Source organism: Triticum aestivum, chromosome 7D (genome assembly GCF_018294505.1).
Source record: "Triticum aestivum cultivar Chinese Spring chromosome 7D, IWGSC CS RefSeq v2.1, whole genome shotgun sequence".
Taxonomy (NCBI): Eukaryota; Viridiplantae; Streptophyta; class Magnoliopsida; order Poales; family Poaceae; genus Triticum; species Triticum aestivum.
Genome location: NC_057814.1, coordinates 306,925,341 through 306,990,949, shown reverse-complemented (window position 1 = coordinate 306,990,949; position 65,609 = coordinate 306,925,341). Strand labels below are relative to the sequence as shown.

Sequence of the window (65,609 nt, the reverse complement as noted above, 5' to 3'; positions counted from 1 at the left end):
CCATCGCCGTCGCCGGCCCAAGGCCGCCGCCTCCTTCCTCCTCTTCCTCGAGCCCCGGCGTCCTTCTCCTCTTCCACGGCGAGCTCGGGCTCCTCCACCGGCCGGAGTCCTCCTCGATCGGATCTCAGATCCGCCAGAGTACGAGCGTTGACTTTCTCGCGACCACAAATATTTCCCAAGTCCCTCATATTCTACAGCATGTGCACTTGTTCGTGATGCCATAACCTCTTGCATGTAACTCCGATTCGCGCGTGTAATATGTCAAATTGTTCGTCTCGTGATGCTCTTCATTTTGTTCAATTGCACCATGTTCATTAGAGGTCATCTTGATGCCCAAATCTCTGTTGGAAGAGGGCTAGTTGCTGTTATTCTCTGGTTCTTATCAGAACTTGGAGATTTGTCATTTTTGTATCATTTAATCTGTGCATCTTATGAGCATGAGCTCTACATGTGTTTTGAAGTATGCCATGCCATCTTTCCAGTGGTGTATGCCATGTATTTTTGTGATCTCTTTGGTGACTACCACAAGCATGCAAAGTAGGCCCCGTAATATTTCTGATTTCAGGGACTTAGTGATTTCTCTAAGTCCTTGTCTGCTGTAATTTTGTTGCCATGTAAACTTGGTGCTACAGAGAGATCCATGCATATTTTGGAGATGTTCAGTAAGGATGTTTTGTAGCTATAGTTGTATTTGATCCATTCCGGCAATTGTCTGCAATTATAGAGTGCCATAGCATGACTCAATCTTGCTCTACTTTTGCTATAAAATATTTCTGGCAGATTCTTAACATGATATGCAATTTTGCCAAGCTTATTTTAGTTGATACATACATGCTATGCTATTGTTCTTGCCATGGTTAGCTTTATAAACATGTCACCTTGCTGTAGGTGTGCTTGGTTTGTCATGCAATACTTTGTAGTGAGTGCATCAAGCTCACAAAGAGGCCTACATATTATTATTTCTGTCATGCTCTGTTTTCTGCTAAGTCTGAAACCTGATAACGAAACTTGCTATGTTTACATGCTTGCCATCATTTCTTCTGGTCCTTTTTGGCTTATGGTCAGTAAGGGACTTTTGTCATGTGCATTTATTAGAACACTGCCATGCCTTGCCTTGCTATGTTAAGTTCCTGTAGCATGTTGATTTCGTGCTCCGAACATTGCTACCTGATGCTGTTTTCTGCCATGTCCAGTTCTTCACTAAGTCTGTGAACCTGTAATCTTTTGCACTTTTGCCATGCTTGTTTGAGCTTGATATGTTGAGATCTAGCCGTAGCTCAGTGTTTATATTTTGTCGAGCATCTCCTGTAGATTACTGCCATGTGCTTTGTTGCTATGTTGGAGTGCTGTAGCATTGTTGCTTGTTGCATTTTAAGTGCTATCTTGCTGTTTATCGCAGATTCGTGTCATTCTTGTTTTGCTTGCCATTTGCAAACCGTGCATCCGATTCCGGTGATCTTTATATCGATTTCGACCGAAATCATCTCATCTTTCCAGTGGCATACTTGGTTTGCCAAGGGAAAGAATGGTGTCCAACACAATACCGACTTTAAGAAGAAGGGTAAGAAGACCTTCAAGAAGAACAAGATGGATGAGGGCTGCTTTACTTGTGGTTCGGTTGAACATTGGGCCAACAAGTGCCCAAACAAGTACAAGAAGCCAGGATAGGACTCCAAGTCTGTCAACATGATTGTGAGCAACAATTAGAATGGTGCATCTGGGTACGGTAATTTATTTACTGTTTTTTTAGTGTTTCAGCCCACCGATTGGTGGGTGGACACAGGTGCAGGTGTTCATGTGTGTGCTTACATTTCATTGTTTTCTTCTTACCAGGTCACAGGCCACGGGTCTGTATTGATGAGGAATGGCGCGAGTGCTTCTGTTCATGGTGTTGGCACGGTCGATCTGAAGTTTACTTTGGGAAGGATCGTGCAGCTGAAGAACGTGCAGCATGTCCCCGCCATCAAGAAGAACCTCGTTAGTGGCTCCCTTCTATGTAGAGAAGGGTTTAAGTTGGTTTTCGAGTCTAATAAATTAGTTGTTACGAAATATGGACTCTTTGTTGGAAAAGGTTATGAGAGCGGAGGGATGTTCCGCCTTTCCCTTGCAAATTTTTGTAATAAAGTCGTGAACCATATTTCATTCGAATGTTAATGAATCTGAAGTTTGGCATTCACGTCTTTGTCACATTAGTTTCGGTGTTATGATGCGGCTAGCCAAGTTGGATTTAATCCCGAGTTTCACTTTAGCCAAAGGTTCTAATTGCCTTTCATGTGTGCAAGCTAAGCAACCTCGCAAGCCTCACAAGGCCATGGAGGAGAGACACTTGGCACCATTAGAACTCATACATTCTGATCTTTGTGAGATGAATGGTGTGTTGACTAAAGGTGGAAAGAAATACTTCATGACATTGATAGATGATTCCACTAGATATTGCTATGTGTATCTGTTAAATACTAAAGATGAGGCTCTACACTACTTTAAAATCTATAAAGCAGAAGTTGAGAAGCAACTTGAAAAGAAAATTAAACGAGTCCGATCAGATCGTGGTGGAGAGTACTTCTCGAGTGAGTTTGATTCTTTTTGTGCGGAACACGGCATTATTCATGAGAGGACGCCTCCCTATTCACCCCAGTCAAACGGGGTTGCCGAGCGGAAAAACCGTACTCTAACTGATTTGGTTAACGTCATGTTAGATACATCGGGTTTATCCAAGGCATGGTGGGGGGAGGCTATATTGACGGCATGTCATGTCCTGAATAAAGTTCCGACAAAGGATAATGAGATCACTCCCTATGAGAAATGGGCGAAGAGAAGGACAACACTCTCGTACTTGCGTACTTGGGGCTGTTTGGCGAAAGTCAATGTGCCGATCCCCAAAAAACGTAAGCTTGGACCCAAGACGGTGGACTGCGTTAATTTGGGCTACGCTAAGAACAGCGTTGGCTATAGATTTCTAGTAGTGAAATCTGAGGTACCTGACCAGAAGGTCGGTACAATTATGGAGTCTAAGGATGCTACATTCTTCGAGGATATTTTTCCTATGAGAGATATGCAAAGCACTTCTAGACAGGAATCTGAAGAGACTCCTGAGCCTGCCATTCCTATGGATTATTATGAACAAACACATGATGAAAATCCTGAGAAGGATGACGAGGAAACCCTTGGTAGGGGCAAGAGACAAAGGACTGAAAAGACCTTTGGTGATGATTTCTTCGTGTACCTCGTGGATGATACTCCCACTTATATTTCAGAAGCGTATGCCTCTCCAGAAGCTGACTACTGGAAGGATGCAGTCCGTAGCGAGATGGATTCCATCATGGCTAACGGGACATGGGAGATCACTGAGCTTCCCTATGGTTGCAAACCATTGGGATGTAAGTGGGTGTTCAAAAAGAAGCTTAGGCCCGATGGTACGATTGAAAAGTACAAGGCTAGGCTTGTGGCCAAGGGCTATGACCAGAAAGAAGAGGAAGATTTCTTCGATACTTATTCATATGTGGCTAGACTGACCACCATTCGAGTATTACTCTCGTTGGTGGCCTCACATGGTCTTCTCGTCCACCAGATGGATGTTAAGACGGCTTTTCTGAATGGAGAGCTAAACGAGGAAATCTACATGCAACAGCCAGATGGCTTTGTGATAGATGGTCAGGAAAGAAAGGTGTGTAGGTTGCTGAAATCTTTATATGGTCTTAAGCAAGCACCTAAGCAATGGCATGATAAGTTTAATACAACTCTGACATCTGTTGGTTTCATTGTTAATGAAGCTGATAAATGTGTATACTGTCGCCATGGTGGGGGCGAAGGACTTATACTGTGCTTGTATGTTGATGACATACTGATATTCGGAACCAACCTCAAAGTCATTGAGGAGGTCAAGTTGTTTCTATCTCAGAACTTTGAGATGAAAGACCTTGGTGTGGCTGATGTTATCTTGAACATCAAGCTACTGAGAGATAATGAGGGTGGGATTACACTTCTGCAATCCCATTATGTTGAGAAGGTGTTGAGCCGTTTTGGATACTCGGACTGCAAACCATCTCAAACACCATATGATCCTAGTGTGTTGGTTCGAAAGTTCGAAGGCACATCTAAGGATCAACTGAGATACTCTCAAATCATTGGTTCACTCATGTACCTAGCAAGCGCAACGAGGCCTGACATCGTGTTTGCTGTGAGCAAACTGAGCCGGTTTGTTTCCAACCTGGGTGATGTACATTGGCATGCTATTGAGAGAGTTATGCGCTATCTGAAGGGTACTATGAACTACGGACTTCACTATACGGGATACCCGTCGGTACTTGAAGGGTATAGTGATGCGAATTGGATCTCTGATGCTGATTAGATGAAGGCTACGACTGGGTATATGTTTACTCTTGGAGGTGGCGCTGTTTCCTAAAAGTCTTGCAAGCAAACGATCTTAACTAGATCGACAATGAAAGCAGAATTAACAGCATTAGACACATCTGGTGTCGAAGCAGGATGGCTTCGAGATCTTTTGATGGACTTGCCATTGGTTGATAAACCGGTTCCGGCTATCCTTATGAACTGCGACAATCAGACTGTCATCACCAAGGTGAAGAGTTCAAAGGACAACATGAAGTCCAACAAACACATAAGAATGAGATTAAAAGCTGTCAGAAAATTAAGAAACTCCAGAGTGATAGCGTTGGAGTATGTCCATACGGCTAAGAATCTGGCAGATCCCTTTATAAAAGGGCTATCACGTGTTGTGATAGATAATGCATCGAGGGAGATGGGTATGAGACCCACATGAGTTGCCATGGTGGTAACCCAACCTATGTTAGGACCTAGGAAAACAAGCCAGTGGTGAATTAAGGAGAGTAACTATACTAACCCGCTCCGTTGGAGTTGCAATACTCTCAATACTGTATGGTAGGATGACTACTGTCTTACTGTGTTTCAAAGCTTATGAAAGCAAGATGCTATCCTACAGAGCGATCTTTGGAGGAACACACCTATATGAGCCCGACTGCTGGTCAGAGTCTATGAGATTGAGGTGATCTCTAGTAAGCTCATGAACAGGCCAGGAGTGTGACTTATATGCTCTACCCGAGGGGTCAGTCTTCGGCAGCCTAGTACTGGTAAGACATATAATGAAGCTTCTTTACGCCAAACTGACAATTCAAGGCTTAGTCCATTGTTCAGTTGTGAAGGAGTGTAGCTGCTTGCTCTAGGTGAAGTTCAACCTTAATAGGTCTTCACTTAAACACTGGTATATCAAAACAGTAATTGGGACAGAGGACACAATGGGCCCTCGAGATCTGGTGGGGATTGTTGAAATATGGGGTGGGCTCTAGGCCCATCCAACAATTTCAGAAAATCAATTTTAGAAAAATCTCTAAGGGCTCATGTGGGTTATATGGCACTAGGTGTAGTGGGAAGTTTAGTCCCACCCCGCTAGTGGAGAAGGAGTTGGACCTCTTTATAAGGGATTCTCTTCTACATGCTATTGGAGCTTGAGAAGAGGCCCTCGCGCACTCCACCTCCGCCGCCCGCCACGCCACGCCTCATCACGACGCGCCGCAGGTTGCGGGATTGAGCCGAGCCGAGCTCACACCTACGCGTTTATTTTTGCCAGACACTAACGAAGAGTTTCTGACAACTGGGCCACGATCTGAGACGTCGGATCGTGGGCTATCACGGACATGGGTCGAGCCCACGTCTCTCCACGCGGCTGCACCTATATAAGTGTGCGATGTCTCCTAACCCTAGCCACCACGAACAGATCACATCTGCTCACGCACACTGCCCACCGTCGTTCCTTTGCTGTTGCTGCCGCCGGTGACTCCATCCCGTCCGCCGCGTACACGGTTGACGGGGAGCAGGTCTCCGAAACCCCGTCCCTCTGGTTCCTGTACAGGAGAGGGGCGAATAGGTTTTTAGAAAGCGGCTACGCGACTGCTCGCTGTTCGTCTACTTCCTCTACGTCCACGTCGCTCTCATCATCACCATGTCCACCGACGCCGAACGTGCCGCCGCCAAGAAGCTTGAGGCCGACAAGAAGACCACCGAGGACGCCGCTGCTGCCGCCACCGCCGCGGCAGCTTATGCATCTACTGGAGAGTATAACGCGTATATCCCTCTCATGATTATTTCCGTCTTAGCAGTACTAGCATTATGTGTAGACATGTCTACTGTTTGTGTAGTACGTGCTCGTTTAGATCAATATCAATATGTTGCTAATTCTGTCAATGCCATGCTAGTCATCTATTTATGGATTAAATTAGTCAAAAAATTGCCTGTTTACTCAACACTTGTTGTGCTGTATGTTGCTGACGGGCTAAATACGATGCTATCCAAGCAAAAATCCAAAATTTTACAATCGTGTTTTCGTTACACTTGTATCTCAGGTGTGCACAGGAAAATGCCCTTGTAGATTAATACAGGTGGAAAATATAAACCGGTCTCCCAAGCGCAGCCTACGGCAGCTGCGCATATACATACTTTAAACGCACTGAACCTGTGGTAATCTGCATCTGAGTTTATCTTACACCCATGGACTCCCCGCCTAGTTCTACATTGTACTCCAGTCCGCAACAGCATTTAATAGGATCAGAAACTCCCTGCAGAGAAAGATGTTCAGCTTCTTAAGACTGCACATGGCATCATTGAAAGTAACGTACTCCCTCCGATCCAAATTAATTGACGCAACTTTAGCACAACTTTGTACTAAAGCTGCGGCATTAATTTGGATCGGAGGTAGTATATGTATTTCTCCATGAGAAGAAGAAAAAGGAAATCAATTAGATTAAATCATGGAGCAACCAAACTGAAAAGTATCGGTAAAACACCTTCATTTTAATGATTCGTTCTTCAAGAGACTGGAAGTACTCGGCTTCTCCAGCTCCATCACCTTGTAGAGCTTTGTATTCTTCCTCCAAGGACTTCTTATCCATCTCCTGCACTGCAGCCTGCAGGCACCAGGATGAAATAACACACATGGAGAATGACTTGATAACAGAACGATGTTTACGGTTAAGAGAAACACACTGAACTTACAGGGAAGCTAGCAGTTATGTTGCTCTCCTGCTCAAGGGTCTGCTTACACTGCAAAGTTAATAATTCTTTAGTTGAACTAAAACAGCAATTGCGACTGCTTGACAGATCTAGGGCCATAAGAGTCTCTAGAATTAGAATACTTCGCTGATTTCTAAGAGGAGCTGTGATCCTTTTGCTTTGATATCCAGTAGCTTCTTCCCAACGTCAGATTCCTGTTTATTAGTTAGTGAGCGCCACATGACAGGTTGGATGTTCCTTTGCTACAGGAGGAGAATGGGAAGCATGGAATACCTTGTCTATGCTCCCTCCTAAGTTGAGCACTTCATACCTCTTCCCTGCAATAACACAACAGATCAATATTCAGGTGAAGCTATTAGTTACAGTTTCACAATTGACAATCCTATTTATGTTATCCAATGTAGCAGTTTCACAAGTTCAAAGTCAAGATGATATCTAGAATGGTGCAGACCTGATAGTAAGCTAATATAGTTTAATCTCAAAATTTCAAGCAAAGTAACATCACTCAAACAGAAAACAGGTAATATAAACAGAGCCTGGTCAGTGCACGCATGTAGTTCGCTAACTGCGTCGATCAAAAGTTTTTTTTTACTAATTGCAGAAAACCACCTCATGTAGATTGTTCAGATACTCCATATCAGCAGCACTGCTTCCATTCATCAAGAAGCTAGTACAGAGCACCTGAGATGGGACCATTATGCTTCCATGAAGTTTGCTCCTGGCATCCTGGCAGCATCCAAGATTGGAAATGACACTGACAGGTGGGAGCATGATTACCTCGCCCAGCTCATGTGTGCTTCGTAGTGCAACACAGTATCATCCTCACGTAGCTTCATGGCTGCCAAGTTTGAGGAGCCCATGCACAGTGTTTGTAGCTACCCCTTGTGACCTAGCTTTGCCGCTCTATGTGCACCCTTGGACAACGGCTCAATTGCACCATGTAGCTGACTTGCTGCCCCTGTGGCATCTGCCTCCTGTGTATTCCAATGACGAGACCATCAACCACTCCATCCCACTCACCTCGTCCAATCAAACCAAGTTGCCCCACGACCACCCTGTGAGGCGCCACTCTGAGAAACTGAGCCAAGCTTGTGTTATTTATCACCTAGTACCAGAGCAACTTAGACTCCTTAGTGCATGCTTATGGTTAGCATTGCATAGTAGTCAGTTCAAAGTGACAAAAACTTCAACACAAGTCTAAGGGTGTGTTCCCAAGAAAACATGTCTAGTGATGTGGGTTAGCACTTGAAAGTAGCAAGTCGCTTATAGAGCAAACGACATGTTTCAGCCTTAAGGGTAGATATGGGTGAGTGGTAAGTAAGAGACTGGTGCAGTGACGCAGAGGCATGGTGGGGTGAAGGAATGTGCAAATCGAAAGCATGAGGCACAGGTAGCTTAGGCCCAGAATTGTAGGAGATGGTACAGTCAGGATGTTGCTACTTTGATAATCAGGAAATAATGGCTAGTGGCGAAAGAGAGAAAAGATGGATAAGTTAAGCTACCCCCACGAGGCATGTCAAAGTATCATGCTAATGAAACCGCCTCCTAAAGCTCCCCAGTGGGTTTTAATGGCTTCGCAAAGGTTTGGTAGCTAGTTTCTAAGCCTTAAGGGTAATGTAGTCGGACGCCAAACGACATGGCTGTGTCAAACGTCATGGTATTAAGTAGACTTCTCCAACAACAACAACAACAACAACAAAGCTTTGTCCCAAACAAGTTGTGGTAGGCTAGAGGTGAAACCCATAAGATCTCGCAACCAACTCATGGTTCTGGCACATGGATAGCAAGCTTCCACGCATCCCTTTCCATAGCTAGTTCTCTTTCGATACTCCAGTCCTTCAGATCCCTCTTTATGGACTCCTCCCATGTCAAGTTCGGTCTACCCCGACCTCTCTTGACATTATCGGCACGCTTTAGCCGTCCGCTATGCACTGGCGTTTCTGGGGCCTGCGTTGAATATGCCCAAACCATCTCAGACGATGTTGGACAAGCTTCTCTTCAATCGGCACTACCCCAACTCTATCTCGTATATCATCATTCCGGACTCGGTCCTTCCTTGTGTGGCCACACATCCATCTCAACATACGCATCTCCGCCACACCTAACTGTTGAACATGTCGCCTTTTAGTCGGCCAATAACTCAACAGCATACAACATTGCGGGTCAAACCGCCGTCCTATAGAACTTGCCTTCTAGCATTTGTGGCACTCTCTTGTCACAAAGAATGCCAGAAGCTTGGCGCCACTTCATCCATCCGGCTTTGATTCGATGATTCACATCATCGATATCCCTATCCTTCTGCAGCATAGACCCCAAATATCTAAAGGTGTCCTTCGAGGCACCACCTGCCCATCAAGACTAACCTCCTCCTCCTCGTGCCTACTAGTACTGAAACCGCACCTCATGTACTCGGTTTTAGTTCTACTAAGTCTAAAACCTTCGGATTCCAAGGTTTGTCCCCATAGCTCTAACTTCCTATTGACCCCCATCCGACTATCATCGACTAGCACCACATCATCCGCAAAGAGCATACACCATGGGATATCTCCTTGTATATCCCTTGTGACCCCATCCATCACCAGAGCGAAAAGATAAGGGCTCAAAGCTGACCCCTGGTGCAGTCCTATTTTAACCGGTAAGTCATCAGTGTCGCCATCACTTGTTCGAACACTTGTCACAACATTATCATACATGTCCTTGATGAGGGTAATGTACTTTGCTGGGACTTTGTGTTTCTCCAAGGCCCACATGATATTCCATGGTATCTTATCGTAGGCCTTCTCTAAGTCAATGAACATCATATGCAGGTCCTTCTTTTGCTCCCTGTATCTCTCCATGAGTTGTCGTACCAAGAAAATGGATTCCATGAGGCATGAAACCAAACTGATTTTGGTCACGCTTGTCATACTTCTTAAGCGGTGCTCAATGACTCTCTCTCATAGCTTCATTGTATGGCTCATCAGCTTAATTCCATGGTAATTAGTACAACTCTGAACATCCCCTTGTTCTTGAAGATTGGTACTAATATACTCCGTCTCCATTCTTCTGGCATCTTGTTTGCCCGAAAAATGAGGTTGAAAAGCTTAGCTAGCCATACTATAGCTATGTCTCCGAGGCCTGTCCACACCTCAATGGGGATACAATCAGGGCCCATAGCCTTACCTCCTTTCATCATTTTTAGAGCCTCCTTGACCTCCGACTCCTGGATTCGCCGCACAAAACGCCTACTGGTATCATCAAAGGAGTCATCCAGTTCAATGGTAGAGCTCTCATTCTCCCCATTGAACAGCTTGTCGAAGTACTCCCGCCATCTATGCTTAAGCTCCTCGTCCTTCAGCAGGGTGTTAGCTACGATCACTGTCAGATCGTCCAAGATGGAAGTTTCTTCACAGAATCACTGTCAGATCCTTGTTTTGCCTCTTCTACTAGTGCCCCAACCGAACCGACAACCTATCCAACTCCTTGATTCGGTTTTTGGTAGGAGCACGAGTCTCCAACTTGCATAATTCATTGACTAGCTGTGTAAAGCATTCATAATAAAGGCATGTATGTATTTTTTTAAATCATTAAAATGTTATGTTGGAACCTTTGTTTGTCATGTGTATGAATAGTACTCATAGGTGTGGAACACAAGCTTTTCCTCGACTGGTGAAGATGAGCGCAGTTGGGTCCTGAGGAAAAACTAACCCCGCGCCAAGGTAAGCTAAGTAACATGCATACAACAAGCATATGAACTGACTCATGTCCGAAGATGGAAAGAATAATTAAAAGCCACTATTATTTGACTTTGTTTAGCAGAACCCGTACCTTCAAAAATGTTCTGCTTGTTCATAGGTGCTTCAGCCTGCATGAGTGCATATGTTACAACGATGATCGAAACAATATATTGCCTCGCTTAACAAGAGCGTGAAACGACAAAGAGGGAGTGAATTAATAAAAAATCCTTATGGTCCAACTTGCATAGTAGATGTTGAGTATCAACTTACTCAATTCAAAGTGGCCTAATAACTGTCAAACATTCATGTACAACTTATGCAAGAGTTGAATTACCATGAATAAACACACCATACAAAGTGATTCTCATGCTTAAATTACTTTTACTTCGGTTAGAGGTAAGTAGTTGTTTGATTGTCTCTAAGCTATTAGGGATAGAAAGTTTTTTTGTTACAAGGAGATACATTTTAGCCATGACAGTTAACAACCATATCTTCTCTTCAAGCTAAGCTTATGACGAACTGGACATACAGGATCCAATGTCATTAGTTGACTAAGCGGTGACAAACTCTCTAGTTTGTTGTGTTTTGTTTTGCTCCTTTTTCTTTTGGGTTTTTATCAGTTTTGCCATCGACTGTATAACGCTACTCAGTTTTGCCACTAAACATTTTTACTACTCAAAAATGCCACTGTCATATTAGATCAAGCTCAAAAAGACCATTTTTCACCGTTACTGTTTGGTCAATACACGTTGACTGAAGGTAGATGACGAAACTACCCCTATCCCATTTGTAAGGGGCGTATGAGAAAAAGAGAATAAAATTTGGGACGGCGGGGGTTCGAACCGAAGACCACAGGCTACACAGCGCGCGAGCTGACCAACTGACCCAGGGAAACGCTTTGTTCTGTAAGGAGATATACGTCTTATATACATATATCCGAACCTAACTAAACAGAACCCTTATCTAATCCTTTGCCCGATCTGTTCGTGGCAGTTTCCCCAGCCGGAACCAACATCCCCAGCCACCTCCGCTGCCTACCAAACTCCTCACCTGGCACCGCCAGTCGCCGGGCTGCCAGCCCAGCTCCGGCGCGCCCCCACTCGCCGCAGCTGCGGCGCCTCCCGCCGACTGTCGCCACCCTTCGCAGCTTCGGCTCTTCCTCCCGCCGGTCACCGCCACCGGAGGCAAGCAGCTCCGGCGCTTCTCCCCCTTACTCCGCGGCTCCTCCCGAGTCTTGAAGTGCAGTTGTTCCACGGCAATGGCGACGGACAGCAGGACCGAATCAGAGGGTTGCGTCGGCCACAGGACGCCCCAACATGACATAGGCTCTGAAATTCCTGCATTGTGAGTATACTAATTCTTAGTGTGCGTGTGGTTGAATATAACTTGTAGAGGTCGAAATTTGTACGTAAAATTTGTAGTAGCTGACTTTGCCTTACTGATAATCGCGTGCAATTTGGTACTTGTGTTCCTGATGGTCAAGATGGATGCGGATACTGCTTGTATGCTGACAGTTAGGATGGAAACAAGCCGTAAGAGTAGCGATGGTCTCAAGCGATATGTTGGCGGCTTTGATTTTCCTCTATTCGTAGAACCTAGTATCACACACAAAACATTGCTGCACAAGCTGTGTGATAGCTATCCATGGGGGTGGCGTGATTACGTTGAGTTGAAGTACTATGACAGGGAGCAGAATAAATGGGGTTGCTTTTGTATGTGATGATGATGCAGCTTTGATGTTTGGAAAACATCAAGATTCAAAGAAAATATCTATGCAAATTGAGGTTCTTCAAAAATCCCAAACTCCTAGCACACCTAGCCTTAATCCACCTACACAACCTTGTTACAGTGAGAGTCAACATACAGGGAGTCAGGCAGTTGATGTTGATACAGTCAACATACGGGGAGTCAAGCAGTGTACTAGTGTTGATGATGCTAATAGAGACATAACCGATGATGCTATACCTGATGATGCTGTTCTCTCGGATAATGATGATGAGCGGCAGTATCCAGACTTAGTCAAGAAGTCTACCAAAGAAGATTTGACAGATATGGAAGAGGAAGATAATCCTCCAGCATATGAATCCACTGACACTGAAGAGGAAGAAGAGAATAGAGACATGGGTTTAGTTGATGAAGAGGAAGAGGAGGAGGAGGACACACCTGTTGTAGTATATGACAAGGAGAATCCATTATTTGCAGAAGGCTCGATATTCCCCTCTTTATTGGACTGCAAAAATGCACTTTCTACTTTTGCAATTAAACGTGAATTCGACTATACAGTCGAAAAGAGTGATTCTAAAGAGGCTGAGAGCAAGTGGTGCATATAAGAGGTGTAAGTGGAGAATTCATGGCTCTTATATGAGGAATAGCACAATATTTCAGGTACAACTTGCTAACATCTAGTTGATTTGTTTATTGTACCCTTTATTTTGTGGAACTGGTAACTATACAAATGTGGCAAGTTTAACATACTAGCAACATACTAACTAATTTTGTTGTTTCCTACAGATCAAGGTGTGTCCTTTCTCTCATACATGCCCAACTAAGCTGAGAAGTGAGAAGTTCAAGCCGGCAAAGAGCAGGTGGGTTGCTGATGTTGTGCTGGATTGGGTGAGAAAGAACCCACATATTGGCCCTACTGCTCTTCAAGAGAAGATCCATGAGAAGTACCACTTCACGGTGCCATACATGCGTGTATCTCGTGGTAAGGACAAAGCAATGGATATGATTAGTGGAAAATGAGAAGATAGCTTCCATCGTCTCTATAGTTTCAAGGCTGAGGTGGAGAAGTGTTCTCCTGGTAGTGTAGTGGAAATAGACAAAGAGACTATGCAGTACACAATCAAAGGAAAAGTGAGGGAGAAGGAATGCTTTAGGAGGGTGTTTGTTTCATTCAAGGCATGTTGGCAAGGCTTTTTAAATGGATGTCGACCATACTTGGCCGTAGACTCAACTGCACTAAATGGAAGATTCAAAGGGCAACTAGCTTCTGCTTGTGCCATTGATGGCCGTAATTGGCTTTACCCAGTTGCATATGGGGTGCTAGAGACAGAATCATCTGAAAGTTGGGCTTGGTTTCTTCAAAATCTGTGTGGGCTTATTGGGCATCCTGAAGGACTAGTCATACACACTAACGCTTGCAAAGGTTTAGAGACAGCAGTAGAACAAGTGTGGCCTGGAGTGGAGCATAGGGAGTGTATGAGGCGTCTTGCTGCAAATTTTCGAAAAAAATTCAAGGGCAAGGTCTATGATGATAATCTTTGGGCTGCAAGCTTAACTTTCAGCTCCAGAAAGCACAATTGGCATATGAAACAGATCCTTGCTAAGAAGAGTGTCCAAAAATATATGGCTGAACACCACACAAAGATATGGTATAGAAGCAAGTTCAATGAAATCTGCAAGGTTGACTCCGTCAATAACAACCTCGCAGAGTCATTTAATAGCAAAGTCAGGAAAGTTAAGGCTCTTCTTAGGGCCTGTTCTGATCTCCTCCAACTTCACAAAACTTCACAAATCCAGCTTCCCTAGCCAGCTTCTCGCTTCATCTAGCGATTCCCGAGCGTTCGGCGTCGTGTGCAGCTTCTCCCATCGCTGCAGCCCAGCTGGGAGGTTGTGGGCCTATTGGGCGCCAGTTTGGGACGGTTGGAGGCAGCCCGGTATGGGCTAGACATCGAGGGAAGCCGCCCCTGTACCGATTCGATGGAGAGCGAGAGGAGCGTTATGTTTCGTGCGAGCGTACCAGTTCGCTGGCTTGGACTTGGCGGTGGCACTTCCGTTGTAATACTGGCCAACTCCAGCTTTTCGCATCGGTGGAGCTGGGCCGATGCTCCTCCAGGATTTTGCACTGCCATCGGGCATAACTTCTAGAAGCCAGCTTCTCGTAGCAAAACTGTTCGGGAAAAATTCATCTATGAAATTTGTGGAGTGTGGAGTTGGAGGACTTCAGAACAGGCCCTTATTGTTGACATGTTGGACAAGATTAGGCAGATGATAATGGAGAAGTTTGATCTGCGGATGAGGATAGCATTAGAAAAATGGCTTGGCCATCTCATAATACCAAGTGTGATAAAGACACTGCATGCCAAATCCAAAGGTAAATATCTTGTATTCTTTCAATTGATTAATTTCATAACAACTAAATTCAATGATTAACGTTTTGTGTTCTTTTCAGGGCTGAAGATGATGGTAATTAGACGCAGTGATGTTGAGGCAGAAATTACTGCAGTGGACAAAGAGAATAGGGAATGGAGGTACCCTGTTGAGATCGCAAAGGAAACATGTAGCTGCAGGCAATGGCATCAAGGGTTTGCCATGTATCCATGCCCTGTACTTTATTACTTCACTACGAGGTCCGGTATCAGAAATTGAACCATATGTACATGAGTTCTACTCCGTTACAAAATTTAAGGCTGCGTATGCGGACAACATACCTGCAATGGTAGGCAAGCAACAATGGGGCATTGTTGACCCTGGCTTCAAACTACATGCTCCAGTGTTGAGGAGGCCAAAAGGCCGACCAAGGAAGACTAGAATTAGATCTAGTGCTGCAGGTGCTGGCGTGGGCGCTAGGAAAAGGAAGTGCAAGCGATGCGGTGGCTTCGGGCACATTGCCAGATTGTGCACAAATCCAGTTGACCCAGCATTTGGAGAAGATGAGGCTGACCTCCAAGCTAGGGAAGCCCCTTTTGTGGCAGGAGAAGGCGACCCTGAACTATCAATGGTTGCAAGTTCTGCTAGGTAACACGAGAAGAACATGTGCTTTTCTATATGTATTTTCAACATCTTTTTTCATTCTTTTTTGCAACATGACTAACTTCTGTACAGCTCAAAGAAAAGTGTGAAGAAAACAGAGAACACAAGGAAAAGGAAGGACATGCAAAATGAAGTGTGTACCACAACCGAAGGACGTGCAGGTGGATTTGTTTCGTCTCCCATGCATATTCGAGTTGCAAATGCGGAACTACCAGACAGTCCTACTAAAAACACAAGAAGCAAAAAGAAGCTACATATGTGAAGTTTGTGTGATCGTGACCTTATGCTTGTGAACCTGGACATCCTTCTTTTCAACCTTATGCATGTTTGAGAATTTGGACCTTTATATTTCGACCAGCAAGTGGATGTTATTGAACCTTATTTATGTTTGTGAACCTGATTTGTGTGTGCTGAAAAACCAACAAGTTGATATTTTGAACCTTATTTATGTCTGTGAACCACTTTGTGTTTGTGTCGTTTTCAGAAAAATGGGCAGTCACCATGCTGAAATTTTCAGAGAAATTTAGAATACCACGTGATCCTGCTGTCATATGTGTTGTTTCTGTCAATTAGTGTGTGACCGTCAAAAAAAATTGGGCGTGACGGTCTGCCTCATTTGTCTATGTCTACTAGTACCAGACAGATTCTTCCAGCCGGCTAGCCGCTCATGCAGATGTGTTGTCCATACTAACTTTCAAACCCAAGTCCAACTAGCTAGCAACAAGAAAATATACGAGACGCTGCTGTGTCGGAATATTATTCCATATAAACATATAAGGGATATATCTCCTACATCAGAACATCTCCTTAGCTTAGTTGGTTAGCTCGCGCCTTACTGCAGGTCGTGGTCTTGGGTTCGAAACCCCACGACGCCATTTTTATTCTCTTTTCATGCGCCCCTTACAAATGGTCCCACAAGTCAACAGAGAGAGAGGGGTTCACAAACGGGGATAGGGGTATTTCTGTCATCTACCTCCAGTCAACGTGCATTGACCAGACGGTAACGGTGAAAAATGGTATTTCTGAGTTTGTGTCTAACGGAACAGTGGCATTTTTTATTAGTGAAAACATTTAGTGGCAAAACTGAGTAGCGTTATACAGCCGATGGCAAAACTGATAAAAACCCTTTTCTTTTAGCTACAAGGACTAGAATCATGTTGGTATGCATGTATTTGTTCAAGATCATCCAATTGTTGCTTTGGCTTGTCTTTGTGTTTGCCAATTGGAAGTGACAAGAACACATAGGATTCTCTAGTCTCTATCTATGCTCATCTTACCTAAATTCCACTCCATCTATGCACTCGATCATTTGGTCTGCAAACCCTGGAAGTACTGGATGATGTTCCAAGAACTACCGACCAAGTTTCCACCTTCAAAAATTCTCTGAGGTGTTTGAAACCTCCGGTAAAATCTCTAAATATTTATCTTTTTTGTTTGTGGATTTTAATCTTTCATCCCTGGCACTGCTTTAAACCAAAGGCTCGGTACCAGTGGTCCTTTTGTTTACGGTACTATCGGACAGTGTGCGACTTAAGCACCCGAGTACGCACCTCTACAGGTTCACTTCGATCCATATGTGCTTGTTGTGCTCAAGCTTTCCAATCGCCTCTGCCATCATCATTGTCGCTTTGCGACATTTCCATGCACTTTCTCTGCTAAATCTGCTTGACGCAATACAGTAAATCTTCCGTCGTACTTGCCGTAGTCTGCAACCGCCAGGTTAGGGTATTTGCAAACTCTAGCCCTAATCCATGTTTAATTTTAAGGCTAGATCTGCTTAGAATCTTTAGGCCAATATATTCTTCTCAAACACCCCACAATCCATGCAAGATACACTGAAAATCCATCGATTTTCATTTTGTAATTTCAAATCTTTTACAGAGCCCAAAACCATCGTAGTAGTACCTCTTGATACGACCGGAACAATGTTGAGCTAGCGTCCAAGATGTCACTGTTCAAAACTACTGCTCAGAATTGCCGACGCTATTTTAGCAGTGTGCCCTGCAGCTTTATAACTACTTGGTACTACCGGCTAAATTTCTATCTGGAACTATCGGACCTTGCGGAAAACGAAAAATTGTGTCATTCTAATTTTTCTATTACTTTCTTTGTATCCATGTGTATCTTACCTCTGCTTCTCATCTATATATCATCCACAGGTATTTGTTGGTCTGCTTTGCTTAGTGGTCTGCTTAGTTGTCTGCTTGCAAGATGTCTGGATCAAGATCTAACTCTAATGCTATCTATAGTGATCATATAGACCTGGATGTTGGATCCTTTTTTTTGAGAAAACGCAAAGAGACTTTTGCGTTTCTTTACATTGAAAAGGAAGAGTTGAAGTTACAATCCTCGAGAGGCACAGGTAATGAGCAATGCAAGGAAATTAATGTACATCCCAAGACCGGGGCATAGTGTCATGGAGTCCGGAAGCGTCAGCTCTGGCCCAAAGCTTTGCCTCGTCCCTTATCTTCGCAACCAGGCTGCTCACAGATGGTTGGGCACCCTCGAAGACACATTCCTTATGGTGTTTCCAAATCATCCATGGGGTGAGAAGGGCAATGGGAGTGAGGCCTTTGCGCATGGGTTTTGAGGTGTGTTGTTTAGCAGCGTGCCATCAGTCCAGGAGGGAGGCGTCATCGTTCGGCGGTGTGCAAGACATGCGCAGCCAGGCAAGCATCTCGTGCCAAACCTGTCTGGGAACGGGTAGCAGAGACGCAGGTGGCGCGTCGACTCGGGGCTCTAGCAGCAGAGGAGGCATGAGGTGCGGTGCTGGAGGCCGTGGCGAACAAGGCAGTCCAGCACCGTTCCTGGTCAGCTAGTCGGTGGAAGCAGCACACCCGAGGTGGCGTTCCTCCAAATGAACTTCCAGGAGCTGCTGCGGAGCGAGCCCTGGAAGGTGGCCTGATAGTAGGATTTCGCAGAGTGAACACCGCTCGAAGTCCACTTCCACAGTAGGTGATCGGGCTCCGTGGTCAGGGTGGTGTGCCCGACAGCATACCAGAGCTGGATGTACTGTCCGATCTTGTAAACTCCCAGCGCGCCATGGATGTTACAAGCCCAAATGTTGGCCAGAAGTCCATCAGAGACAGCTTAGCGACGCAATCGGAAAGCTATGGAGCAATCTCGCTGACTGAGCGCCCGCCAATCCGCTGGTCCTCCCCAAATAAGGCGGTGCGGCCATCACCCATTGCCATCGAGGTGGAGGCAAAGAATAGAGCTCACTCCTCGGCACAGAACTGCAAGTCTAAGTTGCTACATGCTCAATTGCTATCAGTGCGGATCAACCAGAGCCATCACAAGCGAAGCGCCAGCCCGGTTCGCTCTACGTCTGGGATGCCGAGGCCTCCAAACTCAATTGAGCGGCAAGTTCGGCGCAATTGACATGGCAGTTGCCCGCTATTGGCAGCCTCGCACCCAGCCCACAGGAACTATCTCAATCTTCCCGAGATGCTTGATGATTTTCTTGGACGATGCAAAGACCAGCAGCTGGTGTATGGGGATCGCATAGAGGACAGACTTGACTGTTGCGAGGCGCCCAGCCTTGTTCATGAGTCCTGCTTTCCAAGATGGAAGTTGTCCTTGTGCCGTATACACGAGAGGCTGCAGCTGCGCGGCGGTGGGGCGTCTCACCGTGAGTGCAATTCCCAAGTGAGTGGGAGCTCGACGATTGGGCACCCCAGGAGCTAGACAGCGGGTGTTGCTATGCCGATGTCACAATGGAGGGTGGCGGAGCTCTTGGCGAAGTTGACGCGGAGCTCGGAGGCATGGCCAAATAGCTGGAGGATCTCCTTCACCAGAATGACCTCCGCTGGCGATGGGTGACAACACAACATGATATCGACAGCATATAGTGAGATTGCCGGGATGGAGCGTCGCAGGTGCGGCTGATACCAAGAGAGACGGCAAGACTAATCAAACGCCCAAGCACATCCACCGCGAGGACGAAGAGCTATGGGGACAGCGGGTCACTTTGTCGGAGGCCGTGGCGGTGCCAAATTGGCGATCTAGGGGCTCCATTGAGGATTCTCGTGCTCGCCAAAGGTAGCAGGATTGCAAGCCATTCCAGGAAGCGATCCCTGAAGCCATAGCGGCGCAATACCTCAAACAAGAACGGCCATGAGATGGGATCGAAGGCCTTCATGAGGTCAAGCATGAGGAGGACTCTGGGGGCCTTGAGCTAGTGGAGCAGGCAGGCTGATTGCTTGACCAGGACAAAGTTATCGAGAAGGTTGTGCCCTGGGATGAAAGCGTTCTAGTTCGAGCTGACGAGGCCATCCAACTTAGAGGCAAGGCGTAGCGAGAGTGTTTTCGCGAACTTAGCGACAAGATGGATCAGACTAATAGACCTGCAGTCAGCGAATCCGACAACATCGACACGCTTGGGCAGCAAGGTAAGGAGCACTTGGTTGAAGCGGCAAAATCCTTGTCCGCGCATGTCGTAGAGCTGCTGGAAGACGTCCACAATGTCCTGCTTAACCGTGTGCCAAGAGGCACGAAGGAACTCGGAAGTAGAGCCGTCAGGGCCCGGCACCTTGCATGCGGGAAGCCGCTTTATTGCATTCCAAATCTCCTCCATGCTGCGCCACAAGGTTCAGCGTGCAGTCGCGATCGACAAAGGTGCCCAGTAGGCCATCAAAGTGTAAGAAAGTCGCTTCCTCCACATCGGTGTGCTCGATGAGGACGCAATCGCAGAGGTGATGTTGTGCATCCTATTCTTCTGTCAGCAGTGGTGCTCTGCCCGTGGAAGAATGATGTGTTTGCATCCCCGTCCTTCAGCAAACGTCGCTGGATTCTGATCTGTAAGTTGGATAGGATCACCCCATGCGCTCAGATTCCAGACCATGACGAACTCCGTCACCCTCATCCTCCACAATCATGGTGTGCATGATCACACATGTTGCACTTCCCACAACGTCTGCATCTCATATTCTTGCAGGTCCTCGAACAACTGCAAAACGGGTTTGGAGCACTCCAAATGCCCTTCTCACCCCTTCGATCAGAGTGGACATTCGCGGTCAATCCACATGACCCACAATAGGCCCGCATAATCACTCACCTTCATATCCATCGTGCATGGCACGTTGGCCTTAGACTTTCCCTTTTTGTTTGCAACTAGACATCTGCACAAGCTTAAGTTCATGGCTCAATCGATTCATCCACATTTGTCGCTAGCTTCTAGTGCATGTAGCACGAAGGCCGGAGCAACACTAGAACCTAATTGATTAGAATACTCGACCAACTTTGTACAGGTTTTGCTCACGGCGAGAAGTGTCAACCAAAGATAATAATCAATCAACCGACTCCCACATGTGTACATGTGCCAAGTTGCCCTCGCCAAAGAAAGTAATCAGCAAGTCAGCATTGATGTGTTGTGGTAAGGCAGAGCATCACCTCAGGCAAGCGTGAGCGAAGTTCAACGAATTCAGAGCACATGCAGGCTTGCGGCGCCCACAGGTCCCGCATAAAAGCTTGGTATTCTGTAGCATTGCTCACATAACTTTTTCGGGCAAGTCAATGACCGCGAGGAGCTCGCAACCCATCCCACTTGCATCCTGAGTCATGGCCATTTATGGTATAGTTGCACGAAGGAGCTTCTCCCGCACACAACCTTGCAAACAATGGAGACTGCCACAACACGTTGATGTCATCGTGAGACCCAGGCAGCCCAAAGAAAGAGTGCCAAATCCAGAGGCCTTCTAATGCATTTGCTTCAAGAATGGTGGGCTTCTTACAATGGTCTTGATATTGCCCTTGTAGAGCATATGGGCAATTCTTCCATTGCCAATGCATGCAACCCAATGATCTAAGCATACCTGGCCATCCTCTTGCTTCCTACAGTGCCAAGTACTCCGATCCAAACACCTTGATCACCGTAGTAGCAAACCTGACCATGGCTTCGAGACGTGTGCTTTCGGACATCCGGAGGTACTCCGTGCCATAGACAAGCATCCTTAATGTAGCCGTGCACTTCTGGTAACTAGAGAATCCAATGTTTCCAACGGCATCCTTCTTCAAGATGAAGCAGTCATCATAGGCCCGTACACTATTGCAGAAGCTATCGAACACAGTTCGCCTCATCTGGATCAACGGCAGAAATAGTGCTCAAATAGCACATCGGGAACAAAGTAGTAGTCCATCGACATCATATGCCCCGTGCCCTATTCTGATTCATCACTCTATGTCCCTTGGTTGATCCCTTGAAATTGAGAGCATGCTCCTCCGCACATTGGGCATCGTCAATAACCGCAAGCATCATTGTTGTTTCATCCTCGTATTCGTCCTCATTTGACAAGGACATATAAATGAACTCGGTTCGTCCGAATCCATTGTGTTTGCTTCAAAGTAAACAACAAAAAGTAAAAAAAATGGCTATGGCATTTGGCCGAACACTTGTCGGACATGGTGTCCGCCATGGACACAAATGTGCAGGGACGGAGGGTACCTGGCGGCGGAACCAGCGGTGGAAGGGAGGCGTAGGCATCCGAGTGGAGCGGCAGAGGTCCAACGAGGCCTGGGCGGTACAGCAACGGCGGCGGTCTCAGACTATGCGGATACAAAGCAAGCGGATGGACGGAGTGAGAATAGCAGGGCTCCGGGTGGGCTTCTTTTGGGGGGGAGGGGGGTTCGGAGGGCTACATGGCGGAGGACCGGACGCCCGCAAACCTCCCACAAGGACCCCAACTTTGCTTCCAATTTGTGGGAATTTGGACGTCCGGACCATGTCGTGGACGTTTGGTGCATGGCATTGGCCTAACATGTCCAAACAACGCGGTTCGGACATTTGCGGGCGTTTTGATGCATGGCGTTGGAGATGCCCTTAGGGCTACCAGAAAGAGAACCAGGACAGTTGTTGCTGCCTGTTGATGTCCCTCAAGCAGCTCAAGCCAAAGAAGATATAGATTTGGCAAACCTAGTGACTGAGGCTCCATTGTATGTTGTGCCTCCATCACACTTATTTGTTAGTCAAGGACTAAGATGGCTGCTACTTCTGTTCATGCTAATGGAGGAACAGGAAGAGGTAGATCATGGAGTGTTGGTCTAGCAAAAACGCAAAATCTAAAGAACAGCTTGTTGCAGAAGCTAAAGAAAGACAAAGGCTGGCAGCTATTCAAGATGCCTTGCTTCAAGGTCAACCCATTACTAGCAGTACTAAAAAAATCATAGAGAATGTACTTGTTGAACCAAGCTCAAGTCACTCAGTCCAAGATACAGTGCCTACAGAAGCTCAGGTAGAGGATGTGGCACAAAGTCCTCCAATCATAGACACTGCTTTAGATAGTTTGACTGCACAAGATGCAAGTAAGCCCACTGCTCAAGATGATGTACATGAGCCAAGTGCTCAAGAGCATGTGGAGAAAATTCAAAGTGATACTCAGGGTGCTTTTTTACTTCAAGCCCCTGTTTCTGAAGAGGCTCCTAGTTCTCAAGCCACTGTATCTGAGCCTAGTGGTCAAGATGCTCCTCAAGTTTCTATTGATGAGGAAGCAATAGCATGTGGAGAACCTAGTGTTCAAGATGCTCCTCGAGTTTCTATTGATGAGGACGCAACAGCAACAGCTAAGGAATCTGAAGACTTAAGGATGTCTGGTACTTTGGAGGAAATTCTTAACCAACATTAACCCTCAACTCAAGCTCAGATTGATGCTGATGAAGAGCTTGCCAGAAAACTTTCAGAAGATATGAAACTTAGACAATAACCTGAGGACTTATGGATATTTAGGACTTCTCTTTGGTGGATCCTTTGCAGCTCCCGCCGCCGCTGCATCCCAGGTCGGGACGCCCCACTGCTGCGCGTGCTCCCGTTTCGGCCGCCCTCTGGATCGAGTTGTCTAGCGCTCCAGATCGAAGCTCTCCGTCCGCTCCTCAAACAATTTTCTGGATCGGTTTGGTCCTCGGTTGATCCCGTCTCGCACATGCGTCGTTCCTCGGTGCTTGGTGCTGGCGTGCTTGAAGGTGATGGTTGTCGCTTTACTTCGACACCTTTTGTGACTTGCACCTGTGCTGCTGGCCGCTCTACATCGACTCCTCTCACGGTTTCCACAAGTAGCGGTGACCGCTCTACGTCGACTCCTCTTGCGGCTTCCATGCGCGGCGGTGACCACTCTACGTCGACCCCCCCTATGGCTTCCACATAGGACTCTCAATCGACTCTACATGCGGCTTCCACGGGTGGTGGTGACTGCTCATCATCGGCAGGTGTTTCTACCTCGACCTCTTCCGTCGTGTCCCTGCCTGCGCGTGAGATTGCGCAGCTGCGATGCCTGCTTGTTGCTTGGGATTCTTCACCGACAGGTCTGCAGGTTCCGTGACTGACTCTTCTAGCACTGAGAAACCACCTTCTACTCGTTCAGGTACATCCCCATGGATTCTTGATACTGGAGCATCTTTTCATATGACTTATGATTCTTCCACTTTGACCTCCATTCGACCTATCGAGTCTCTTGTTGGTGTTCTTACGGCTGATGGCACTCCCCTCCCTTTAGCTAGTTGAGGCACTCTTAGCACTTCTTCATTTCATGTTCCCTCTATCGCTGATGTTCCTCGACTTACAATGCAGCTCATATCTGGTAGTCAGATTGTTGACTCTAGTTGTAGGGTCATTCTCGACTTTGATTCATTTTCTGTTCAGGATCGTCGCAAAGGCGCTCTGCTTGGTGCTGGCCCTTGACGCTCTGATGGTCTCTGGGAGCTTGACTGGCTTCGTATTCCCTCCGCTGCCACCGCCACCAGTCTCGCAGCCCCTGTTGTTGCATCTACCAGCTCTTTTCAGCAGTGGCATCATTGTCTTGGCCATTTATGTAGTTCTCGTCTCTCATCTTCGGTTCATCGTGGTGTTTTGGGGTCTGTCTCCGGTAACGCTTGGTTGGATTGTCTGGGTTGTAGGCTTGGTAAGCAGATTCAACTACCCTATCCTCACAGTGAGTCAGTGTCCGAACGCCCTTTTGATCTCGTTCACTATGATGTTTGGGGTCCGGCTCCCTTCGCTTCGAAAGGGGATCAGCGCTACTATATCATCTTTATAGACGATTTTTCTCGGTACACTTGGATCTATACACACAAAAATTGTTGCCATGGTTCATACCCAATATTCCACTCGTGTTTTTCGCGCAGATTCAGCTGGTGAGTATATCTCCCATGCGTTGCGAGGATTCCTTGTTGAGCAAGGTACTCTTACTCAGTTCTCTTGCCCTAGTGCTCATGCTCAGAATGGTGTGGCTGAGCGCAAGTATCGTCATCTTCTTGAGACGGCGCGTGTGATGATGATCGCCGCCTCTCTTCCGCCTCACTTCTGGGTTGAGGTTGTTACCACTTCCACCTCTCTCATCAACATTCAGCCATCTGCTGCTCTACAGGGTGGTATTCCTCTCGGGCGTCTTTCTGGCCATTCTCCTGATTATTCAGAGCTTCGTTTGTTTAGTTACATTTGCTATGTTTTGCTTGCCCCTCTTGAACGCACCAAACTGAGCGCTCAGTCTGTGTGTCTTTCTCGAGTACAGTGATGGGCATAAAGGCTATATTGTTGGGATCCTGTCGGTCGCCGGATGCGTATTTCCCGGGATTTGACCTTTGACGAGTCTCGTCCCTTCTACCCGTGTCCATCCTCCTTGGCCTTTTCCACGAAGGACATATCTTTCCTTGCATTTCCAGATACACCTCCCTCTGTGCCCGGTATTCCTACTCCTTGTCCCGCTGTCGTAGATCCGACGTCGTTCTCTCCTACGGTTTCTTCTCCTCCCTCATCGCATGACTTTCCACCTTCACCGATACATTCCCCATGTCCACCTCCAGTGATTCCACCTCTTCCCTCCTTTCCTTTCCATTATACTCATCGTCCACGTGTTGTGGGTGAGTCTACTGATGTGCCCTCTACTTCTGGTGTGTCGTCTTCCTCCTCTCAGCCGACTTATGGTCTTCGTTCTCGGCCTTGTCCCCCCCACCTACCGATATTCTCCTTCTCGCTATGGTCTTTCGACCGTTCTTGAGCCCACTTCTTATCAAGATGTTGTTGTTCATCCTGAATGGCAGTTTGCGATGGCAGAGGAGATTGCTGCCCTTGAGCGCACCGGCACGTGGGATCTAGTTTCTCTTCCTCCCCATATTTGTCCCATCACTTGTAAGTGGGTCTATAAGATTAAGACTCGCTCTGATGGTTCTCTTGAGCGTTATAAAGCTCGTCTTGTGGCTCATGGCTTTCAGCAGGAGCATGGTCGTGATTACGGTGAGACCTTTGCTCCTGTGGCCCATATGACCACCGTCCGCACACTTCTTGTTGTGGCCTCTATTCACCACTGGTCCGTTTCTCAGCTTGATGTTAGGAATGCCTTTCTTAATGGTGAGTTGCACGAGGAAGTTTATATGCAGCCACCACCTGGGTGTTCAGTTCCTGATGGCATGGTTTGCCGTCTTCGTCGCTCTCTCTATGGCCTTTAAGCAAGCCCCATGCTCTTGGTTTGAGTGTTTTGCCTCTGTGGTCACTGCAGCTGGTTTTTCGCCCAGTGCTCATGATCCAGCGTTGTTTGTCCACCTTTCTGCTCATGGTCGCACTCTTCTTCTATACGTCGATGACATGATCATCACTGGCGATGATTCTGAGTACATTGCCTTTGTCAAGGCCCGACTCAGTGAGAAGTTTCTTATGTCTGATCTTGGTACTCTTTGTTACTTTCTTGGGATTGAGGTTTCCTCCACCTCTGATGGCTTTTTTATTTCCCAAGGAAAGTATACCCAGGATCTTCTTGCTCGTGCGGCTCTTTAGTGATGAGCGCACTGTTGAGACTCCTATGGACATGGATTTTCCCGAATATACAACACATAAACTAGAATAACAAGGACATGGATTTCTTACATGAAATAGTAATTATGGTAAGAAAAGAAAACAAATTCACTATGAGAATGACTTACAAATGGTTCTATTGCAACCATCTTATTCTTATCTGAATCAAGCCATCCCTACAAAGTAAAAAGTGCACGGTTTCAAGGAAATAGCATTCGTAACTAGATAATTTTACTCATGAAACATATAATTACGATCAGAAAATATTAACATAGGAACAAACTAAAATACTAACCTGATGCTCTTGTAGTTTGACACTCAAAGTTTCCATTGTCTTCGTGTAAAATAATCTGCCATTAGAAAGTAATCGATTAGTCTATCTTACAATTCAGAACTCACAGCATGATCCTTTTTAGAGGTCACAGATGTACCTTTTCTGGCCGAGTTTTGCAGATGTACTTGTGATTTCCAGCTGGAGGAGGTCTAACGTCTATGTAGGATGGCAAAGATTGTAATTGAAAGCATGCATGCGGGAAAAAAAATCTAGGATGAACTATGATGTTGCAACTTGCAAGATTAACTAAACTCTTGAGTATATATCTCTGGACACCACGAACAAAGGGTGGGAATTGAACATTTGTGGAAAAGAAGAAAACACAAGAATATAAGATTCCACATAATAGAAGGATGGTCAAATTTCTGATTAACAAAGGTCTCTTCAAAGAACACCTTTATAAAGTAACACATGTCTAATGTACAGTTTATGTTTAGTCCAGATGAAACAAATCTTAAATTTTGGTACCAAAAAGAACACAAAACCAGACGACTTATAGGGCATGAATTTCAATAAAAGCGATACAATAGGAACAGTTGCATTTCGTTGAAATAATCAGCAGATATTTATAGCAGTATGTCATGTCAGTGCTTTGTTACCATAGCAGTTCAATACTCATAACAAATATTAGCATATGCCAACTAACTCCTTGAGATGAAATGGAGCATGGACCGCATCGAATAAAACGTGGCGAGTATTTATTTTTTAAGAACAAGAAAATTAACTTGTCAACAAATACAAAGGGAAGTAACATCTTCAAGTATATGCTCGTTTGTATTGAGATAAAGAACAAATCCTTTTGGTCCCAAACAAGTTGGGGTAGGCTAGAGTTGAAACCCATAAGATCTTGAATCCTAGTCATGGTTCTGGCACGTGGATAGCTAACTTCCACATGTTAGAACAGGGTTGAGCTGTGTGTAGTTATCATATTGTATAGGGGCTTCTTTGCTTATTTCCTTCGCATGTATATGTACAGTTGGCATGTTGGCCCGTTTAATAGAAGCTCACATCTTAGCATGGCATAAGAGCAAGGGTTAGGTTCCTCAACCGCCACCCTCTCTCCATCAAGCCTCTCCCCTGTTCTTCCTGGCAGACCTGAGCTGATCCTGCTGTTGGTAGCCACCACCGTTCTATGCCGCTGCTATCTGTCCTTCCCGGCCGGCGCCGCCATCGCTACGCCGCCAGCCTCCTGGTTCTTCTTCCCCACCTTGCTGCTTCCCAGGACCAAAAGGAAGTGGTGCCCTGCACCAGACAAGAAAACTGGGTGTTTGATCCTCTGCGCCCCTTGCTGCTGCTCTTCTCCTCCTGGTCTGCTGCCGCCATGAAGCCCCTGCTAGAATGGCGTCCTCCACCACCACCGGTGCTGTTCTAGTCCCCCGATGTCCTGTTATCTTTGATGCACGGAACTACAAGGACTGGGTGCAGTACATCAAGCTGCACATGAGGGGCCAGCTGGTCTGGGAGCACCTCACAGGTGCTCTGGCCTGTCCTCTGCTGCCCACTCCTTTGGCTAAGGTGGCCTTCCCTGTTGATGACGGTAATACCGATCAACGTGAGATGCTAGATGCCTTTGAGGAGGCCACTGAAGAGAAGAGTATCATAATCAACTTCACCTGTGAAATCAATGGACAAATGATGATGCTCGAGCCTCTTCTATCTTGGTGAACAGCATGGATGTTGATCTCACCATGGATGTGGTGGCCCTTACCATCAGATGTGGGAGCGCCTTCACCGTCATTACGAATCTACGGGGGATGGCATGTATCTCTCTGTTGTTCGTCAAGAGCAACAACTACAGCAGGGAGATGCTAGGGAGATGCTACTGTGGATGACTAGGAGATATCGGTTGTGTGGTGCCAATTGGGCTATCTGGGAGCTGATGTTTGTCACAGATGTCAGTGTTGTGTGCAGCAACAAGCTAAGCTGGAGGTTCGTTGCCTCTACGAATTCCTCACTCGCCTCCAACCGGAGTTCGAGCAGAGTCGTGCTCAGCTGTTGGCACGCCATCCTCAGCTCTCTCTGGAGGCCCTTGCTGAGGTGCGATCTGAGGAGTTACGTTTACGCAGCACGGGCTTGTTGTCGTCCTCTTAAGCAGTCCTGGCTGCCCACGCTTCACCGCTATTGCATGGTGTGCCCTCTCCTACACCGGTGCCAGCAGCCTCCACAAGTGCTTTCTGCACCTATAGCAAACAGGATGGTCACATGATCATCGAGTGCATCAAGAGGAAGAGACACGGTCGCCGTGTTGGCCATCCTCGTATGGACCCAGGAGGCTCCTCTAATTCTCGTGAGGGCTACCTTCAGAAGGTTCACCAGGAGATGCTCACCTTGCTGCGCCGCCTTGCTGCTTCTGCACCATCCTTAGGTTCTGCTAGTTCTGATGGTCAGACGTCTGATCCACCACCACACTCTTCGTCAGGTACATCTTTGCTCTAGATTCTTGATTCTGGGGCCTCCTTCCACATGACACCTGAAGCAGCACAAGGTTGTGGAGGAACAAACCTTGCTGCTACAAAGTGTACAACACGTGTTGAAGGACCTACTTCAACGAGTTGCACTAGATATCGCTCTAGAGGTGGAAATAGGCCAATGTGGCATCAGGATTTCAATCCAAAACTCCTAGAGCACAAGATCTACTCAAAATCTTAGATAAGAACACCAAGCTCTATTATAGGAAGTGGTGGTAAATAGTCTTGTTACAAACTAGAGGTGATGACCTCTATTTATAGGGCTTTGGGAAGCCCTCACATCTTACTTCTACTTATAGCTAGAACACTCTAGAAAACATCACTTAAGATTCACCATTCTACTCATAGCTACTCATAGCTAGAAGACTCAAGAAAACAGTAGCTGGGTTAAGAAAAGAAAAGAAATACTAGACTAGAGTAGAAGTATCTAGAAGTAGCAAACAGATTTGACATATGTTTTTTTCCTCTATTGTTCCTCGTCATTCTCCCCTGGTTGTTTGGAACTCGACCTCAAGTTAGCTTCATAGAGCGCTTCTTCTGGATGGTATAGTCAGGTCGCAACATTGAATGTGTTGGATATCCCCATCTCGCTTGGAAGATCTATCACATAAGCATTATCGTTTATCTTCCTCATAATGGAGAAGGGCCCATACCTTCGCTTCTAAGCTTCCCTTTAATACCTAAAAGGCAATCTTTCTTTTCAGAGGTAGACCATCACCTTACCACCAACTTGGAATGATTTCAGCCTCCTTTTGCAGTCAGCAAGTTGTTTATATTTCCGATTATGTGCTTCCGAAACACCATGAATTTCTTTAAACAACTCAGTGTAATTATCAGCAAAGGACGATACTGAATTTGAGTTTCCCCTTGATGGTAGCTTCACGAGGTCCACCACGTGTGATGGAACTTCAGCGTAGACAATGAAAAAAGAGTTATTGTAGGATTACCCAAAAATTTGTTCACCACTTCCATTTGTCCATCTGTTTGTGGATAGGCAGTGCTAGAAAATTTGAATGCAGTGTTGACTTGCTTCCACAAAGTGAGCCAAAATGCAGCAAGAAACTTGCTATCGCGGTTTGAGACGATGGACCTTGGAACTCCATGAAGTCTGACCACTTCTCGAAAGAATAGGTTTGCCACATGATAGCATCTGTTGTCTTGCGGCATGGCATGAAATGAGCCATTTTAGAGAATCTGTCCACGACCACAAACACAGCATCATTCCCTCGTCTGTTCTTGGCTAACCCAAGACGAAGTCCATAGAGATATCCTCCCATGGAGCAACAGGAACAGACAAAGACATGTATAACCCTGTGTTCTGGACCTAGCCCTTGCAATGTGGCACCGCTGAACAAACTTCCCAACATCTCTCTTTAGTTGTGGCTCGTCTTAGTCATGGCGTGCAACAAATGTTTGTGCAATGGACAGGTTGTGCTGCATCTCAAGCTTCCTGTGAACATCTCACTGAATTTCAGCATAAGAACCCAACCTTCTGGCTCAAGCACAAGCTGCTCATGGAGGGAACTGATGTCATGTGGGTCAGCACTATGTCTGCAGGTGCAAGCCCAAGCAAGACTCGGTGGCCACCACGTTATAGGAGTCCAGGATTAGGTAAGTTCAAGCCTTAGAAAGTTTGATCTGAGTGCGATATGGTTTTTTGTCACAAATAGAAGGTTTCCCCTATTGTGTTCAGGCCTAAGTCGGTTTAAAGAGTCCTTAGTTTCTAAGTCATGTAAATTGCAGGATATATAATGCCCGGGACTGGTATTGAGAGAAACAAGCAAGAAACATAAATAGAAAAGGTAGGGGTTCTCCTCTGCAGCCCTATCTCCCCTTGGCATCACGGTACCCAAAGGCAACCTTCCCCGCCCCCGTCCTCCCACCATCCACCACTATCCCTTCGGGAACTTAGGCCCTGACAGCTGAATACCAACACCTGGATTACATTTGACGATTTGACAACCCAACGGACTGGCGCCGAAGGGGAAAAAATCAACATTAGGGTATGAAAAGCAAGAAATGTATCTCAGATGGGACAAAAATTTAACCCTCGGAACAGATTTTGGAAGAACCAACCCCCGCAAAAAGAACATCACATTTCAGAACTACCATTTTTAAGACAAAATATAACTGTCCAATTGCACTTCTAGTCTGCCCTTTTTCTTGGCGATTGCAAGGGAGACGCACTCACAACGCACCTCCTTAACACACGCTTCCAAAACAGGGATCAGCGATACCCACCAATCTCACAAAGTTCCTACTAATGCGCACAAGGATGGCGGGATATAAACCCTAGTGGGTGGAGTCCTGCCCTCCCATCTTCACGACCACAGCAAGAGGTGATTCTCCGTCTGCATTTTTTTTAACGATTATGACCATCCAACTTCCTACTAATTCACAACAGCTGACGCTGTTTTCCCACTTCTACGAAAGCATGACTATTCACTCGCTAAATACCGTTCAACGTAGCATTTCACGTCCTCCAACATGCCACAACAAAGGAGTGCCATCAAATAACTTATTACGGCTTACGTGCACATATTCCCAGGATAGCAAACTCCGCAAGAGCTAGAACGAACAATCCAGGATCCTCACCTGCTTCAGCGTGGCACCCACGACCTCCAGTGAGGCGATCCTACCCTGCTTCTCGGCCATCTCCACACAGACATGCGCCCTCGCCTTGGCAAGGTGCTCGGCCTCGTCGCTCACCTGTTTCGCCTGCGCCCTCACTGCCCAAACATAAACAGCGACATCATCAACCAAGACGGCAAAATTAGCAGCGCGAATCCAGTGATAGAAACAAGAGACATTTGAACCTAAGGCGATGTCGCTGTCGTGAGCATCTATGGCCGTGCGCTGCCTCTGCTCCTCTGCTGACCGCTTCGCTGCCTCCTCTTCCAGATCTGCAGCCCAGCGACGCAACCATCGACAGCCGAGGCGGCTGGAGAGTCAGAGCGGCGGGAGCGGGGACGGGGGAAGGGGCGGTGGGTTCGCGCGACGGACCGTTCATGTAGCTGCGTAGGGTCCTCATGTTTGCCAGGTACTCCTCCATGGCTGCCGGCCGGAGCTGTGGGTCGAGAAGGACTGTGACACTTGAAATCAGGGAGAGATTAGATGCTCTCTGATTTGTAAATGTCACGTGTCATCCATCAGGACGGGTCTCATCTGCTAATCGTGAGACCTGGTCTCATATAAATTTTTTTTTCTTTTGTGTGTTCGGGGTCGACGGGTCGAAGAAAATCGGCTATTTGCCACTTTCAACATGCGGATTTGCAAAATTGCCACTTTCAACATGGATTTCGTAAAAATTGCCACCTAGCTCGTGTGCACTTGATTAACATGCCATTTTCTTAGTTTCTATTGCTTTTCTTTTTCTTTTTCCTTTTTTGGCAATTGAAAGGACCAAAGTGCCCTTGGATATTTCAACCTGATCCGATATGTTTGTGTACTGGTTGGATGGGGATTGCTCGACTAGCTCATCCTTGTCGTCAAGTTGCTCGCCGCTGTACTTCATTGATGCTTGCCCGAGCCAGCGATGCTCTGCCTTAGCTGAACCACGCCAGGGTGAGCAATCGCAGATCATCGCCGTTGCTAGCCTACACCTGCGCGCGACCGCGGCTCTCCGCCTTAGCAGGACCACTCCCGTGTGAGCAACCGCAGGTCGCCGCCGTTGCTAGCCCACGCTGCGCGCACCACCGCGACTCGCCGCCCTAGCTTCACCATGCCTGTGTGAGCAACCGCAGGTCGACGCCGGTGCTTGCCCTTGCCGTGCCGACGCCTGCAGCTCGCCGCTGGTGCTCGTCCATGTCTGCATGGACCGCCACAGCCTCGCGGATGCCTACGCGAGCCACCGCAGCTCGCCGCCAGTGCTCGCCCACTCCTGCGCGCGCCAGCGCAGCTCGCCCTCCCCTTCGCGCGTTGGCAGCAGCAGCTGTTGGAGGAGACGGATGCCTGCCCAAGTTGTGAAGATGGAGAATGCAAGGAGACAGGAAATGGGCAGCGTCCAACGATTGAAGCAAGACGTCCAGGCAATCAGCGATGCGCCCAGCACGATATTCTTGGTGGGCAGCATGCACTCATCTGCTTCAAGCGTTCTGATCTGATTCCAAATACGTGTAGATAGCGGTAGACAGCATCAGGGGTACTTTGGCCCTTTCAGGTGCTAGAAAATGGAAAAGAAAAACAAAAGCAATGGAAAAAGGGAAAATGGCATGTTAATCAAAGTGCACATGAGCTGGGTGGCATTTTTACGAAGCCAATGTTGAGAGTGGCAATTTTGCAAAGCCCCGTATTGAAAGTGGCAAATAGCCGATTTTCTCGACGGGTTAAGAGCGTGTTTGGTTGCCATCATGCGGCAAAGGCGTCTGGCCTGAAGTGTCCCTGAAAGCTGTCTGCACCTTGTTTGGTTCATGCGGCAAAGGCGGCTAGCCTGGAGTATCCCTGAAAGCTGCCTGCACCTTGTTTGGTTCATGACCTGGTGAATCGGCTCGTAGCCTGGTCTGTATCACGTACAGAAGGGATTAGCCTGGCCAGCTATCCAGGCATGCACTTAGCCTGACCCAGGCGAATCAAATCGGACGCATGGCGGCCGAAAGCAAATTGCGTGGCTATCCAAATCCAGCAACCCGTACTGACATAAGGGACCATAAACTATTACATTGCTTTAATACTAGTCCAGGTCGAGGACCGCAACCAAACACCGTCCAGCCCAGGCACGCACTTAGCCTGACCCAGGGAACCAGATCGGATGCCCGGCGGCCGAAAGCAAGTCGCGTGGCTATCCAAATCCAGCAACTCATACTGACAAAAGTGACCATAAACTATCACATTGCTTTAATACTAGTTCGGGCCGAGGGCTGCAACCAAATACCATCCAGCCCAGGCAGCCTGGCCAAGCAAATTTCATTCAATTTTCAGGCATAGACCAGACATCTACTTTTCCCAGGCATGGAGCCGAGGTAACCAACCAAATAGCCCCTAAGTGCGTGCCTGGATAACTGGCCAAGCTAATCCCTTCTGTACGTGATCCAGGCCAAGCTACGAGCCGATTCACCAGGTCATGAACCAAACAAGTTGCAGGCAGCTTTCAGGGACACTCCAAGCCAGGCGCCTTTGCCCCAGGATAGCAACCAAACACGCTCTTAGCCTAATCCAGGCAAACCAGATCGGACGCCTGGCGGCCGAAAGCAAGTTGGCTGGCTATCCAAATCCAGGAAGTTGTACTGACAAAAGCGACCAGAAACTATCACATTGCTTTAATACTAGTCCAGGCCAAGGGCTGCAACCAAATACCATCTAGCCCAGGCAGCCTGATGAGGACATCAATACCATTGTTACACCCACAGCCCCTGCTGCTATACATACTGAACCAATTACTAGAGCTCGCGCACGCCAATTAAATTATCAAGTACTTTCGTTTCTTGGTAATGATTCTAATGTTCATGAGAATATGATGCTGCCTAAATTGGATACATTTGTCTTGCTTACAAATGAAGGGCCTAGCTTGGACAAGAGGGATGAACATTGGAGCAAGATTAAGCATGGAGATGATGGCATGCGCAAGGGGAACAAGAACGGAGTTACAAGTGATGATTTCAGGACTTTGAAGCCACCATAATGAGTGCATGAAGCCTTGGACGAAATATACAAGATGCCACTTCATAAATTTCGTCCAGAGGTTATTATAGGTGTTGCGTCACCTTATTTTTGGGCCAGGCCCATGTAATTTCGAAATAGTCAAGTATAGGCTGTTTTTAGAGTCCGTATGTGTGGGGAAACAAGAGTTAGGGTTGGTTTCGGACCCCTCCTCCAAGGGCCACGAAATCCCCCCCCTCTTCCTCCATATATACAGCCCTTAGGGCATCGTTTAGACTTTGGGTTTTGTTTAGATTAAAAGTTCGCCATAGCTGCAACTTCGCGTACTTCGTTTGTGTTCAACGACCAGACCAAAGGCGTCACAGAACCCCACCTTGATCAATAAAGCTTTCCTCTTATATTCGCAATATCCAGATTGCAATCTTAGTTTCTTGCTTGTTCTTCGTTTGCTTGCAGGAAATAGACCTACGTGGTCAGGTTGATCGTGCTCCGGCGTGGTCAATAACCTCTCGGAGTTGGTTTAGCGATTGCTAAGGCGCGACGTCCTCGCACGTTCGTAGTCGGATCGTCAAAGTCGAATTCCACCAAAGAGATATCCATCATCTCCATCCAAAGACGGGACACCTTTGCCACTATCAAGTGGTATCAGATTTCCAGGTTCTTGGTGAGATTTTACAGTTTTTCGTAGTTTAGATCGAGTCTGTTCTTCATACCTATAGTCCACGAAAAAGCCAAAAAAATTAGGGTTAGTTCATCCTATCCGAACCAGTCTGAGCCTTCACATAGTCTTTTCAGTATTTTGCTTTGTTGAATTTGCGGTTGCATCATCGTGTCAAGTTGCTGGTCTTAGCGTCCAGTCTTTTAGATTTTTGAGTTCTGGTCATAAGTTGTCACGCCGCCACCGCACCATCATCATCGCCCCTGCCATCTACCACCACCGCTTATCTGCCACCACTCTGAATCTGTATCCATATACCACCACCAATCCGTATCCATATACCACCACCGCTGCCATATCCTACCACCATATATCCACCACCAATCCGAGTTACTTTCATATTAGGTTTGTTTTCGAGATCCATCTAATTTCCGATTCGTGTTTCCTTGCCTGAGTAGGTTTCGAAAAAAAAGAGTCTGGAGACCCCCGGGCAATTTTTAGGCCAAAATTTTGGCGACCAAAAATATTTTTTCCCTATCCTATTTTTAGGTCCCAGGGAGCGTTTTGAGACACTCGCCATCAGTGATTTTTTTGTCGCACTTTTTCGTCGTCGCTGCCCTGATTCCCGAAAAAAATGTCAAAAAAATTCCGTGCCTATCCTATTAGTTTGACTTGGGAAGAGTTTTGAGACACTCGCCATTATAGTGATTTTTTCGCAAAAAAAAGAGGAGCGCAAAAAAAGAAAAAAAAATCAAAGTGTGCTTTTGCCTTGTTTACGTGTCGCACCGTGATTTCGCTCGTGTTCTAGGCTCGCATCTCTAGTACGGTCTAGCCTAGGACCAGCACAGTACCGTCATTGAGCGTTTATTCAACTTTGCATCTCTGAATTGATTATTGCTGAACCTTTTTGCTACCATATTATAAGCCTTCCCAGCTCCACATACATCTACGTCGTGCATTTGACTCTCCCTGGTAATCGCTCTATCCAAGCTTTGAGAGTTTTGACTACAACGGTTGCCGATCACCACCTGCTGCTTGGTAAGAACTGGTAAGAATTTGATATTTGCTTGACGGATTTGTGACGCCCCACCACCACCATTTTCTAGTAGTCTGTAGGATCATATTCTTGTGTGTTTCTATTGCTGCTAACCATGACAGGATCACAAGTCGATGAGACTGACTGGGAGAACATGACGAATAAGGAGTTGCATGATAAATTTCAGCAAATGATGACTGAACAGGTGCAAGATGTGCTGAACAATTTTGAAGAGGCCATGGATAAGATAACTGGTCTTGAGAAGACGTTCGAAACAAAGCTTGATAACAAATTTAATGAACTGCTTGCGCGTCTTCCACAACCACCACCGGCTGCACCTGCCGCACCTCTGCAACAACAACAACGACAACGACGACTACCTCCACGTCGCGAAACAGCCCTCCGCCGAGCGAGCCGTGTCCCTCTTGAGCCTGGCCAAACTGTTGGTGCTGCTGTTGATACTTATGTGGCTCCTGCTGCTGATGAGGAGGAGGATGATTATGCGGGAGATTACGAAGATGAGGTTGATTAAAATCAGAACTACGTGCAACCACCAGCACCACAACCACCAGGTCGTCCACATGCAAATAATCGCAATGGTTAGGCTGCACCACCCCCTCAGGTACGAGATCATGACCATCTCCCTAAATTGAAATTGAATATTCCACCATTTGAGGGTAGATACGTTCCTGATATATATCTTACTTGGGAGTTAGAAACCGAACAACGTTTTACATGTTTAGAATATCCCGAGGAGAGACATGTTGCTGCTGCACTTTGTGCTTTCACTAGTTTTGCTTGTGCGTGGTGGTCTGAACATCGTAGATTATATCCGAATAATATTCCAACTACTTGGGCTGCTTTGAAAACTGCTATGCGTACTCGTTGGGTTCCACCATATTATCAACATGAATTACTTCAAAAATTGCAGCGTTTAAGACAAGGAAAAAATTCTGTAGAGGAATATTATCAGGAATTACAAACTGGCATGATTAGATGTGGTATTGTTGAGGAGAATGAAGCTATGCTTGCACGTTTTATGGATGGATTAAATAGAGAGATTCAGACCATTCTAGAGTACAAGGAGTATAATAATATCACTCGTTTATTCCATCTTGCTTGTAAAGCTGAACGTGAAGTGCAGGATCGACAGGCATTGGCACGAACTAACTTTTCTGCAGGTCGACCTTCCTCATGGACACCGCGTGCATCCTCTACTTCCACACATTCTACTGCATCGGCACCTCCATCAGCTGCCACCTGCAGTCGTGATACAAGAAAGCAGGAACAACCACCACTATCTACCAAGAGCACACCTGTCGGGCCTGTACAGAGCTCTTCTTCTTCCATGGCATCAACAGGGCACACAAGTGATATTATTTGTCGTCGTTGTAAGGGAAGAGGTCATTATGCGAAACAATGCAAATCTCAGCGTGTGATGATTGCTACTGAGGATGGTGGTTATGAGTCCGCTAGTGACTATGATGAGGAGACTTTGGCTCTTATTACACGTGAAGAACACGGTGGAGATGATTCTGAAAATGAGACGCAATACATGGCTCCTGAAGACGCTGACAAGTATGAATGTTTAGTTGCTCAACGTGTTTTGAGTGTGCAGGTTACACAAGCTGAGCAAAATCAGAGGCATAATTTGTTCCATACAAAGGGAGTTGTGAAGGAACGTTCTGTTCGCGTCATCATAGATGGAGGGAGCTGCAACAACTTGGCTAGCATGGAGATGGTGGAGAAGCTATCTCTCACCACAAGACCACATCCACATCCTTACTACATCCATTGGTTCAACAACAACGGCAAGGTTAAGGTAACACGTACTGTTCGTGTGCATTTTAGTATCTCTACTTATGCTGATTATGTTGATTGTGATGTGGTACCTATGCAAGCATGTTCCTTATTACTTGGTAGACCATGGCAATTTGATAAAAATTCTGTACACCATGGTAGAAACAATCAGTATACTCTTGTTCATAAGGATAAAAATATTACTTTGCTTCCTATGACTCCTGATTCCATTTTGAAAGATGATATTAATAGAGCTAATAAAGCAAAACAGGAGAAAAATAAGAGTGAAAATCATATTGTTGCAAAAGAATTTGAGCAACAAATGAAACCTAATAATAAACCATCTAGTGTTGCTTCTGAAATTAAATTGAAAAGTGCATGTTTACTTGCCACAAAATCTGATATTGATGAGCTAGATTTTAGCAAATATGTTTGCTATGCTTTTGTGTGCAAAGAGGCATTATTTTCATTCGAGGACGTGCCTTCCTCTTTGCCTCCTGCTGTCACTAACATTTTGCAGGAGTTCGCTGACGTCTTTCCACAAGACGTGCCACCGGGATAACCACCTATTCGTGGGATTGAGTATCAAATTGACTTAATTCCCGGTGCATCTCTACCCAACCGTGCACCATACCGTACCAATCCATAGGAGACGAAGGAGATTATGCGTCAAGTCCAGGAGCTGCTCGACAAAGGTTATATTCGCGAATCCCTTAGTCCTTGTGTTATTCCTATTATTCTAGTGCCGAAAAAGGATGGTACATCGCGTATGTGTGTTGATTGTAGAGGCATTAATAATATTACTATTCGTTACCGTCATCCTATTCCTAGGCTCGATGATAATAATATTACTATTCGTTACCGTCATCCTATTCCTAGGCTCGATGATATGCTTGATGAATTGAGTGGCTCTACAATATTCTCCAAAGTTGATTTGCGTAGTGGATACCATCAAATTCGTATGAAATTGGGAGATGAATGGAAAACTGCATTTAAAACTAAGTTTGGTTTATATGAGTGGTTAGTCATGCCTTTTGGGTTAACTAATGCACCTAGTACTTTCATGAGATTCATGAACGAAGTTTTACGTGCTTTCATTGGACGATTTGTGGTAGTCTATTTTGATGATATACTGATTTATAGTAAATTTTTGGAGGAACACTTGGAACATTTACGTGTTGTTTTTATTGCTCTACGTGATGCACGTTTGTTTGGTAACCTTGGAAAGTGCACCTTTTGCACCGACCGAGTATCTTTTCTTGGCTATGTTGTTACTCCACAGGGAACTGAAGTTGATAAAGCCAAGATTGAAGCTATTGAGAGTTGGCTGCAGACCAAAACGGTCACACAAGTGAGGAGTTTCCTTGGCCTCGCTGGTTTCTATAGGCGTTTTGTGAGAGATTTCAGCACCATTGCTGCACCTCTCAACGAGCTTACAAAGAAGGATGTGCCTTTTGTTTGGGGTACCGCACAGGAAGAAGCCTTCACGGTATTGAAAGATAAGTTGACACATGCTCCTTTACTCCAACTTCCTGATTTTAATAAGACTTTTGAGCTTGAATGTGATGCTAGTGGAATTGGATTAGGAGGTGTGTTATTACAAGATGGCAAACCTGTTGCATACTTTTCTGAAAAATTGAGTGGGCCTAGTCTGAACTATTCTACTTATGATAAAGAATTATATGCTCTTGTTCGGACCTTAGAAACATGGCAACATTATTTATGGCCCAAGGAATTTGTTATACATTCTGATCATGAATCTTTGAAACACATTAAAAGTCAAGCAAAACTGAACCGTAGACATGCTAAATGGGTTGAATTCATTGAGACTTTCCCTTATGTCATTAAACACAAGAAGGGTAAAGAAAATGTTATTGCTGATGCATTGTCTCGTCGTTATACTATGCTTTCACAACTTGACTTTAAAATATTTGGTTTGGACACCATCAAAGATCAATATGTGCATGATGCTGAATTTAAAGATGTATTGCAGAATTGTAAGGAAGGGAGAACTTGGAACAAGTTCGTTGTTAACGATGGATTTGTGTTTCGTTCTAACAAGCTATGCATTCCAGCTAGCTCCGTTCGTCTTTTGTTGTTGCAGGAGGCGCATGGAGGAGGATTAATGGGACACTTTGGCGTGAAGAAGATGGAGGATATACTTGCTACACATTTCTTTTGGCCAAAGATGAGACGGGATGTTGAGCGTTTTGTTGCTCGCTGCACTACATGTCAAAAAGCTAAGTCACGACTCAATCCTCATGGTTTATATATGCCTTTGCCTGTACCTAGTGTTCCTTGGGAGGATATATCTATGGACTTTGTTTTAGGTTTACCTCGAACAAAGAAGGGGAGGGATAGCATATTTGTTGTCGTGGATAGGTTCTCAAAAATGGCACACTTTATACCATGTCATAAAAGCGATGATGCTGTTAATGTTGCTGATTTGTTCTTTCGTGAAATTATTCGCTTGCATGGTGTGCCAAATACTATTGTTTCAGATCTTGATACTAAATTTCTTAGCCACTTTTGGAGATGTTTATGGGCTAAGTTGGGGACTAAACTGCTTTTTAGTACTACATGTCATCCCCAAACTGATGGACAAACTGAAGTAGTCAATAGAACATTGTCTACCATGCTTAGGGCTATTTTGAAGAATAATAAGAAAATGTGGGAAGAATGCTTGCCTCATATTGAATTTGCTTATAATCGTTCATTGCATTCTACTACTAAGATGGGCCCTTTTGAAATTGTGTATGGTTTCCTACCTCGTGCACCTATTGATTTGTTGCCTCTTCCATCTACGGTGAAGGTTGATTTTGAAACAACGTGTTGAATTGATTTTAAAAATGCATGAGTTAACTAAGGAAAATATTGAGCGTATGAATGCTAAATATAAACTTGCTGGAGATAAGGGTAGAAAACATGTTGTCTTTGCACCTGCAGATCTTGTTTGGTTACATTTGCGTAAGGATAGATTTCCTGATTTGCGAAAATCAAAGCTAATGCCACGTGCTGATGGTCCTTTTAAGGTGTTAGAGAAAATAAATGATAATGCATATAAACTTGAGCTGCCTGCAGATTTTGGGGTTAGTCCCACTTTTAACATTGCAGATTTGAAGCCTTATTTTGGTGAGGAAGATGAGCTTTCGTTGAGGATGACTTCATTTCAAGAAGGGGAGGATGATGAGGACATCAATACCATTGTTACACCCACAGCCCCTGCTGCTATACATACTGGACCAATTACTAGAGCTCGCGCACGCCAATTAAATTATCAGGTACTTTCGTTTCTTGGTAATGATTCTAATGTTCATGAGAATATGATGCTGCCTAAATTGGATACATTTGTTTTGCTTACAAATGAAGGGCCTGGCATGGATAAGAGGGATGAACACTGGAGCAAGACCAAGCATGGAGATGATGGCATGCGCAAGGGGAACAAGAACGGAGTTACAAGTGATGATTTCAGGACTTTGAAGCCACCATAAGGAGTGCATGAAGCCTTGGACGAAATATACAAGATGCCACTTCATAAATTTTGTCCAGAGGTTATTATAGGTGTTGCGTCACCTTACTTTTGGGCCAGGCTCATGTAATTTCGAAATAGTCAACTATAGGCTGTTTTTAGAGTCCGTATGTGTGGGGAAACAAGAGTTAGGGTTGGTTTCGGACCCCTCCTCCAAGGGTCACGAAATCCCCCCCCTCTTCCTCCATATATACAGCCCTTAGGGCATCGTTTAGACTTTGGGTTTTGTTTAGATTAAAAGTTCGCCATAGCTGCAACTTCGCGTACTTCGTTTGTGTTCAACGACCAGGCCAAGACGTCACAGAACCCCACATTGATCAATAAAGCTTTCATCTTATATTCGCAATATCCAGATTGCAATCTTAGTTTCTTGCTTGTTCTTCGTTTGCTTGCAGGAAATATACCTTCGTGGTCAGGTTGATCGTGCTCCGGCGTGGTCAATAACCTCTCGGAGTTGGTTTAGCGATTGCTAAGGCGCAACGTCCTCGCACGTTCGTAGTCGGATCGTCAAAGTCGAATTCCACCAAAGCGATATCCTTCATCTCATCCAAAGACGGGACACCTTTGCCACTATCATAGATTGGCCAGGCAAATTTTATTCAATTTTCAAACATAGACCGGGCAACTATTTTTCCCAGGCATGGAGCGGAGGTAACCAAGCAAACAGCCCTAAGAGCATCTCTAGCAGACCCTTAAAAAACATCGACCCGCAAAATAACCGCCCGTTTATGGTTTCGTGCGAAAAAAGCGCCCCGGTCAGACACCGTATTGGCTTGTGAACTATAAAAAAAATACGGGGCGCGAAAAAACTTCGCCCTCAACCTTTAGATTCACGGGGCGGGAGGCCAACCCGAGCTTGATCCCTATCGGCTGAGAGATTTGACGGGGGGGGGGACATTTCCGCATGGCTGTTACGGCTTCCCTTTCCCTTCGCCGCCAACCACCTCCCTCCGCCCGCTCCGGAGCACCTTGCCCGGCTTCCCTCCGCCGCCATGGAAGGCTTCCAGCCGTCGGCCGTCACCATGGATATCCATTGGGCAAGAGCAGCACCTGGGGGGCGCCCGAGGGGGGCACAACCCACCAGGGCATGCCCAGGTGGGTTGTGCCCACCTCGGTGGCCTCCCGCATCCCCTCTTTACCCTATAAATTCACAAATATTCCAAAAACCTTCGGGGTTAACCTAGATCAGAAGTTCCGCCGCCGCAAGGCTCTGTAGCCATCGAAAACCAATCTAGAACCTGTTCCGGCACCCTGCCGGAGGGGGGAATCATCACCGGTGGCCATCTTCATCATCCTGGCGGCCACCATGATGAGGAGGGGTAGTCCACCCTTGGGGCTGAGGGTTTGTACCAGTAGCTATGTGTTTAATCTCTCTCTCTCTCTCTCTCGTGTTCTTGAGATGTCACAATCTTGATGTATCTCGGGCTTTGTTAATATAGTCGGATCATATGGTGTTTTCCCCTCTCTATCTTGTTGTGATGAATTGAGTTTTTCCCTTTGAGATTTCGTTGTTATCAGATTGAATACTTTTCTGGATTTGAGAACACTTGATAGATGTCTTGCAATTGAATATTCGTGGTGACAATGGGGTATCGTATTGATTCACTTGATATATGTTTTGGCACTCAACTCGTGGATTCCCGAGGTGACATTGGGGTAATCTATGCATGGGGGTTGATGCACGTTCTTGTCTTTGTTTCTCCGGTAGAAATCTTGGGGCACTCTTTGAAGTTCTTTGTGTTGGATTGAATATTATGAATCTGAATTTGCTTTGGTGTTATTTTAGTACGAACTCTTGGTTAGATCGATCGGAAAGAATAGCTTTGTGTTATTTTAGTACGAACTCTAGGACTGATCGGAAAGAATAGCTTTGAGGTGGTTTTGTACCCTACAAACAATTCCGTCTTATGTTCTCCACTAGATAGGAACTTTGGATTGATTCTTCGTTGCATGTTGAGGGACGGTTATATGATCCAATTATATTAGCATTGTTGAGAGGTTGCACTAGTGAAAGTACGGACCCTAGGCCTTGTTTTCAAGCATTGCAATACCGTTTTTGTGCCCATTTACTATTTGCTACCTTGCTGTTTTTATTTATTCAGATTATAAAAATATATTTCTACCATCCATATTACACTTCTATCACCATCTCTTCACCGAACTAGTGCACCTATACATTTTGCCATTGTATTGGGTGTGTTGGGGACACAAGAGATTTCTTGTATTTGGTTGCAGGGTCATTTGAGAGAGACCATCTTCATCCACTTGAGGGGAAATTGCTATTGTCCTACAAAACTCTGCGCTTGGAGGCCCAACACGAGTCTACAAAAGTTGCGTAGTAGACATCAGCGCTTCGTCCCGAAAGCTTCCTTCTGATTTTTTCCAGGTCAAACACACCATATAGCAAAAGATGGGCGCCGGGGGCCTGCCAGGGGCCCACAAGGACGGGGGGCGCGCCCAGGGGGCAGGGCGCGCCCTCCACCCTTGTGGCTGGCAGGTGGGCCCCCTCTGGTGCTTTCTTCACCCAATAATTTTTATATATTCCTAAAATATTCTCCGTGAAGTTTCCGGACTTTTGGAGTTGTGCAGAATAGGTCTCTAATATTTGCTCCTTTTTACAGTCCAGAATTCCAGCTGTCGGCATTCTCCCTCTTCATGTAAACCTTATAAAATAAGAGAGAAAAGGCATAAGTATTGTGATATAATGTGTAATAACAGCCCATAATGCAATAAATATCAATATAAAAGCATGATGCAAAATGGACGTATCAACTCGCAGCGGGAAAACGATGGGAGAAGAGGCGGGAAATCGAAGGGAGGAGTGGTGGGAAATGGTAGCGTGTTTGGATATATAACAACATTAATATAGAAAACTTAGTAGAGAAGGAAGTGTGAGCTAGCACGACGCATGCGCATAGTGCTTACCCATATAAATAAAATCACAACAGGAACTGCATATGCTGTCGAAAGGGATGAGGATTGTTGTTCGATCTGGGAGCATTCAACGGTGCAGACGTACAATCTGTGGGGTTTGGGTTCTGGCCAATCAGAATGCACGACTCAGATCACGCACGCAGCAGGAGGGGCATCGACCATGGTTGGTAGGCACACGGCTTTCGTGAGTGAACCGTGTGCTATTTGAAAACATTTCGTGAGAAGAATCTCGGTTTTTAAATCCCCGAAAATCATGAAACTTGGCATGGTGTCGCGACATGGCACATATATGTCGAGGATTTTTTGGGTCCATTTTGGGGCAAGTTTTATTACAAGCCTCTTACAACCCGGAGCTTCTCTCAAGAAGCCTCGTGGTTCCGATAGGGAAATATGTCCCCCTTGTGGGCGAAACGATAATCACTACCTCTTTTCACCTTGTATTTTCTTCTACAGGCAACATGGAACGACATGATATCTGTTTTGAAATTTAAAATAATTTAGGGTCCGTTTGGCCTTTTTATACACTAATTGAGTTTCCTAGGCATTTAATATCCATAATTCAAATCTGAACTACAAATACATGCTCCAGTTCACCAAAATGGCTAGAAAAATCATACATGTGTCCTTGGGTGCATGTTTAGGTCCCATGCAAGGAATGGGAATGAATTACAATCGTACCGACGTCCTGGCTCGTCCTCAAACATTTGGAATCTCGGTTTTTAAATCCCCATAAATCCAAAACTCACCAGAAAGTCATGAAAGTTGGCATGGTGTCACGTCATGCCACATATATGTCGTGGTAAAAACATTTTCCAATTTGGGCCAAGATTTATTACAAACCTCTTACAAACCGGAGCCTGTCGCAAGAACCCTCGTGGTTTCGATAAGGAAGCGTGTCCCCTTGTGGGCGAAACGATAATCGCTCCCTCTTCTAGCCTTGTATTTTCTTCTACGCACAACATGGAATAGCGGGAGATTAGCGCTGAACTTTAAAATTATTCAGGGTTTGTTTGACCTTTTTTATTCACTAATTGAGTTTTCTAGGCATTTAATGTCCATAATTCAAATCCTAACTACAAATACATGCTCCAGTGCACCAAAATGGCTAGAAAAACGTACATGTGTCCTTGTGGTCCATGTTTAGGTCCCATGGAAGGAATGGGAATGAATTCAACCGTCTCGGCGTCTTGGCTCGGCCACAAACATTGCGAATCTCGGTTTTTGAATCTCCGTAAATCCAAAACTCACCAGAAAATCATGAAACTTGGCATGGTGTCACTACATGGCACATATATGTCGTGGTAAAATAATTGTCCAATTTGGGCCAAGCTATATTACAAGCCTCTTACAAACCGAAGCTTCTCGCAACCCTAGTGGTTCCGGTAGGGAAACATGCCCCTCTTCTGGGTGAAACGATAATCGATGCCTCTTCTCGCCTCGAACTTTGTTTTCTACAGGGAACATAGAATAAGAGGAGTGTCGTGCTGAAATTTGAAACTATTTAGGGTTCGTTTGGCCATTTTATATATTAATTGAGTTTTCTAGGAATTTAATGTAGTCCATAATTCAAATTTGAACTACAAGCACATGCTCCAGTGAAGCGAAATGGGTGGAAAATCATACATTGTCATTGGGTGCATGTTTAGCTCTCACTAAAGGAATGGAATGAATTACAAACTTCTCGTCGTCCTGAAACATTGAGAATCTCGGTTTTTAAATCCCAGTAAATTGAAAATTCACCCAAAAAACATGAAACTTGGCATGGTTTCATGACATGGCACATATATGTCATGGTAAAAAAAATCATCCACTATGAGACAAGGCGCACACAATAATAGTCAACGAAGTCCTTTTGAAACAAATGGCTAACACATTAATATCGTAAACGGTTGTATTATATGAACCATGTGTTCCTGTAACCATTTAAGTGTGGCCACACGTCCCTCTTTTCTTATGGGATAGTACTACCTCTATCCTCGTTCATTAGTCATCTTTGTATTTTGTGCCAAAATTTAACCATACTCAGTGGCGTGCGTGCAGCTGTTTGATTAGATGGGACGAGCGCGAGAAGTCCGCTGTGCAGGCTCGACGGGACGCGTGCGAGCAGTCCGCCGCGCAGGCTCAACGAGACGCGTGCATCCTGTCCACCTCGTTGGCTCAAAGGGACACGTACGTGCAGCAAGGCTGCCCATGCTCACCAGGAAGCGAGCTCTTTGACCTCCATCCACCAGCCGCCCGCCTCGCACACAACTTCTCCATTAATGGTGGCCAAGCCGTTGTTTAACACATGGTTAATTAAAGCACCTGGACAGAGGGTGTTTGCTTGTGATCCCATGGCCCCGCTCAATGTTAGTATTTGCTTTTTTCGTGTGTTCAACCCGTATTCCGGCCTAATTTAAAATGCCACATAGGGCAACGGATAATACGACGACAAATAAAATGGCAACGGATAATACGACGACAAATTAACAATGGCGCGGATAATAATTGTCTTACATATTCTGGATAATTTAAAATGCCACATGCGGCAAAGCCCGGAAGACATGGGGGCAAGAGAAGAAGGAAATTGCAGACAACGAGCTGGGTCGCTACTGTCTCTACTCCTCGATGGATCGTCGGGCGACGACATCCTCCAGCTCCTTCTTCATTTCCTCACGACTTTGCTTGAAAGCAGCCACATATTCCTCCACCTCCTACTCGCGCTCTATCCAGAGCTTCCTCAAGTCACCCATCAGTTCCTCAACGACCGCTGTCAGCATCATCCCCAAGGCACTGCTCCGCTCATGCAGCATCTTCCAGCCGGCGGCCTCCTCCTCCTTCTCGATGAGCGCCTTGAGGAGCTTCGCATTGTCACCCATGAGTTGCTCAACAAGACCGGTCGCCTTCTCAACCGAGGAATCGTTGATCTCGAGCAGCTTCATCAAGCCGTCGACCAGCTCCTACTGCTTAATGAGGCCAGCGAGAATGTCGTCGTCACTGGGTAAGGACTTAAGCAACGCCAGCTCATCATGATCGCCGACGCGGCGAGTGCGCTTGTGAGAGCCCTCGTGTGTCGGTGAGAGCTCGTCCGAGGGCTCCGCGGTGCCCCGGGACATCTCTCTTGCGGCTGCCGCGTGGCGGCGGGACCTCTCTAGTGCTTCCGCGACCTTGGTCTTTGCTCCCTTGTTATATGTCCACCCGAAACTCCTCCTACCGGTCATGGCAGAATGACTTGACAGGAAAGACCAGTTTTGTGGGTGATGAGGAGAGGAACTGTGAAGTAATTTTCGAGTGGGTAGTTTTTATAGCCCGGTGCTAAGTGTGAACACATATTGGTTTGATCGGTGTGAACAGATTTTCAATTACTTATTGCGTTGTAATCTGCAATGTGACGAGAACCAAGGTCAAAATTATTGATGGTTCTAGGCCTACAAAGCCCGTTTCTGTTGTTCTGGCTCATCGCAAACAGTTCATATGGATCAACCGTATTCCACGCATCGGAAGGCCAAAACGATCCCCAGATGGCGTACGTGGGCCCGCGTTCTCGGATGTATGTGTACGTGTCTGCCCACTATCACACATGGTCAAGATATCACCATCGTGTCCGATGGATGCACCGTTGCGCCTCCCACGGGATTCCAGAAGGTTGACCACGTGGTTACTCGCCGTTGAGGCGGCCGCAGCGTGCTCTACTCGTCGTTGAGGCGGCCGCAGTGCGCTTTGCTCGCTTCCATCCGCGTGTTATGCTCGCCATTGAGGCGTCCGCGGCGCGCTCCGCTCTGGCGTCCCTGCATGCGCTCTACTCGCCGTTGAGGCAAATTTACAATAGCAACGATTAATAATTGTCTGACATATTCTAGATAATTTAAAATGCCACATGCGGCAACGCCCAAAACACTCACAACCTACATATGCATACAATTATAATAAAATATAGGCTAAAAGGCTGAGCTGGCGGCCTTCCGATGACGGTCTTCTCGGACACCATGATCAGCATAGCACCTTTGCAGCCATTCATTCCAAGTGTCCCGACCCGCCTCCACCTACGGAGTTGCTGGCGCTGGGAGACTCTTGGGGCTGTGGGCCTCTTCTAGAAGAGCTTGACAGCGTGCAATCGGGCACATGATATCTCCGTGGAACCGCTCCATTTCCATGTCTCTGGCCTGGTAGCAAATTCCGTCCATCACCTACATCCTCAAGATAAGACATTGGCGATGTTCTACTTCGTCGGGGACGTCAACTCCTCCAAGGATGCACTCGAGCCTGGCCACCACATCGTCGGGATCGAGGTTGACACAGCCGCCACCGGCAATGATGAAGCCACAGGTTGGCTGTGTCTTGACTGAATCACAGAGGTTCTCTGCCCATTTCTTGTGGGGCATCAGGCTCTCGATGAGCACTGGTGACGGCGGCTCTTCGGGTGGGTCGTCGATCATGCCGCCGAGCAGCTCTGATCTTTTGCACGGTGGATGGCAAACTTCTCATCACACTTCCTTTGCAATATGTCAATTGTGCTCCCAAGGACTGCCACGCCAATATCACTGCCGATGGGCCATGGTGCCTGCACCGGCCGATGAAGCTCTTGCTCCCTGACCTGCTCCGGCTCGTTCTCCTCGGCGAAGATGTAACACAGGTAGGGGTCGACGTCGAAGCTTTGGTCTTTGCCTGGCATGCTTGGAATAACTAATGGTAGATGGGTGAGGACTAGATCTGCGCAGAGTGTCGCGACGGTGCGTTGCCACCTAGGTTATATGCAGCAAGCCATTAGCTGGTGGCGGGAAACCGATGAGGGAAGAGGCGTGGATTTTACAATTCGCCCATGTGGAGCGCGAAAAGTATTGGCTGGTGCGCGGGAAGACTAAGTGGAGCACAAACAGAACCCAAATACCGTATGCGGTGCCAGTATCACACACATGTTAACATAAGGAAACGTATGTGTAACTTACTAATCATCGCACACGAGTACTCGCAGACGCATCATGTGCGATACTCCTAGCCACCGCAAGCAACTAGTTTGCATTTTTCAAAGTTTTTTTGTAAAAACAGAATCACACACGAACTAACTATAGTAACCGTCAGTGTTATAATTTCTCAGCACAAACACTTCATCTGAGTGGGTTGTTTGCTGCGTATCACACACATCTTGTTTACACGAATCGTTTGTGTTCTTTTGGCTCATCGCAAACAGTTCATCTATGTGAACTGTATGCCAAATATCACACACATCTTGTTAAGTTGAACCGTTTATGTTCTGTTCCCTAATCGAAAACAGTTCATCCGAGTGAACCGTATGCCGTATATCACACACAACTTGATCTGGCTGACCATTTCTGTTGCATTCTCTAATAGCAAACAGTTCATCGGAATGAACTGTATGCCATGTATCGCACACACATTGATATGGCTGCCCTTTTCTGTTGTTATGTCGAATCACAAACAATTTGTATGGATCAACCGCATGCCCCGCATCGCACACGTAACTAAAATCTGAACCGTGTTTGATGTCTCCGCCATCGCAGACGTTTTGCATCTTTTTGACAGTTTTTTTACATCCTTGTTTGTGATTAATGCATCGCACACATTTTCGTCAAAGGGTCTCTGATCGTAGTGTCGCGTTAGCAGCATCCTGCAGTAGTGGTCACACCAGAACCATTTGTTCATTTCGGTGGAACTGTACAAAGGGAGATCTGTGTTCCAATCTTCATCCTCCATATTGGCACCATAACCTTCCTTTAGGTAAGAATGATATTTAATGCATGTGTTCACCTCTATTTTGCGATTGCCATGAGAAAATAATGCTATTGTTTACTAGTACACTTGTACTCCCTCACTGACAAAACCAAATCTGAAATAGAAGGCCAATCATGTACTTGGTTTCACAAATTGGTGAGGAGAAAGAGAAACAAAGCAAGAAGAGGAAGAAGAAGAAGAAGGAAATGAAGAAGATCACATGATGGTACCGTCCAATATTATCCTGACATCTTGCTAGTGGTATTGTATTGCTGTGTTGCTACTAGTCTTAATTTACTTGAAGAAATGCACTTGTAGTACATAGCAGAGTAGTACTTGGCTTGACGACACATCATACTAATTAACTGGATTCTAGATGCATGTGTGACCCAGCTCTACATGATCAACAGTGCCAAGGTGATCTTGCTGAAGCCGAGGCCTCACTCGAGGCCATTCAAGGGCTCCGGCAACGTCTCCCTTACATGTGAGACGATCCTCCAGGAGCCCTTCCACTTATGTTTTCTCTCCTGCAAGGTCACGTAATGAATTAGGAGTACTTAAGTAGCACTAATTAATTGCTTCCTAATTTTGCTGTCGAAGTTAAACAAATCTTTAGTAGCACCCTATGCTGAATCATGTACGTGTGTATGTGTGTCTGTGGAGGTGAACCATGTGGTGGAGCAGGGAGGGGAACTTGGTAGTGTCATGACATAATAATGCTATTGGTTTGCATGTCAATTTATTGCCACTGGTTCAATGAGGCAATGTTTTGCTACTGTACTGTCCATCATGAATTTGATGTTGTTGTTAAAGTAATATGCTAATGTCTTTCTATCCTTTCGCACTAAGCTAATGAAGGTTTCACCTTGTTCCTACTTGTGCAAACATGGATTATGTTGTGCCAATCGTCATTTTAGTGGAACTGCACAAGAGAATACAATGAACTGTATCCCAGCCAGTGCTTTAACTCTGCTGGAAGTTCTTGATAATCTTTCGATATAATCTCACCACTGGTAAACAAGAGTTATGTCAACCATACATTTGAAGTGCACAAAAATATGTACTATTGAATGATTCGAGTGAGTGCTTTATCATCTCTTCTGGGACTAGTTGAATAAGCTTCTTGCTCAGGTTGGTACCAGCCTAAGGCCTTCATCCATATTTGTTTACTGTCATCTCTATTTCTATCATGCTACTGTGTTGCTATTGTCATGAGAAACTCCTTTACCTTTGCATGTTAAAATTTTGCAACCTATGATACATGGCAATACTTTGAGTGTTGAGCTAATTGGCACTGATTAAATAAACTAATACCTCTCTTTAAGCAAGACTACTATGTTGCTAACTTTACCCATTAAGATAATGAGGGTGCTTCTTTTTGTTAGTGTATGTTTCATCAACTAGTCCCACTATTACAGTAATCTCACTCTCTCAATATATGTGCCTAAAGGGATGCTCGATTTTGGTGGAACTGCATAAATACTTTGGGAGCTTCATTGCCTCGACTGCATCCTTCCTTTCCTGTCAGTCGCTTATCTCGGCTTCCAGTCAAAGGAAATAGTAATTGATATGCTTCCTCACATAGGTTGGTACCGGTCTTCATCCTGATTATTGTGCTTGTCATATGTATTGGTAATTTGGTATTGTGCTACTATTGGCCGATTTCATAACGGAGTAACTTGGAGACTGAACTCGCAGGCAAATCATTTCATTGGGCGATTTCAGTAGAACTCCACAAAAAAGATCAGATGGACAAATACTTATGGTGCTGCTATGTACTCCAAAGTTTACTCAGGCAAGCATCGATGTTGACAAGAAGAAGTGCCAGAGTGAACGCCAACAATATTGCTTGGCGCATAGCCCCAAAAAACGCAGTCCACTCTTTGGTCCGAACTTGTGCCTTTTGGTTATCGGCACATATGGTAGCAAACTGTATGGCATGGAGTCTAAAGATTCCAGACAAGTTGGTTGACGCGTATATCCATCTGGCACTTAATCAGTCTGCACGCCAGGGATGCTCCATTTCAGTTGAACTGCACAAAAAATTTGGGTGGTTCATTTTATCGACCGCCTCCTTTCTTGTCTGCAGTGTATAATTTTGGCGAGCTACAGGACCAAGATGAGCCAGTAAACTAGTTGGATGAAAGTAGTGGCCAAGTTGCTCAAACCTCCCTCGGCATCGAGGCCACTATCTCGAGGATAAACCTAAAAGAAAAGTTTAGATTGTCTATGCTACCTCTTATGTACTCGAAAGTTTGCTTGTACAAGCATTAATTTTAGCAACAAGTACCACCGAGTGAACACCATTTACCAGTCTGTACCCTAGGTAATTAAAGTTTGTCCATGGATGATATTGGCTGTGATCTCTCAATCATTTGGATGCGTGAACATGCTAAACTTGTGTATATATGAATCTTTTTGTGAATGTTATATGTGAATATTGTCTCGTGATCTATCAATCATTTGGATGTATAGACATGCTGAACTTGTGTATATATGAATCTTTTGAGTTGTTGATTGTGAATGTTGGCTATGAATATGAACGTGTCCTGTGAACCTGAGTTTGTTATGAATGTTTACCTTTTCTGTTGTACTCGTGTGTGAACTTGTTAGAATGTCTATTGTGGGATTGTGACGTGTGAGTGTCAATGGCACTCCTTCCCGAGAAGAATTGCACCTGCTTGTTAGGGTAGCAATGGCGCATCAACTCTTTTTTTATCTTTTTGCTCTGTCTTCCCCCTCCCCCGCTCAACCCCTGCCGTAATTTTTTGGGCCTCAAAACAAACATAGTACTGCGTTGTTTTTGGGCCTTGATGAAAAATCAAGGACTGCTTTCTGTAGGTTGGCCCGCCCAAGAAATGGGATGCTGGTCCACCACGGACTGGTGCAGAGGCAAATAAAAAAACGCCATCGAGAGCCATCCACTGGAAAAAAATCGCATCCGATGTGCTTTTTCAGCCACGCCGCCGGCCCCCTCTTTAATCCAGTTCACTCCATTCCCCAACCGCCAGCATGGGACAGAAGTTTATTTCCCCTTCGCGCCGCTGGGGGATTGAAGAAGTGCGGCATCGAATCCAACACCGGTGATAGCTGCTTGTCCAAGTGATTTTCAGATAAGAAACTGCATGTTTTAGAGACAGAGCATTTAAATCAACACGCACTTTTCAAACATGGATAACAGAATGGTGGAAATTTTATTCATGGTAAAAATGGAACTAACAACAAGTTAACATCATGCTGATCAACATTCATGTATAGCACATCTTCATGTGATGCAAAGTCAAAAAACTATGCTATTTTCAAAATGGCAAGGCAATGTTGACTGTGCGAAAACTAGGTAAACTAGGGACAAAATTTTGGCAAGTCTTAGATATTTTTCAATGCACCAGTTGGAATCGAACCCGGGCAGTACATCTTTTGGGTGAGAGGGCTGCAACCACCAGGCTAGTGCGGTATGTTCGAAAGAATGAAGGCGTCTTCCCGACTCCGGTTCTTTCCCGTCCGTGTGCGCTCCCCGTGGCGCCGTCGTATGCCGTTGTCAACATGCTCAAAAAATGAGAGGAATCCGGAGAGGACTGTACATCGAGAGGATGACAGTGGGGACCCACCAGGTCGAAGCCGTTACGCAAGCAAGTGCCTCATTGGAAAAAAGCTTCCTCCTAATTGTATACTGACGTTGGGGCCCCCGGGTTTGTCAATCTAGTCAATAAACAAAATAAATTTCCAACGATGACTATCATTGGGGAGCTTCTTTTGGGTGTCGGGAATCTTTTTTTTGCGGGAAAGGGGTATCGGGGATCTAGCTAGTATCATTTTTTCAGAGGGCGAACAAGTATCAACTAGGCCTAGGTTTTGTTTTTCAACATGCGTAGCCCACGACATACCGAGATAGTGGTTTCAACTTATTTTTTCAGGTCCATCATGTACGTACCGGCTTATGGGCCTCCCAGCGTAGGTTTTACTTTTTCTTAAACATTGGCAGCCCAATGTATTTTTTTAATAAAACGTAGATATCTGTTCTATTTATCTATATATAAGAATAATAATGTAGTGTCCAATTTATATTTTCCCTTCTAACCACATTATATATATTTATATTATTACTATTATCGTATATTTAATTTTTTGCGGGGATATATTTAATATAAACTTATGTATACATTACAAAAACATCCCACGTCTTATTAACTTACAAAAATAAATGTTTAACAGAAGTTGGCAAGGAAAATCCTGGTTGTTTTTCACTCTCAGGCAAGGAAAATCCTAGTGATTGCGTAAAAACCTTGTGAAGATTTTAAGGACCAATGTAATAATAACGCACTCAACTTTCTTTTGAGCAATAACTCGCTAATTTGTTAATTTTATATATAATAAAATGTGTAGCTCCGGTTTATTTTTTTGATATTAATTGCTCCTTCTAACATAACATTAAATATAGAACAAGCCTAGCTAATTCGTGTATTTCAAGAAAGTGCAAATGGGCTGTGATTTCTTAGAAAAATATTAAATGAGCCGCATTGACGCGAAATTTTTTGTTCACCCAGCCCAGCAAATGGACTGTAAATTCTAGAAAACATGGGTTAAATATGTGCCACATTTTTGCAGGCTGACATGTGGCCCACAAGTCGAAGCCTATGCAAGGCGTTGTCAACTTAGTCAACAAATTATTCTAACATCGATGGCCGTTGGATTTACATCCAGCGGCCGACATTCATCTTCAATCTCTCTTCTTCTTTCTCCAGCGCCGCCGGGACCACCTGCTCCGGCCTCCGGCTGCTAGCAGCTCTACTTAGCACGCTAAGCACTACCCCACCGCCGGCCAAGCCATCCCTTCACCCCTCCACACCTCCTGTTATTCTCCGCCAACTGTAGAACCACGCCACACTAGAACTAGTTAACCCTCATACACCTCCCCGTTTGCGACTCCACTGCTGTGTCTTCCCATCATCAGCTCGCTGCCGTCCGGGGCCTCGCCGTCGTCCACCGCCTTGGTGCGCTCGGCACGGCGTGGTCAACGTGGTCAACAAACAAGAGTCATCGGAAAAGGACTGTATGTGGAGAGGCTAACAGTGGGGACGCACCAGGTCCATGGTCGCACGCATGCAACTGTCTCCTTATTACGCAAAAATAAAATTACTCCTCCCCCTGAAAGTTGGGACCCACCACGTATATCTTCGCAAGGAAGGAAGTGCCTCCTTATGCCTGCCCCTGACAGCTGGGACCCACTAGCTACATCTTCGCATGCAAGGAAGTGCCTCCTTATTATGCGAAAAAATGATTCCTCCTCTTGACAGCTGGGACCCAGCAGCTATATCTTTGCACGGAAAGAAGTGCATCCTTATCCTCCGTGATAACTGGGACCCACCTGATCGAAGCCTACGTAATGTAGTCTGTCTGGTCGCGGACGTGTACATACATACTGGTCGATCGGTCTCTCTGCAACGATGAACCGTGGCCGAGCAAGCGGCGGCACATGTAGTAGTAGAGCCCCTGACATAGCAGTTTAGGCAGTCCCGTCTAAACTATGTACACGTACATACAACCACATGCCAAAAAATACATCCACATACGTACATACGGGTGTGGTCTCGAATGCCTACTCGCGAATACGTACGGCCATGGCTCGTGTACATGGAGAGGCAATGGACGACAACAATGGCGTCCTGTTCATCGACAGCCAACCGGCTGGGTCGGAACGGAGAAACAACGTCCTGTTCATCGGGAGGCAACAAACTGGGTCGGAATGCATCCTATTCAACGGGAGCCAACCGGCTTGGACGGAACAGCCGAAACGGGGTCTAGCGTACCGCAAAACAGAGAAAATGAACTTGTGTTCGAGCTCCTACGGTCGAAACAGGGTGCCGTTGATCGGGAGGGGTGTGGCGTACCGCAAAACAGAGGAAACAGACTTGTGTTGGAGCGCTATGGTCGAAACGGGGGGTCCTGTTCATCGGAGGGGTGTGGCGTACCGCAAAATGGAGGAAACATACTTGTGTTGGAGCGCTACGGTCGAAACGGGGGTCCTATTCATCGGAGGGGTGTGGCATACCGCAAAACGGGACTCCACGGGCTACTGTTCACCCACCGTCGACTTGCTTCAGCCTCCACCTGCACTATTCATCCATAGTCGAAACTGGGTCCTGTTCATCGGGAGGGGTGTGGCGTACTGCAAAACAGGACTCCGCGGGGCTACTGTTCATCCACCGTCAACTTCCTCCAGCCTCCACCCGCTACCATTCATCCACCGTCGACTTCCTCCAGCCTCCACCAGCTACTATTCATCCACGGGGTCCTATTCATCTAGCCTACACGGCTACTATTCAACCAGCCCTCCATGGGTCCTGTTCATCCAGCCTCCACTAGCTACTGTTCAACCAGCCCTCCATGGGGTATTGTTCATTGTGACGCCCCGAGACCGATGCGCCAGATGTCTTCCATTTATTCGCCGTTGTTGCCATGTCATTCGCTTGTGTGTTGCACTTTGCCATGTCATCATGTGCATTTCATCTTCATGTTTTTCAAAACATGCATCCATCTGGGTATCCCAGTTCTCTTCGTTGTCCGTTCTGAGTCCAACCACACTCGCACGCGCCTGCGACACCTCCGAAATATTATTTTATAAGTGGGATAAAAATGTTCTCGGAATGGGGTGAAAGTTGGTGTGCGGTGTTGTTATGTTGTATGTAGACCGCCTGCCAAATTTCATCGCATTTGCAGTTCGTTTGATGCCCCAACGGATAACTATAGCGGCATTATAGCCGGTCAAACATCAGACGTTTTCGGTATCCGAAAACCGTTGTCGGTATCCGAAAACTCGGGTTGCACTCCTTCCCCTCTCTTGTCAGCCCAACCCATCTTCACAACCCACCTAGGCCCATCCTAACCTCCCCCTCCGATCAAAACCGTTGGATCATGATCGGAGGGCTCAGAAACGCTCCAAATCCCTCAAAACCCCAGCCCCTTCCCTGTATAAACACACCCCTTCCAAATTTCGCAGCCTAGCCCTCCACCTACCTCTAGCCACACCCTCTCCCTCATATTCTGCGTCGCTCCAGCCGCCCTCCGCCACTTGGCACCGGCCCACAGGCCAGACGCCGCCAGCGCCGCCGCTCGCAGCCACTCAGGAGGTGCCACGTCGCCCTCCAGGCAGCCTCCATCGCGCCAGGCCCACCGAAGCCCAACCGCGACCCGCCCTGGGCTGATCTGGGTCCAAGGTGCCCGCACCCCGCGCCCGTGTCTTCCTCCGCGCCGGCGAGCGCTGCCACCTCGCGCCCCGCCGGAGATCGCCGCACCTGCCGGCAACCTCCGGCCTCATCTTGCCTTGTCGGATCCCCGCCCCGGGAGCTCCTCCGCCGCCCCACAGCGCCTTCCTCTGCCTTGATCCCCCAGATCCCGAGTCGCCGCCGCCTCACGTCCTTGCCGTCGCCCAGATCCGGCCCGATCCCCTCGTCGGCCGGCCGGATCCACCGCCTCCCGCCCAAATCTGGCGTCCCCGCCATCCTCGCCTCGTCAGTGCGTCGCACCGCCGCGCCATAGCCTCGAGCTGCCTCACCAGCTCCTCTGCCCGCGCCCTACCAGGTGGGCCTCGGGTACGAACTGGCCCGGTCCGCATCGAACCGCAAGACCGGTCGTGAACCGGCCCGGCCCGCGCCGACCGCCCCGTGAACCGCCTTGTGAACCAACCCCAGCCCCGAGCCGGCCCACGGGCCCTAGGTGAGCTCTGCCTCCTTATATCCCGCCCGCCGCTCACTCTGTTTTTCTCTGTTAAAATGGCTAAGTCCCGAGAAATTCATATCATATATGCATTTTGGTCTTGCTATAACTTTGTGCATGTTGTTCCTATGGTGATGTGTAATATATGCATTTTTATCTACTCAGTGTGCCCTTCATGATGGTGGTGATTGCATTCATATTAGAGTTCATCTTGACATGTTAATCTCTGTTGCAAAGTGCTATGTGCTGTTAACTGCTTCTAACTTCAGAAAACTAATAAAACTTGCTCTTTTGTTATTTTTGTGTGATTTAATGCACGTGCCATATAAGCATCTTGTCAACATGTGTTTGGTGCATTTTTATGTCCTCTTGTGTGGAGTATTTATTTCATGCCATGATGTGAGGGCCATGAGCATCCAAACATGCCTAGTCAATGTTGCTGATTTCAGACTTGCCATCTTTGCTTGATGGTTCCCACTAATCCATAGCTCATATGCATATGATTCTTTGACGTGACTTTCTCTATGTTACATTTACTTTGATTCCGTGCCCTTGGTTGTCATATAAACTTGATGTAGCTTTGAATCATTCTTGCTCTAAAGTTGCCATCATGCTAAATCTGTTAACCTGTTAACAACATGTTCCTTTTTGCAAAGCTCATTTCAATTAATCTATGCATCATATGGAGTTGTGCCCATGGAGTAAGTTGGGGTATGCCATGTCTACTACATGCCCATGTCTATTGCATAAATATTAAAATTGCTATTCTTGCTGTTATGTGCCTCCAAAGTCAGCATCACAATGTACTGTTTTGCATTCCCAGATTTTCACTAAGTCTGAGAATCTGCTATTTCATGTTTGCATCTTGTCTTGATGATTCCCATGAACATGTTGCTCCTATATATATTCCATGTTGTTTGATTTGAGCTCCAGGATATGTACTAGCATTCTATGCCTTTTGATGCCATGTTCCTATAATGTAGCATCTTTGTTTCATGCCTCCAACATGCCAACATTTGAACTCTGCTCATGCATATGCCCAGATTTTCTCCAAGTACTAATCTGTAACAGAACTTTGCATTTTGCATTGACCATATTGGTCTAATATTGATGCCTATGAACCTTAACCTTAATGATGTTTGAAGCATGTAATCTGTACCTGAATTACATGCCATGTTTGTGCCAACCTGGTTCTTGTAGCATGTTGTTATAGTGCTTGGAAGATGCCTACTTGCTGTTTTGGGCAGATTGTTAATAAAACTTGCTTTGAGTGTATGTGTTGAACCGTTGCTCCGTTTTGAGCATGCTCTATATGAAACTTGCTTGGTTTTACATGTATTTTCATCATGTCATGTTACATCCTTGATTTGAGTATGTGTTCTTGATGTTTGTATGCATTTTGCATCAATGACATGTTTAACTTGTTTTGCTCATATCTTCTAGGCTGTAGCTCCGAATTAAATGAACCTTACATGTAACTTGACTGGAAATACATGTAGATTATCATGGTGCATATTAACTTGCTGTTTAACAACTTTAACATAATGTTTTGTTCAGATCAGTACCAAATTCAAAATTTGCATATGTGGAGTTTTCGGAATTGTTATATGTTGTTTCCGGCCTCATTTAAACTTGCTTTGATGTGGGGTTCTTGTATGCATCATCTCTTGCCATGAGTAGCATCATGTAGCCTTGTCATGCATCATACTTGGATGAGCATCATGCCATGTTATGTGTTGTGTGTTTACCGTGTTGTTTGCTTCTTTCCGGTTGTGCTTCTTCTCGATAGTTCCTATTTCGTTGCGATCATGAGGATTCGTTCGACTGTGTTGGTTCGACTACTTATTGGACTCGATCTTCTTCCTAGCGGGATTTTAGGCAATATTACCATAACCTTGGATCTCACTACTATCTTTGTTTTGCTAGTTGTCTCGATGCTATCACTATGTCGCACTACCTACCACTTGTTTATCAAGCCTCCCAAATTGTCATGATAAAGCCTCTAACCTTTTTCACCCTCCTAGCAAATCGTTGTTTGGCTATGTTACCACTTTGCTCAGCCCCTCTTTTAGCGTTGCTAGTTGCAGGTGCAGTTGCAGGTTGTTCCATGTTGGGGCATGGATATCATGGATATCACGGGATATCACAATATCTCTTATTTAATTAATGCATCTATAGACTTGGTAAAGGGTGGAACGCTCGGCCTTTTGCCTGGTGTTTTGTTCCACTCTTGCCGCCCTAGTTTCCATCATACCGGTGTTATGTTCCTAACACGGTCGGGGTTTATGGGCCCCCCTTGACAGTTTGCTTTGAATAAAACTCTTCCAGCAAGGCCCAACATTGGTTTTACCATTTGCCTAATAACAACTAAAACTTGCATAGGGACCGGCTAGCACCCGAGGACTCTTAATTAACAACCTGGGCCAGTGCTCCTCATGAGTGTTGGTCCAAACTGGGCAACCTGTGGGGCCACCATGGGGAAACTTGAGGTCTGGTTTTACTCGTAGCTTGACCCATTCGATCGTGGCCTGAGACGAGATACGCGCGGCTACTATCAGGGTGTCGGCACGTCGGGAGGTCTTGCTGGTTTTGTTTTACCATTGTCGAAATGTCTTGGGAACCGGGATTCCGAGCTTGGTCGGGTTGTTCCGGGAGGAGGATTTTCCTCCATTGATCGTCAGAGTTTGTGATGGACTAAGTTGGGACACCCCTGCAGGGTTTAATCTTTAGAAAGCCGTGCCCGTGGTTATGTGGCAGATGGGAGTTTTTAATATCCGGTTGTAGAGAACTTGACACCAGATCCGAATTAAAATACACCAACCGTGTGTGTAACCGTGATCTTCTCTTTTCAACGAAGTTCGGGAAGAGAACATGGTTGGGTTATGCTTGAACGTAAGTAGTTCAGGATCACTTCTTGATCATTACTAGTTTGTGACCATTGCGTAGTTTCTCATCTTATTCTGGTACTCGTAAGTTAGCCACCATACAATGCTTAGTGTTGCTGCAACCTCACCACTTGTCCATTCCGTACCCATTAAGCTTTGCTAGTCTTGATACCGATGGTAATGGGATTGGTGAGTCCTCGTGGCTCACAGATTACTACAACAACAGTTGCAGGTGCAGGTTATGCGATGATCATGACGTGAGAGCGATGTTTACTTGTTTTTGAGTTCTTCTTCTTCTTCGATCAGGGGATGGGTTCCTGGTCGGCAGCCTGGGCTAGCAGGGTGGATGTCGTCTGTCTTTTTCGTTTGATTTCATCCGTAGTCAGATGCTGCTCTTCTGTATGATGTTTGATGTATTCATTTGGCATTTGTATGCCACTGTATGTATCCCCATCTATTATGTAATGGTACGATGTAATGATATCCACCTTGCAAAGCGTCTTCAATATGCGGCTTTATCCTTGGTGGGACCTTCGAGTTCCTCTCGGATAGGATCGCATATTGGGCGTGACATTCATCCACCCCCAACCGGCTCAGGTGTGGCGGCCTCCTCGATCGGGGTCCTGTTCATCCAGCGACAACGGCCGACTACTACCACGGGGTCATGTTCATCCAACCCCCACCAGGAACTATTCATCCAACCCCCAACAACAATCACTGTTCATCAAGAGGCAGGTTCAATCGGCTTCAGTTAGCAGCAGTAGCGAAGGAATCGCTCAGGTTCAGTTAACAGCCAGGGATCGATCGCTCGGGTTCAGTAACATAGCTAGTGCAGTCACTCGGGTTCACTAAGCGAACACCTCGCTTGGGTTTAGTTAGAGCCCAATGCCTCGCACACACGCGCGTACGTGTACAAGAGAAATGCATAAATCTCTGTGCATCGCTCGGTCCCGACCACCCACCGTAACCGGGAACTCCCTAATATTTTCCTCACCCTCGCTTCTACCATGATTTTTTCCGTCATGGACGGCCCAAAGAATGTCATGCAGGTGCATCCCCGGCCCGCCCACAATGAAAAGCACATTTTCTGTCATGATTTTTTTCATAGAATAGGAGCCCACCACATCTATGATGATACGTGCTTTTGTCACAATTATCGTCATAGGAGTGTCATAAGCATGACACAAAAAATTTAGTTCGGCCCAAAATGTCATGGATGTGTCTTCTTTTATAGTGGAGGGCGGGGGGCGGAGCGAGTGGGATGGCGTCGGGGCCTCGCCGGGGGCATTGACGAGCTTGGTGATGCGGCCCGGCCAGGCGTCGTAGGCCTCGTCGGCAGGTTGGTAGCGCATTAGATCGCGTGCCATGAGCAGTGCAGCCTGCATGTTCGCCGGCTCGCGACAAGCGTGAGAGGATGACACCGTGGCGGGAGCGAGAGACGGAGTGGCGGTGCGGCCATCGCGCCGCATGGAGGGTGGCAGCGACGAGTCCTGCTGCTCGTGAGCGGCAGGGTCAGTGGCAGTGTTAGCTGTGAGAGAGGCAGAGTGGCACGGGATGCCGCGGCCCATGAGCGCCATCTGGGCGACACGAGCAGCTCGGCGCTCAGCGCGGACTCGGTCGGCGTCGGCCATGGGAGCGACGGAGCAGAGAAGAAGCGGAGCTGGAAGGAGGATTTTCACATGCCCCTACCTGGCACGCCAAATGTCAGAATCGGGGCTCCGTGCACCCAAACAAGGTTCGAACTCTGGGGCGTGTGCGAAGATCTAAACAGCCCCAGCCTCAAGCTCACCACCTCACAGCCTTGCCTCGTCGAGTTCATGCGAGCGGGGAAGGAAGGACATGGCAGTTTACCCAGGTTCGGGCCACCTTGTGGTGTAAAACCCTACTCCTACTTTGTTGTGGATTGGCCTCATGAGGAGGTTGTGGACGAACTAGTACAGTGGATGAGCTGCCTCGCGAGGGCTCTGGGAGTGAAGGTGGAATGGATCCGATCCCTCTCTACGACGGAGACTAGCCTATACCTATAGTGGCCTTGGTCCTCTTCCCTCATAGATTAGGCGGGAAGAGATCCCACAACGGCCAATTTGAAAGGGGACGAGAAGTACATCTTATCCTGACGAAATGTGGTCTTCGCCTGCAAAACTTCTGGTCGTGACGCAGAGGTGGGCTCGGCGATGACATCCATCCTGCCGAGCTCATGGTCTTGGTCTTGTTGCACCGGAATGGAAACCATTGGGGGATTCCTTGGGAACCCGTGTACGCCCTTGCCTCCTTAGCACCAAAGAGGAAATTGTCCTCCCGTGCGCCGCTGGTACCCGCCTGGCCTTGGTCGTCATGGCTTACGTCATCGAGAGCCTCGTGAGGCTGGGTACCTGCATAGAAGTCTCCGCTCCTCGGGAGGCAGGCTCGGGGAGCTGCCCTTCGGTAGGTCTTGGCATCATTCGCCTTGCGAGGCCGAGGGCCCTCGTGAGGGTCTTCTCTTGGGGGTCTTGCAGCTGGGTCGTACCAGGCCGTCGATGAGGCCGCGTGCTGGGTCGTAGGAAGGCAAGTCTGGGTACCCCCGATCCCATAACGCCGACACTAGAAGAAACCTAGGAAGCTTCGGGGGGAGGCCAGAAGACCTATGAGGAGGACACATACCCTAGGGGTGCATCCCTTGGCTTGTGGGCCCCTCGGAGACCTTTCAACCCTAACTCCAGCACTATAAATTCCCAAATATTCCCCTGACGTCAGAGGGCACACCAAAAATACTTTTCCGCCGCAACAGACTTCTGTTCTCGTGAGGTCCCATCTTGGGGTCTTTTCCGGCACTCTGTCGGAGGGGCATTCGATCACGGAGGGCCTCTACACCAACCTTGCTGCCCTTCCGATGATGCGTGAGAAGTTTACCACGGACCTAAGGGTCCATAGCTAGTAGCTAGATGATACGTCTCCATTGTATCTACTTTTCCAAACTCTTTTGCCTTTGTTTTGGACTCTAATTTACATGATTTGAATGGAACTAACCTGGACTGATGTTGTTTTCAGAAGAATTGCCTTGGTGTTATTTTTGTGGAGAAATAAAATTTCTCAGAATTACCTGAAAATTCACGGAGAATATTTTTAGAATAAATAAAAAATATTGGCAAAAGAATCAACCAGAGGGGACCCAACATTTGTCCACAAGGGTGGGGGCCGCGCCCCCTGCAATGTGGGTCCCCTGGAGACCCCCCGACCCGAACTCCAACTCTATATATTCACGTTCGGGGAGAAAAAATCATAGAGAAGGATTCATCGTGTTTTACGATACGGAGCCGCCGCCACCTCCTGTTGTTCATCTGGAGGGCAGATCTGGGGTCCGTTCAGGGCTCCAGAGAGGGGGATTCGTCGCCATCATCATCACCAACCTTCTTCCATCACCAATTTCATGATGCTCAATGCCGTGCATGAGTAATTCCATCATAGGCTTGCTGGACGGTGATGGGTTGGATGAGATTTATCATGTAATCGAGTTAGTTTTGTTAGGGTTTGATCCCAAGTATCCACTATGTTCTGAGATTGATGTTGCTATGACTTTGGCATGCTTAATGCTTGTCACTAGGGCCCGAGTGCCATTATTTCAGATCTGAACCTATTGTGTTTTCATGAATATATTTGTGTTCTTGATCCTATCTTGCAAGTTGTAGACACCTATTACGAGTTATGATCTGCATACCCAAGGTGACAATAATTAGGATTCTTTCCGGTGATTACCGTAGTTTGAGGAGTTCATGTATTCACTAAGTGCTCATGCTTTGGTCTGGTTCTCTATTAAAAGGAGGCCTTAATATCCCTTAGTTTCCATTAGGACCCTGCTGCCACGGGAGAGTAGGACAAAAGAAGTCATGCAAGTTCTTTTCCATAAGCATGTATGACTATTTATGGAATACATGCCTACATTATATTGATGAATTGGAGCTAGTTCTGTGTCACCCTAGGTTATAACTATTGCGTGATGAATGCCATCCGACATAATTATCAATCATTTATCCATTGCCTACGAGCTTTTCACATATTGATCTTTGCTACGCTACTTTGTCATTGCCACTAGTACAATTGCTACAAAACTGCTACTGTTACTCTTATCACTGTTACCGTTACTTCCATACTACTTTGCTACTAAATATTTTGCTACAGATATTAAGTCTTTCAGGTGTGGTTGAATTGACAACTCAGCTACTAATACTTGAGAATATTATTTGGCTCCCCTTGTGTCAAATCAATAAATTCGGGTTGAATACTCTACCCTCGAAAACTGTTGCGATCCCCTATACTTGTGGGTTATCAAGACCTTTTTTTGGCGCCGTTGCCTGGGAGTATAGCTCTATTCTCTGAGTCACTTGGGATTTATATCTGTTGATCACTATGAGGAATTAGAAAGATACTAGAACCAAGATTTTTCCCTCTACTACGAGGGGAGGTAAGGAACTACCATCTAGCTCTGCACTTGATTCACCTTTTGTTTTGAGTAAGCTTGTGACACCAACACCTGCTATTGATTCTGATATGTCACATGTTATTGATGATGTTGCTTCTACTATGAATGATGCTTATGATGCTACTACTTTGCTTGATAAAACTCTGCCACTGGGTGAATTACTTGATGAACATCTCGCTAGAGTTAGAACTTATGCTGAAGAT

At 46.3% G+C, this 65,609-nt stretch overlaps 1 protein-coding gene across 2 annotated transcripts; it reads right to left on the bottom strand.

Annotated features, from left to right (window-relative positions):
* Positions 1-6,294: 6,294 nt before the first annotated feature.
* On the bottom strand, positions 6,295-32,254 carry LOC123166505 (uncharacterized). 2 transcript variants are annotated; one of them, XM_044584312.1, is made up of 12 exons: positions 32,095-32,254; positions 31,908-31,994; positions 31,687-31,820; positions 26,721-26,779; positions 26,585-26,639; positions 26,418-26,465; positions 10,852-10,888; positions 7,318-7,361; positions 7,167-7,238; positions 7,027-7,074; positions 6,819-6,938; positions 6,295-6,590 (listed from the first exon to the last, which is right to left on the bottom strand). In XM_044584312.1, the coding sequence occupies exons 1-12, from the start codon at positions 32,141-32,143 to the stop codon at positions 6,510-6,512; spliced, it is 834 nt and encodes a 277-aa protein (XP_044440247.1). In that variant the 5' UTR covers positions 32,144-32,254; the 3' UTR covers positions 6,295-6,509. The 2 variants fall into 2 exon arrangements, with proteins under 2 accessions (XP_044440247.1, XP_044440248.1); XM_044584313.1 differs by lacking the exons at positions 31,687-31,820; positions 31,908-31,994; positions 32,095-32,254 and adding an exon at positions 11,811-12,097.
* Between the last annotated feature and the right edge of the window lie 33,355 nt (positions 32,255-65,609).

Bases quoted from the DNA above. Each gene is read 5' to 3' on its own strand.
- LOC123166505 (XM_044584312.1), bottom strand. From the start codon at position 32,143: ATGGAGGAGTACCTGGCAAACATGAGGACCCTACGCAGCTACATGAAC. The intron at 6,939-7,026 runs GTAAGTTCAGTG...TGGTGCCTGCAG, and splicing joins ACATAACTGCTAGCTTCCCT to GCTGCAGTGCAGGAGATGGA. The intron at 6,591-6,818 runs GTGTTTTACCGA...CTTTCTCTGCAG, and splicing joins AACGAATCATTAAAATGAAG to GGAGTTTCTGATCCTATTAA.